Source organism: Urocampus carinirostris, chromosome 1 (genome assembly GCF_059441175.1).
Source record: "Urocampus carinirostris isolate Australia breed hairy pipefish chromosome 1, RoL_Ucar_1.0, whole genome shotgun sequence".
In the NCBI taxonomy this organism is placed as follows: Eukaryota; Metazoa; Chordata; class Actinopteri; order Syngnathiformes; family Syngnathidae; genus Urocampus; species Urocampus carinirostris.
In genome coordinates, this window is record NC_142349.1 from 2,894,362 (window position 1) to 2,966,450 (window position 72,089).

Consider the following 72,089-nt stretch of genomic DNA (forward strand, 5'->3'; position numbering starts at 1 on the left):
TTCCAGAGGAGAGAACGAACCTGCACTGGAACCCCATGCAATGTTGAATGAGTTCTAGGTCTGTAAACGAACCTGCATCTACGGGGCCATTATGGCTTTCAAACAGGGGCCTTTTCCCTTTTCCTTTCTTTTTTAAGGAGGTGGGGGTGGTAACTATATTATATGCTGTTCTTGTGCTCTCTAATTTCACTGTGCTAGTCTGATAACCAATCAGATTTCGAAATGCTGAGAACTCGGGAACTGTGCTTTAGGCTCCTCAGATAATGGGAACAATTGCTTTTTACAATCTGCTTGCAACCTATAATTTAACAGGCTGACAGAAACAAACGAATACACACGCGCACAAACATGCAGACCCACATGTTCACTTATACGCGTGCGTGAAAGTGGTTGCTCACTAGATAAACCATTCAACATCATGGATTGCTCTTTTTATTAGTGGGGTTTTCATCTGATTCGAATTTTTACTGCTAATACAAATTGTATCGTTAAAATTGCATTTTGAAATGTAACGTTAACAATAACATTATATTTATTCTAACATCAGCATATTATTCTTATTTTCCTTATTTTTAATTGTTAACATAATAATAATAATAATAACAATAATAATAATAATAATAATAATGATGATAATAATAATAATAATAATAATAATAATAATAATAATAAAATAACAATAACAACAACAACAATAATACTACTAATAATAATGGTAAGAAAATAATAATACAAATTACAATAACAAGAATAATTAGGCTAAGGATAATAATACGCATAATAATAATAATTATGAAAATAATAATAACAATGATGATGCTGATGATGATGATGATTATTATTTTTTTAATTCGTAGCAGTAGTCGTAGTAGTAGTAGTAGAAGTTGTAGTGGCAATTTGATTATCCGGGTTGTTTGGGTGGGAAAAAGGGAGGGAATTGTATTATTAGGTTTGTTTTTATACAGCACTTGTAGTTGCTTTACAAATAAATGTTGATTGATTAATCATTATTTTATAATCATGATTAGATTTATTATATTTTATTTACGAATAATAGTGTGTTTTGTATTAAATTTACAGTACTAAGAATGGGAACACAAATAACAAAAAATGTTTGAAATATGTTTGAATTGTATACTTTCCATTTATTTAAATTTCAAATTCTATTTACTCTTGGTCGATTTAAATGCTTATTATGTAATCTACAATCGTGTTAAAAACTCCCTGCTATATACAATAATTTATGGCCAGACAATTTTCAAATGAAATGTCCATTCCCGTTAAAACTAAATATTCATAAAGTTTGTGCTTTCAATATGTTGATACTGAGAAGATGCATTAATTCCCAAATTACATGTTTTTTTCCACCACCACTACTTCTACTACTACTACTACTACTACTACTACTACTACTACTACTACTACTACTACTACCACTTCTACCGATAATAACAATATTAACAATAATAATAACAACCATAACGACAATAATAACAACAACAATAACAATACTAGTATCAATAAAGGATAATTTGTTGTCGTACGTTGATAAACACATCATTGATTGGTGGTACACACATTTCAAAATATGTATTTTTTGTCATTAACCAACCAATTTTGAAAAGCACTTTATTGGAACACAAATTTTAATTGAATTTAATTTTGTTATCCTTGTTAGTAGATGCGTGAAAATAAACAGAAGCAAGATACCGAATCCATTGTATAGCTCTAATTTCAAACGGCCACTTGATGGCGCTCCTGCATTGTTATAGGGAAGCAGCGAAACCTGACATGGGCTCTGGTAAACCTTGACCACCTGAAATAACACATTTTCTTCAGAAAGTGAATTTTGATCAGTGTTCGCTACATGATTCCAAGTGTGCATTTAATGTATTTGCCATAAAAGTTATTTTCCAAGTGTGTGCATTTGATGGAGTTTTGAAGTTCTTGTAATTTAGTGTAACTTATGAAAAACAAATCTAAAATCACATAATTGCTTTTCCAATTTCTCTGAAGTGGCATGCAGCAGTTATTTCCCGGGGTTGTTAATAGACATTGTGCGAAATGGCAAACAGGTATAATGAACTGATGTGAATTCTGTGGCGTAAATTTGGTCCCGTCCTAGATCTTAAAATACTCTTGTAGCTTTCTTATCAAACCGTAACGTAATTCGATTTACAAACAATAATTTCCCATTAGTCTACCTTCAGGGTTGGGTAGGGTTACTTTAACTGGATTACTTTCAATTACTTTCGGATTACTCCAATACCAAATATGCTAATAAAAGACAAAATAAACTAAATATGAGTAAAATTGTGACTCACAACACGTGGTAAGCTTTCTCTCCTGCCTTTGATCTCTTTGATCTACGGCAAAACTAACATAAAATGCGACAGAAACAAATGAAAATAAATCCAAACACCTTGCCAACATCATTTTTGCCGTTCCATGTATATTCCGTTACTCCCTAAGCCTGCACACAATTTAGTAATTTTATTCATTTTCAGTTTCTTTTGTCTTTTATTAGCATATTTGGTATTGGAGTAATCCAAAAGTAATTGAAAGTAATCCAGTTAAAGTAACCCTACTCAACCCTGTCTATCTTAATTCCTCCATGACAGGAACGCGTTCGAGTTTACCCAACAACAATAAAGACAGGTGCACTAGCGCATACCTGCACATGGGAACACTATACCAGCCGTAGAACTGCACTCAAATTTTAAAGAAGGGTTTGCCGTCCTTACTTAACGTCTTCCCTCTTTGAGGAAAAATTACAAATACACATGTTAGGTTTTAATCGGTGGGCGTATTTCATCTGAAATGTAAACGCTAACGTTTCCACCAATTAACTCTCAGAGCATCCGTTCGTGCAGCTCTCACACGTCCAAAAACTGAGGCACAACATTTGCATGACAAAAATATGATTAAAAGTGGCTGAATTCGTGCTCAGTTAGGCCATTTATGGTCTCTGCTCTCGCAAGGGGCGCCCGTAACCCCCCTTTGTGCATCTCTGCTTCGAAGACGTAAACAAGCTAACACTACTGCGTCAGCTTTATGGTACTTTATATTGCTTAAACCGTTTACAGCCATTTCTGGAGCTTATTACACAGCGAGATCACCCGCTGCACTCATACATACATACCCAGCTTTTCTATGTGTATTAAGATCATATTGATAACGGAATTGAGATCTGCGGCTCGTTTATTGTTGAAGCTAAAAAAACACACCGCATTAGGAGAGGGAAGAAGCAATTGGCAGTTAATAGGGACACGGTGTTCTTAACGATGCAACGCATTGAAAATAACCTCGTGTGTTCCATTTATTATAATTGTCAGATTGGCGTTTGTGATCAGTTGGTTTAAACTTTTATTAACTTTTATTTCACACACACACACACACACACACACACACACACACACACACACACACACACACACACACACACAGAGAGAGAGACACACACACACACACGCGAGTACACGCAATTACACTCTCACGAACACGCACAAGCCTTTCTCCGCCTTTTTCGGTTTCTCCATCCATCCGCACTTTTTGCAATAGGAGCTGGCATGGCGACGCCAGCGGGAAAGTGCAGTGATTGTGCACACACTTGCACATGTTTGTTCGTATAAGGAGGAAGCCAATGGGACGAAGAGCTGATAATAGATGCAAATTATCCTGAAACACACATGCTACAGAGGAAGACAAGGAAGTGGGGGGTGAGAGAGCGAGCGAGAGAGCGAGAGAAGCGCGTGTGTTTGAGAGGGGAAGAGATAATATGAAACAAGTCATTTGGAGAAGAGTAAATCACAGAAACGCAAAGTCAGGGCTCGAGCTTTGAAGGCGACGCACGAGATTTGTGATGCGCACCAGCCTTCCCTCCGCTTGTCATTCTCTGGTTTCGTCATCGTTGGACCTTCCATGGAATCGCTGTGAAAGTTGCCGGTTTTTCGGCGGCGGCATAGTTTGCTTCCGCTCCGTCTGTTGGTCGTCACCGTTATCAGCTGGTCAGTTGTGGCCGTGAGGGGAAACACCAGAACGGGCTCTCGCTCACTCAACCCCCGCCCCCACCCCCTCCGTCGTTCTCCGTCTATGGGGCTCTTCCTCTAGCCTACAAACACAACCGACGCAGACAAACAAACCAGAGCGCCATCGCTCACTTGTTCTCGCCAGACGGGGTGGGGGGGAAACTCATCTAAAAATGAGTTCATATTTTGTCAACTCACTCTTCTCCAAATATAAAAGCGGCGAATCATTACGTCCGAATTATTATGAGTGCGGATTTGCGCAGGACCTCGCGGGCAGTCGGCCCACTGTAGTGTACGGTCCAAGCTCCGGTGCCACCTTCCAGCACGCTCCTCAGATCCAAGACTTCTACCACCACAGCGCCTCAACACTACCCAGCAATCCATACCAGCAGGGTCCTTGTGCGGTGACGTGCCACGGAGAGTCCGGGAACTTCTATGGATATGACGCCTTGCAAAGGCAAACGCTCTTCGGGTCACAGGACGCAGATTTGGTCCAATACAGCGACTGTAAACTGGGAGGCGCACCCGGACTTAGTAGCGAGGACGCAGAAGGAACGGACCAGAGCCCTTCGCCGACGCAGCTCTTTCCCTGGATGAGGCCACAGGGTGAGAACTTTTTTTTTAATCTCTTTTCCGAAAATCTCCTCACGTAAACCCGCGAGGGAAAGAAGGCGAAATGTAAAAGTTTGTCGGAGGCTCTGGACAAAAGTTGGCGTTCATTGTTTATTGAGGGTAATTGCAGCTTCCCCAGTTCAAAGCGGACAATAAAGACGTGTTTATGGTTTTATTACCAGCGCCACAACTTATGGATGACTTCAGGCTTTAAATTGCACCAACCACACTGTGAAAGGGCTAGCACAGAGAAGAAAAGCGGACATTTGGAAATAATGGATAGTAGACATTGTAGGTCTGTGCCTGTGTATGTGTGCACGTGTGGGTTTGAGAAGGAAGAAGTGAACCTCAACAGAAAGTCCCATCCGTACCAGATGGGAAATATAACAGTTGGTGGGCCAAAGCAGCGCTCAAAGACTTGCTTTAGACGTGTATCTCTGCCTTGGGATAAACTTTTACTGCATTTCCCTTTTTACGATCTACTTGTGGTCTTCTGAATAATTCAGCTACTCTGGGACATGCTCCATCGATGAGAGAAATGGGGGTGTAAAGGCAGGGAAGAGGAAGGGAAAAACCGAGTGATGTTCCTTTCAAGTCAGTTTTAACACCAATGCACACCCATCGATCATAGGGAGACTTGAAGCTTTACATTAACTAAAATATGGTTCGATTCAAATCTGAAACGGAAAAAGTAACTTTTAATGAATCTGTGCACACCTTTTGTTTGGAAATTCTTGGTACAGAAGAATATTACAATTGATATTGGCAATTGACAGCTGGCTCTAAAGTCAAACAAAAATAACAATAAAACATAAGCACAACATCTCTTTGCTGCTCGAAGCTATTATAAAATGCCAATTTACTAGTTTACTTATATTTCGGTAACCATCTCACAAGCCTGTGTGAATGCCCTTTGCAGTGTGTTGTTCCTTTGTGTATAAGGACTGGGACCGCGATTGTTCGCCAACTAATTGTTCTCAAACCTCTGCGCCTTTCCCGCTTTTAATATCGAGGCGAGATTCATTTGTGAAGCCTCTACTTGCAATATTAGTTCAGTGATGAATGGTATCACATTCTGTTGTGAAACTCGTTACAGGAAAAAGAGGACCACGCTTGTACCAGTATGAAGCTATACACCCTTAAAATAAACGTTGTGGGAAATGCCGATTTTAAATACTCACGTTGACATACGTGCAAGCAACGTACACACTCACCCGCACACAAGGGCTCACAAGTAACATTCGGTGTCACTTGCCAAAACGACTACAGTGGGATTTTACTTTTTATTACAATGCAGCACTGTTACAAGTCTTTTATGGATTGAGTAACTCTTCAAAGGGTTTCTTTTTGTCCGTGTAAGTTTTATAGGAGCAAAGGCCAACACACATTTGGACAAGGGACTATTTTATCTACCTTGAAAAGCGTCTTTTTATATAAACACTTTAAAAATATTGTAATCTAAATAACACACGGATGCAACCGATAATGCAAATGTGGCAATGTTTAAATGCAAACTGTGATTATTTCAATAAACAATGCTTGTTGCAATATCATATAACAATACAGATATGTTCCTGGGAAAAAAAAATAGTCTTTAATAACATTTAAGTCGTTGTTATATTCTTTAAGATTTACCGGTTGCTAGGTCTGATGACAGGTGGCATATTTCGTCCGCGTGGTGCATTCATCCCCTTTTATGGTAGGCTATCAAAGCGTAGGACAAACAGTTTTATGGAAATATAATCACTCACATAAATGCTGCGTGTGTGTAAACTGTCGGGAGTTGGACGCCAAACATTCACTGTTAAGCTTGTTAATACTCTTTCATAATGAATCCTAAGATGCAATTAGAATTGAAAATCATGTTTTATTTTATATTAAAAATAGTTTTTTTTCGCTGCACGAAAATGAATAAATGCATTGTTCACAATGTAAATGTAGTTTTGAGCGCTTGCTGTTTTAATTAAAAGGGCCTCGATTTTGAGTCAATGCGCCTGCCTTTACAATGCCTGTAAATTGTGGACTGTTGGACGTAAATCAGTCATTAAAAATTCTGTTGTAAAGGATTATCAATTTATGAACTGAATATTGATGTTATAATAAGACTAGATATATATTTTTTTTGCAGCAGCGGAAATATTATAAAAATCTGGTCGAACAATCAAAAACTTAAAACAAAAATCCCTCTCACCGCCAATTACCGTACATTGCTCCTTTTTGGTTTCGATGGAATTGATATTTTACCACTAATCGTCAAATACAGGTTACAATAAATTCAAAATCAACAACTTTGGTATTCAATTGACAAAACAGAAGGAAAAAATGGCTGACAGGAAAAAAGCCCTATCTTATCGTATCTTCCCTGACAGTCCAAACTCTTTACAGGTTGATCAAATCATGTAATAACAATATTATAACAAAGTGTTATGTGTAATATGAATTGCATCTTACTGCCACACAAGATAATCATGAACACTTTAAAAGGAATAAATAAATACATGTAGTGTTATACATTTTAAAACCACATTATTTAATTCAAACGAATGACACACAACAATAGACTAAACAGTTTGAATACATGTATATATATATATATATATATATATATATATATATATATATATATATATATATATATATATATATATATATATATATATATATATATATATATATAATAATGATATTATTATCATTATTTTTTTCATTTCATTAACTATTTGTCTCCATCGCCTTGCCATCTCCTCCTCATTTTGGATCATGTGTAACTGTCTTTATTAGGTGCTATCAGAAAGGCAAAAAATTAAAATAAAAACAAAAAAAGGTCAATTTTGATCCGATGAATGGGAGGGCTTCTCTATCAGTCAACGTTTTCCCTTTTGACGTTAAGAACTTGTCGATTTTTTGTCGATTTTTGCTTTCATCTTGTATTTATTATTAGTGGTCTTCGAGCATCGTGCACTCAAACCATAAAAAGGGTCAAATTAATATAATAAATAGTGCATTTTTAACCCTCCTCCTGTGTTAGGGACGCCAACGAACCGTCTTTGATTTTCAAATGCGTACTAAAACACATATATTTGTTTATTGCAGAAGGCCTTTAATGACTTTGTCAGGAAAATCTATTCAACCCAAATTAAAAAAATAAAAATAATTAGTTATATTTTAAAATGCTGTAATTGAAATTGTAACATTCCTATTGTAAAGGTTAGTTTCGACCCGACTCCGCTATAAAAAATCTGACAGAACACTAGTCATAGCCAAAATGAAAGCCTAGACTGGATATAAGCACGTTGCCTTGCAAGGCTGATACTGCTAACGGTGTGTGAGTGTGTATGAATGGGTAATTGTGAAGCACATTGTAAAGCGCTTTGGGAGCTCTTCAGTGACTTGAAATGCGCTCTATAAAGGCAGACCATTTACATTTACATTTGCATATTTTGCTTAAACTGCAATCATTATCCCTGAAAGAAGACACTACATATGTCACGTGACACACATGCATTTTGAGAAATGTGACGTGTGATTTTCATTTTATTTTTGTTTTAAATTTCAATCGCTTAAACTTGATTTTTAACCGTGTTCTATCAGTAAATATATATGGGTCGAAACTGACCCTAAAACTATCAATCTTATTTTTGTTAACCAAATCAAAACAAATATAAATGTATTTGTACATCACATTTCAGACACAAAAATGCAACTCAAAGCCCTGTAAAAACATTAAATATACAATTATAACATTAACACTCTCCACCTAACATAACAGGACGTAAACTACGCAGACACGCACGCAATAATGGTAAAACAATAAAATAGAAAAAGGATAAAACCAAAACATGGCGTTAAAACTCCCAAATCACTTTAACGGATACACAGGAATGTTTACTGAGAAGAAAATAAAAATAAACATATATTTAACTGATGCGTGGTAATACCCCTAAGTAATAGTCGGATAACAAAAGGACCCTTTATTTATTTATACAATTATTTTTAGGTTCATTTAAACATTTTTCGAAAATAAAATGAATGGATTTACTGAAAGATCAAACGCCAATAGACCCACAACAAAAATAGAAAAAAGTCTTGGCTAAGGGAGCCTAAGGGTAACGGTTGGGGTCTGGCATACCTCCCACCACCAGAGGGCCCCAACTAGCATTTAGAACTAGGCATGTGTGTGCCCTATTTTCACACACCTGTACCCAATCATCCTGAAACTTTTAAAATAACATTTTTGTTCAACCAATTCTGTCATGTCATTTTGAGTTCTCCTGTCATCCTCCTTGTGTAATTTTTCACTTCCATGCCTTGTTTTTTTTTGTTTGTTTCTTTGTTACTTTATTCCATGCTGTTTTCATATATATATAATATATATATATATATATATATATATATATATATATATATATATATATATATATATATATATATATATATATATATATATATATATATATATATATATATATATATATATATATATATATATATATATATATATATATATATAGGTGACCAAACCCCCCCAATTCCAAACCCTAATGCTGAGCGCCAAGCAGGGAGGCAATAACTACCAATGTGTTAATTCATAGGTATGACTCGGCCGAAGCTTTAACCAGCAACCTCCCAGCCTCAGGGCGGGCGGCCTACTCTCAAGGCTGGTGGTTTTCAGTTTTAGTTTACAGTTTTCCTTTACAGTTTGTCAAATTTGAGTTTTGTTTGTAGTTTCTGGTTTGTTAGCGCTCAATATGCAACTTTTTTTTTAATTGTTTGGTACTTGATCTTCTTTTTTGTACATCTGTAAGGATATGATTTTTCGGGGATGTGTTTTCTATGATAAATGTAATGTTTATTCTAATATTTATAGTTTATTTGTTGTTTTCCTGAAAGGTCAATATATTATTCTCCATTTTGTGTGTTGATTTCAGAGATTCTGAGTTGCTTGACATTAAAGTTGCTTCGTATAAAAAGTTCAATGTTTAAATGAGTGAAAAAAATCAGTATAGAGTGAAAAATTACTGCTATGACAATTCAGTATAAAAGATTCTAGTGCCTCATTGCCCCTAGTTGACGTCTCTCGACGCCTTCCAGAAAGCCATTGTGCCAACTTGAAATCTGATTAGCTCAGGGGTGGCGAACACGTATATGAGTTTTAAAAATGCTATAATTTTTTTGGGGGGGGCTTTTGGTTGAATTTAGGTGGGTCCTTGAGCACCCATAAAAACGTACTGGTTACACCCATGACATCACATAATTCAGACATTTTAGGGCCTGTAGTGAAGGCCTTGCAGGCCCTGACAGCACACCACTGAAACTAATACAAGAGGTTGGTTGGCTGGTTAGTAAATTGGTTGGATCTCTTAACCACGAGGATCGTGGTGTGTCTTTGGCAAGTGCAGCCTGGTGGCGCCCATTCCTTTCCAGGTCAACACACGTTTCCACAAGAGGAGGGTAAAATAATACCAAACAATGAAAGAAAGTGTAATTTTGTAAATCCTTGCGAGTTTCCTCTTGTCTAACGGTCCCATTTGGCATCCTGTTCTCACCTTTTTCCCCAGTAGCTGCCGGAAGGAGACGAGGTCGCCAGACTTACAGCCGTTACCAGACTTTGGAGTTGGAGAAGGAATTCCTGTTCAATCCCTACCTGACCCGAAAACGCCGAATCGAGGTGTCACACGCACTGGCCTTGACGGAGCGGCAAGTGAAGATTTGGTTCCAGAACCGTCGAATGAAATGGAAAAAGGAAAACAACAAGGACAAGTTCCCTAGCAGCAAGAGTGAACAGGAAGCGGTTGAGAGGGAGAGGAGAGAGAAGGAGCTCCGCGATGGCGGGGCTGTCAGTGCAGGAGCTGGCGGAGGAGGTGGCGACGGGGGAGTCGCTGGAGGAGGCTCGATACCGGTAGTGGGAACAGCTGGATCGCAAGCCGCTTTGAGCGACGATTGCTGTGATAAAAGTCATAAGTAAATGAAGATTTGCGGCAGGCTACAGCTATTTTGTCGGAATTTGCTATACTTGGCAGTCCTGCTCACTCCTCCCCATGCAGGTTTTTTTCGACCGGACTGAACTTAAGTGTCTAAAACGGTCTAAACGGCGACTGGCTATCTAGTAGAACTAGAAGTTTTTTTGTGCCTATTGTGCTGACTTTACGGTATGTACGGAAAAAATGAAAACGTGGGAGAGGGGTAAACTAATCCAAAATAGTCTACTTTAGAAAAAAATAATCATATAAATTCCTTTCCTCGTTGAACAATTGTCGTGGAAACGTTTCTTTATCGTTCCAAGTTTGTCTTTAACAATTTTATCTTTGGCAGCTGTATAGTTTTTAAGTTAAAATGATGATGGTGCACTTTTTACTGTACTTCTCACTCCTATGTTGTTGTTGTTATTGTTGTTGTTGTTATGACAATTGTTATTAATGATGAAGTTGATGGTGTAGCAATTAATGAAATGTCCAACAACATGAAACTGCCTATTTATGCCGTTTTAGTAGGTCAGATCTCTTTTTTAAAACATTCTAATCGTCGTCTATCGTTTTAGTTGTTTTTTGATTGATGGTGTTTGTTTATGCTGTCTTCCTTTCTCTTTTGGGATAAAAAGCATGCGCACACTGAGGTAATAAAAGAGTAAACACTTACAAATAAACATGATTTTATTTCGGAAGTTTGGTTAATCATTTTTAGTTCATGGCGTATTTCTGTCCCAGTATATTGTCTCTAATGTTTCAAAAGTCTTATATCCATTTTTTCGGCAATTTATGTGTGCATTCTCACACAACTTTACAAATGGAAAAAATAAAGAATAGGAAAGCATGCAAAAACGTATATATATATATATATATATATATATATATATATATATATATATATATATATATATATATATATATATATATATATATCTCATCTCATCTCATCTCATTGGCCGTACCGCTTATCCTCATTAGGGTCGCGGGGGGGCTGGAGCCCATCCCAGCCATCTCCGGGCAGTGGGCAGGGGACACCCTGAATTGGTTGCCAGCCAATCGCAGGGCACACAGGGACAGACAACTCATTCGCTCATTCACACCTAGGGACAATCTGGACCGGCCAATTCACCTGAAATGCATGTTTTTGGAACGTGGGAGGAAACCGGAGTGCCCGGAGGAAACCCACGCAAGCACGGGGAGAACATACAAACTCTGCACAGGAAGTCTGGAGCTGGATTTGAACCCACGACAGGTTCCCATGACATGAACTGTGCCGCACAAGCGCTAACCACTGCGCCACCGTGCTGCCCTATATATATATATATATATATATAAATGTGTGTGTGTGTATGGAATATCATACATATGTGTGTGTTGTGTGTGTAAAATAGAAAAAAAATGTTCTTATTCTGAACCTAGTAAACTTTCTCAACTTTAAAAAATAGTACATTGTGTTATATTTGACCACTAGATGGCACTGTATTGTCTAGAGCGTACAAAAACTAGTTTCAAATGAGCACTGAGTAGCAGCAAGATGTCAGATAAACATGGTGCTGCCTGTTACGTATGGATTCTGCTATGTAAAAGAAATACAAATTTCTCGACCTATGAATATTCATGAAATTCAATATTGGTATGATAGTTCATGTATTTTTGCCTTTTATACAAATTAATGTTTCATTTTTACTGAATTAATTTTTTGTACCATTAGGAAACACTAATTATTACACACTGTAGCCTTAATGAAAGCAGGAAAAGGTCATTCTATTAGTGTCATATTCATTTTTTTAAAAAACAGAATCTTAAATAGCGTGAGAGATTTATAGAAGTGAATTTAAAATACCATCCTAATTATCTAAATCAAGTCATGTTTAATTGTATATCCCTTAATCACAATAAGTCTCAAAGGGCTGTACAGACTACAGAGTATTATTACACCATCCCCTGATCTAAACTTTCATGAAGGCAAGGAAAAACTCAAAAACCTCAGCATAGAATAGAATAGAATAGAATAGAATAGAATATACCTTTATTGTCATTGTTACAAAATGGGTTAACATATTGTGACAACGAAATTGGGCATGACACTCCAGTTTTACACATTCACAATGAGGTATGAGCCAAGAAGATAAAGGAACAGAGAAGATAAGGTTATAAAACAAGGGGGATAAGGCTATAGTTATAATTTACATGGTATTTACACAAGAAATGTCGGCATGTGGGATGTTACATACAGTGTTGTCGTGATACCGTTGGTATCGTAAGGGTTGTGCAATATTGCATTTGGTGCAAAGTCATCATAGTGCAAAAAATAGTCAGCATATGCATTGGTGCAAACATAGACAACATAGTGCAGAAAAAAGGAAATGGTCAGACATTGTGCAAGGTGAGCAGTAAACGTAGTGCAGTCGACATGTGCAAGAACATAGACATTAGTACCATTATATTCGTATGAGGTAGTGTTGGCACAAGTTTTCAGGTTTTTGTGCTGTGTCTGTTTTGAGCAGTGAACAAACATAGTGCAGACAGCATGTACGTGAGTACCATTTTACATTCGTGTGAGGTAGTTTTTTGCAACAGTTTTCAGTTTTTTTGTGCGGTGTCTGTTTAGGGTGGTAATGGCTGTGGGGAAGAAGCTGTCTCTGAGTCTGTTTGTTTTTGCTTTGTGTGACCTGTAGCGCTTGCCGGAAGGCAGCAGGTCGAAGAGGTGGTGGCCGGGGTGAGAAAAGTCCATGATGATGTTTTCTGCTCTGCTGAGGTAGCGAGAGCAGGCAATGTCCTCCAGACTGGGCAGAGAGCAGCCGACGATTCTCTGGGCTGTTTTGATGATCCTCTGGAGCTTTTTCCTGTCTGCTGCTGTGCACCCAGCATACCACACCGTGATGCAGTATGTTAGGATGCTCTCCACTGTGGCTTTGTAGAAGGACACCTGCAACTGCTGTTTTAGGTTATTTTTCCTGAGCAATCTCAGGAAGTGCAGTCGCTGCTGGGCCTTCCCTACCACCGCTCTGGTGTTTGCAGACCAGGAGAGGTCGTCGGATATGTGCACACCCAGAAATTTGAAAGAGTGGACTCTCTCTACACAGTCTCCTTTTATGGTGAGTGTTGCTGGATTCCTGCCATTCCTTCTGAAATCCAGAATCAGTTCTTTTGTTTTTGTGGTGTTCAATATGAGGTGGTTTTCCGAACACCACGTTGAAAGTGACTCCACCTCATCCCTGTATGCCGCCTCGTCCCCTTCAGAGATGAGGCCGATCAAGGTGGTATCGTCAGCGAACTTAATTATAGTGTTTGTGGGGTGGGTCGGTGAGCAGTCGGAGCTGTAGAGGGTGAAAAGCAGGGGGCTCAGTGCACAACCTTGGGGGGAGCCAGTGTTCAGTGTTAGGGTGGGAGAGACGTGGGTACCGAGTTTCACCGACTGTGGGCGGTTGGAGAGGAAGTCCATTATCCAGTGGCAGATGGAGGGAGAGAGTCCTAGGTGTGCAAGTTTCTCCACCAGGATCTCCGGGATAATGGTGTTGAAGGCTGAGCTGAAGTCCAGAAAGAGCATTCTGACGTAGCTCCCCCGGTGGTCCAGGTGTTTCAGCACGGTGTGAAGTGCTGTGTTTATGGCGTCGTCAGTGGAGCGGTTTGCCCTGTAGGCAAACTGGTGGGGGTCCAGTGTGAGTGGCAGGGAGTTTTTGATGTGCCGGGACACTAACCTCTCGAAGCACTTCATGACCACAGGCGTAAGAGCTACAGGCCTGTAGTCGTTGAGGCTTTCCACTGCTGACTTTTTGGGGATGGGAATGATGGTGGAGGTTTTGAGGCAAGGTGGGACGGTCGCCTGTGACAGGGACCGGTTGAAGATGGTGGTGAAGACCCCAGCCAGCGGATTGGAACAGTCCCTGAGTACCCTCCCTGGTACTCCATCCGGGCCAGTTGCCTTCCTGGTGTTTATGGTATTCAGCGCACGCCTAACTTCGTGCTCCTGAAATGTGAGAGAGTTGCTGCTGGTTGTTGGTAGGTGTGATGTGGCTGTTTGTGGCCTACCAGCTTCAAAGCGAGCGAAGAACTGATTAAGGTCCTCAGCTAGTGAAGCCTCAGCCTCAACAGCTGCCAGGTTGTGGCCTCTGAAGTTGGTGATGTGTTGGAGGCCCTGCCACATCCTCCTCGGGTCATTTCCAGCGAAGAGGTGCTCGATCCTCCTTGTGTAGGCTGCTTTTGCTTCCTTGATGCCTCTCTTCAGGTCAGCCCTGGCCACCCCGTAAAGAGCCTTGTCTCCAGACCTGAAGGCGGTGTTGCGGTGTTTGAGGAGGGTGCGCACCTCGCTGGACATCCAGGGTTTTTGATTTGGGTAGTTTTTGATTTTTTTATATACTGTGACTTCATCCGTGCAGTAACGGATGTAGGATAAAACCGTGTCAGTGAATTTCTGGAGGTCATGGTGTTCAAATACCTCCCAGCAAGTTTGATCAAAACAGTCCTGCAGCTTGGAGAGGGCTCCCTCAGGCCACGTTTGTATTGTCCTCGTTACAGGTTTTGTTTTCCTTCGGATGGGGGTGTATGAGGGGGTAAGGGATAGGCATAGGTGATCCGAATTTACTAGGTGGGGGAGGGGGGAAGCTTTGTATGCGTTTCTGAGGTTGCTGTAAACGCGGTCCAAAGTTTTTTCACCCCTTGTTGCACAGTTCACATATTGATGGAATTTTGGAAGAACAGTCCTTAAACATGCCTTATTAAAGTCGCCAGCGATAATGAAAGCTCCGTCGGGGTGTGCAAGCTGTTGGATGTTTATAGCGGCGAGTAGAAGGTTTAGCGCTGTGCTAGCGTTAGCATCCGGAGGAATGTAAACAGCTATCACAATGAGCACGGTTATCTCTCGCGGTATATAGAATGGTCTACACGATACCGCCAGAAACTCTAGATCGGGCGAGCAGTGTGCATCAATAATTCTGCTGTTATTGCACCACGCATTATGTACGTAAATGCATAGTCCCCCACCTCTTTTTTTGCCGGAGTCTTCGTTGCGGTCGTATCGGTGTAGCGTGCGTCCTGCTAGCTGAACTGCAGCGTCGGGGATCCGCGGGTCAAGCCATGACTCCGTAATCACAAAAATGTTGCTATTCCGTACGAAGTTGTTGGTAGCTATCCGCAGCTCAAGCTCACTGATTTTGTGTACGATGGATCTGGCGTTGGTCAGGAAGATACTCGGAAGCGCTTGTCGGTGTGGTCGTCTTTTTAGCTTCTTCGCTAGGCCTCCCCGAGAGCCTCGTTTTTGTTTACGTTCCCTCCGCCGTCTCCGTCGCTTGATGGGCGGGCAGGTAACCCAGGGAGATCCCGGTGGTCTTCGTATGTCCTTTGGGATGTTGTTGTTGGTGTTGTAATCGTGAAATGAGTCGAAATCTAATCTTTGACCCAGGTTAATAAGTTCCTGGCGACTTAAGGTGATAGTTGCCGAACAGGTATTTATAAAAGAAAAGATGAGAGAAAAAAGAACACTTAAAGTAAAAAGATTTACTGGAGGGACATCAGCCGCTGCGTGTAGTCGCGCCGCCATGTTGGGAAAAATAAAGGAATAAAGAAACCTTGAGAAGGGGCCGCACTTGAGGTAATCCCCCTCCAGGATGACCAGGCTGCAATGGATGTTGTAATAACAATTAATACACCAATAATTACAATAATTTACAAATAATAGGATTGTTCGTTCTTATGGCAACAATATTTCAATAATTTGTTTAGTATAACAGATGGTTATGTCAGTTCACAAGAGAAAATGTAAATTTTGTCATGGACCACGGCACAATACTCACAATTTATTGGGGAGAGGAGGAATGCGGGGATCGATGGTCGCAAAAGTGGATTGAAATCCAAACAAAAGAGTAGTAAAAATCAAACAAATCAGGCCAAAAACAAAACAAGATCAAACACAGGCAAATTCACAGACTAGGCATTTCACAGAGTTTGACAGGAGTCTTACAGAAGTTTCAAAAACGCTCAGACATCTAACGGCTCAAAGGAGCGCGTTTAAGTACTGCCAAGGAGCAATCAGTCAATGCGTCTCAGCTGGTGTCCATGGTCGGGGCCAATTGGGCGCCGTTACAACCGCGACAGAATCCGGCACCACCCGGCTGGGACCAACTGGGCACCATGGCAACCGTGACAACCCCCCCCTCAAGGGACGGCTCCTGAAGTCCCAACAAAAACAAAATACATCGCACACCAGAATGGGCTGATGCTCCCAAGGAGGGTGGCCCCACCTCAGCCTATGAAAAAGCAGGAACAGGGAGAGGCAGGGCCGGCAAGCGGACGAATTGGAGTGGCGAGCAGACGAGTCGGACTGGCGGGTAGAAGAATCGGACAGGCGGACTGGTGAATCAGGCAGGCACACAGGTCGACAAACAGGCATGGCAGGTGGACAGATGGACAAGTCTGACAGGCGGACAGGCACTTCAGGCAAGCAGACAGATCGGACTTTGCGGGAGAGTCGGACGAGTCGGACAAGTCGGACGGGCGAGTCGAAGAGTCGGAGTGGCTGCAGACAAATCGGAGTGGCGAACAGACAAATCGGAATGGCGGGCAGACGAGCCGGAGTGGCGAGCAGACGAGTCGGACGAGAAACAATGGAAAAAAATGTGAACTACCTTGAAAGCTTCAGCTCAATCTAACAAAATATCAGTAGATATATCGATACATATAATATTTACATGTCAAATGATTGATTGAAGTTTGTGCAAAAACTGTGCTTCGGGTAATATTTCTCAACTGGTATTGAGGTGTAAAAATAAGTTAACCCATAGAATATGTTAAAACAGGAAAACACTATCCCTCAAAAATATTTTAACTGGTTGCCAGCCAATCACAGCGCATATACTGTAGAGAACAACAACGATGCACACTCACAACCATTCCTTGGTAAAGACTACACTCCTGAATAATACTCGAATATCAGAAAAAAACCAATTTAGCAAAGGGGATAACATGCAAACCTCGCACAGCAATGCTGGACCTTGGAATCAAACCTGACTACAATGATTTGTATATAACCAGTATGTAATTTGGTTTATTCAGCTAAACCATCATCGGCATACTTCATATGAGTGGCTTTATTTCCATGTTGTATATTTAACTCGCTAAACCTGTGTAGAACAGTTCAATCACCTCATGTTTTAAAATATATATTCCAATCATTTTATTCCTGCAGCCAGTCAAATTTGACATTCAGGGAAACAATCAAGCTCAAATGTAGCAGAATTTTTATTATCATGCAATCATCAATTGCTGCACTTGATTCACACACAGAGCAACCAGTCTGATGAAGACTGAATTTGGACCTTAGGACACTGCTAATGCAAAAACAACAGCACTAAAGTAGTCAAAATAAGAGCTGAATTAATTGAACAATTGCAAACAATTAACCAACATTATTTATATTTAAAAACATAAAACATGCAGACTGACAAAAATATACCTTTTGCCTCTAGGAGAGGATGCCAGGAAATGGATGAATTGTGTGTCAAAGCTTCTGAGCAAACTTTTCTACCGTATCAAATTACCTTGCGTTAAACTCGTTAAACAGTAAGTAAGCACTCTAAAAGAATATGCGTAGAAACCAAAAGGAGCATTTTTTGTGCAGATTACTGAAGAAATAATATTCCATTATGAAAAAAATAGGCTTTGGTTAATTAAACATTTGAGAAGAACTAGAAACTATATACCTTTGTGGGTAGATAATTTTAACTTGGGCATTTTGTAAGTAGCTTCCATGATGAAACAGCCTTTTTTAAATAAACGAAAACCGAGATGGAATTTCACGCTTCACTCTTCTCCATCTGCATCTAATGCAGATTGCAAATTGTCTCTGTGGCGACCTTAATTTGAATAAGAGGTGCTGCTTCAATTGAATAGTTACAGAGATGGCTATGCTCCATCACATAATTGCATTTCAGGTTAGAAATTGCACAAGGATAAGGATTGCACAAGTACCAAAACAAAAGGACCTGCTGCAAAAATGCTGCATTGGTTACATAACGTTATCGAGATCTATGCATACAAGCAATGAGGAGTTCACGGTAAAATAATAGCGTTGGTCTCACCTTTTGGTAAAAAAAAAAAAACAGACAGCCGTCAAGCCAGGGCTGGCAGGTGCACCCATTTAAACACACCACCTAATTTCTTGGCCCATTCTGTGGAGGTTCCGGTCACAACTGGACAGCGGACCATTGTTAGGGTTAATATTTTCGTAATAGGTTAAAACTGAAGTGATCAGTAAGAGAGGCAAATGTAGTTTTAGAATTTATTCACTGCGCAGTGGGTAGACTAATACAAAAGTCTCACAAGTTTCCCGCGCTGCAGCCGGGTTTTGTTCAAAAGCGTGCGCATGCGCAGAAAGTATCAATGACGTCACACATACGTCTACGGTTCAAAGTTCGCACATGCGTAGGAATAACCAAGGACGTCATACATGTCTTTTGGTTCAAAAATAGTACAAAATGAGTTGTAATTTAAGTCAAGCTCATCAGGATTATTTGTAACATAGAAGACAGAGAAATACACAATTAACTAAATATGATCAGCTTTTACACCATGTCTGAGATAGTTGATAAAAGTGTCTTTGTTGTTTCATTTGAGCCCCAAAAAGTGAAGTGGGATTTTTATGCAATTAAAAGGCAAAAAGAGAGATGCTCCTTCAGCTGCTTCTGGTTTTTGTTCTCAGAAAAATAGCTGAGTTCGCCATCACACTGCAATTGCTGAATCTTCTGCCTAGGCTTTCAAACCCAAATTAACCAGCCCAACATCCAATCAGGGATCCAGCAGTTGCAAAAGCAACCTACGTTTCAACTAGGACTTGAAAGCCACCATTTAACCCCTCCTGTTCCTGCACGGGCGTTGGATGGACACCTGCTTGGCACCGTTAGCCATGTCACAGTCCCTGTCTCCATGACTCTTTTTGTAACCATCAGGAAACCATCCAGTTTCATTTACTCCACTCACCAGGCCAGCCCCTTATTGTGGGCTACCCATGGCTCTGCAGGCACAACCCCCACTTTGATTGGGACCGGGGTGATCAGAGAGTGGGCTGATGACTGCCATCAAACCTGTCTGCGTGCTGCCACATTATCCCCGCTGTCAGTGCCCTCCAGCCCCACTCCTGACCTCTCTCGCCAGTTCCAGAAGGGTGACCCCCACCCTAAGAATCCTGCACCCATTCTACCTAGTCCATGTGACATAGCATCCCTAACATTGGAGGTTGAAAAGCAAGTTAAGGAGGCTCTTCGTTATCAGCCGGGTCGTAGTACTTTCCCCGTTGATTGCCTCTTTGTCCCCAAAAACCTGATGTCCCAGGTCATCCAGTGGGGGCACGACTCCCATTTGGCTTGTCATCCTGGCTCCACCCGTACTTGTCACCTGCTGACTCAACGGTTCTGCAGGCCCTCTTTGAAAAGGGATGTACAGGAATTAGTACGAGCCTGTCCCACCTGCAACCAACATAAGTCGTACAGCCAGCCCCCTGCCGGATTGCTCCATTCTCTGCCCATACCCACATGTCCCTGGTCCCACATTTCTCTGCACTTTGTCACTGGCCTGCCCCCGTCCAGTGGCATGACGGACATTCTCACTGTGGTGGACAGATTCAGCAAAATGGCACATTTCATTCCCCTCCCCAAGATCTCTACAGCCAATGAAACTTCACAAGTGATCCTGGAACACGTCTTCCGAATCCACGGTCTTCCCAAGGAAGTTGTCTCGGATCGGGGTCCACAATTCTGCTTGGTCTTTTGGAGGGAATTATGGAAGCTGTTTGGGGCCACTGTCAGCCTAACCTCCGGCTTCCATCCCGAATCTAATGGACAGTCAGAGCGGGCTAATCAGGAACTGGAGAAGGCATTGCGATGCATGACATCCTGCAACCCCCACTCATGTGCGCAGCAATTGACATGGGTGGAGTACGCCCACAACTCACTCACCTGCTCTGCCATTGGTATGTCCCCTTTCCAATGTGTCTATGGCTACCAGCCACCTTTGTTTTCCTGCCAGGGAGGAGAAGTCACGTGCCCATCTGCCCTTGGTTTTGCCCGTCGATGCCGGCGTACCCTGTCACAAGCCCGAACTACACTCCTCAAGTCCGTTGCCAGCTTCACCACCAGGGCCTACCGTCGGAGAACTGCTGCAACCAAGGACCTACCGCTCCAGGTGGAGTCGTGCAAGCTGGCACCCAGCTTCTTTGGCCCACTTCCCATCGAGAAGTTGATCAGTCCAACCGCAATCCGGCACCCAGAATTCCATGTGTCAAAGGTCAAACTTGTTCATGAGAGCCCACTGGTCCCTGCTGCACCTCCTCTTCCATGCTTCATCGATGGTGGTCAGTTATATACTGTATGGCACCTGCTGCGGTCCAGACGATGGGGTAGGGGCCTTCAGTACCTCGTCGACTGGGAGGGACATGGATCAGAAGAGAGGACCTGGGTGCCTGCCAGTTGGAATATGGACCAGACCCTCATCTCTGACTTCCACCAGCCCGCCATCCGTCGAGGTCATCCTGCTGCTACCGAACCTGCAGATGGTTCCCAGCCTGACCCAATACCAAGGCCCTGATGTGTGACCCTCCTACGGCTCCCCCTCCACCCACCTGGCCTTGGTGGTTTGTTGGGACTTCTTGGGCTGTCCGTTTAAGGGGGGTTCTGTCATGAGCTCTCTCTTCACCGGTAACCAGCACCAATCATCTCCCTGCTCTGTCACTGCACTCCGATCGGGTTCCAACTATTTGTTTCCGTTTACCACCAGCTGTTCTGAATTCGTTGCCAATCAAGCTCTGTATTTAAAGCCGTGCCCTACAGCCTACCTGCATCTGATTGTCTGTAAAGCTACATCGGAACCTGTTTGTCTGCGCTCACCAACCTTGTTGCTCGGTTTCCTCTTCGTTCCATCTTTTAAGCCAATTTCCTAAAAGGTAGTCCCAAATCTCCACTTCAACATTTCTCTTCACTCCAACACCCTCTCTGCCGTTTCCCCCATCCCTGAATAAACTTTCTCAACGTGATGCAATTGTTGTCCTCGTCAGTCAGATCCGTGACAGCTGCAATCACAGCCACAAGACTTTTTCAGTATGTATTTATACATTTTGCACGTCTTAAAAAAGAAATATTTTTTTTGCACCTTGTATGCACATAGGGAAACATTTCATGCAGAAAGGGATGTCATTTTTTCACACAACAGCAGCCACAAGAGAGGGCACCTGCACCCTATCGTGTGGTGTGCCCTATGTTGTGTTAAAGACAGAAATAGAAACAGCTCCGGAGATTGCACCTTTTAATACGGTGTGCCAAATTGTCGTGAAAATACGGTAATTATTGTAGAAGAGCATTATAGTGGTTGGTAAAAGTTCATTGATACTGCATGCAAAATGTCAGAGCAACTGTAAACACACCAATTTTTACGCTTTGCAATATAATATGCACATTGTATGAGATTAATTTATTTATTTTGTTTTTTCGTTTTTTTTTTCAAACTAACTCACTTTAAAGCCTCAATATTTTTGAAATACCTGGAGACAGTTTTAAAGTGAATATGAAAGACTGCTAAAGTGATGTGGCAGACGAAATACACTCTCATTTCCTTGTAAAAAAATTTGTCTTGCCCCCATGAAAGGAGTCGAAACATGTGCTCTGCTTTAGTGATCAGAATGGTTCACACGTCATTGAATCTTTATACTATAAATAAGGTTACTTTTCCAGCACACGGTATGTTTTTCTCAACGTCTGCTTCCAAGTGGTCGCCTACTGCATTCATGGTTTACAGCCAAGAATTAAGGGCTCTAAGTGGCCACACTTGACCTGAGGTAGCCTTAGTATTGCTAATCAAATGCTTTAACCAAACAAGAGCATTAATTTACTATAATTGATGTGAAATGCTGTTTATTGTCTTGACCATTGTTCAGTACATGTCAACTCCCAAATTCTTTGTTTTTCAGTATTAAGCTTATCAGCCTAAATTTGTAACCTACGCTACATATTATGATCACTGATGAAAAGGGATCTGGTGGCACGGCAGATGAGTGGTTAGCGTGTCAGTGGCAGATATCCTAGGTCATGGGTTCAAATCCAGTTACAAGCCTTCCTGTGCGGAGTTTGCATGTTCTCCCCATGCCTGTGTGGGTTTTCTCCAGTTACTCTGGTTTCTTCCCACATTCCAAAAAAAGGTTAATTGGCAGATCGAAATTGTCCTTAGGTGTGAATGAGCGAGTGGGTTGTATGTCTCTGTGTGCCCTGCGACTGGCTGGCATCCAGTTCAGAGTGTCCGCTGCCAATTAACCGAAGATAGCTGGAATGGGCTCCAGCACCTTCCGCGACCCTACTGAGGACATGCGGTGCACATAATGGGTGGACGGAAAAGGGATTTTGACACATCTGAAATACACTACATGCCCACACTAACATTTTACGCGTTAGTCTACTATAAAAGGTAAAAGAAAAGTGGGATGATTGGACACGTTCTAAGGAATGGGCAGGGCATCTGTATTATGCGGCAGGGGTAAGCCAGTGAAAGCCGTCGGGCCCTGCTGTTGAACAAAAGAGTGTGTTGTGTCACCCTGACATGGCCGCCTTCTTGAATCCCGTTTCATCTGGAGGGACGAAAGCATGACCAACTTAGGTGCTAAGCTGCCTAACTTGTTTGGGTGTTTGGGCATTTGGGTTGGCCATGGTCCAAAAATGTTATTGTGTGTTTTTTGCTATTTTTTTCCCTTTTTTATTTTCTTTGTATTTGTATGTGTTTGTCTTGCTGTCAGTCACCCCTCTTGAGGGATATGACCAAGGTAGATAGGTAAATAGATGGATAGTTTACTGCTTTTTTGTGTCTTACATTCGCCTGCTGCTTTAGAAAACAAAATCGACTCCTTATTCAGATCCCCACCAAAGAAAATATTGAATCTAGACTAGTCTAAATGAGTCTAAGTCTTTGTGCGTGAATAAGCCGCTCCATCGATCGCTTTACATTTCTGTTTTGGTAAAAGTTTTCCACCTCTGGTGTAAACGTGCACGTAGTTCTTTTTAATATTTTTGAGACTAACTGTGTTTTGCGGGTAAAAACAGAGTGCATGATCAAATTTACTGATTTTCAATGTCAAAAGGTTGGTATGTATGCATTTTTTCACAAACAATGGAGGAAATAATTTTAATATTTGGCATTGAATGTGTTAACTTGTTTATTTTAACAGTTGAGTGAATGCATAATTACACCCGAACCAACTCACCAACTATACAAACTCAACATTGCCCTCTAGTAGACGGAGAGAGTATTTTATTTGCAATCATTTAAAAAAAAAAATTCACAATTTTTGATGACCTAGAGACTAGTTTCTTTTTTGACATACTCATATACATTGCGAATCGGATTGTAGCATCCAACCTGCCTGATCTGGCAAGCGGGCCGCCTGTTTGACATGCATAATCTAAATAGTCGTGGGGAAATTACAGTCACGAATTTTGGTAGGTTGTAGTGTGTTGGCAGAGATTGGCGCGCAAGAAAACCCTATTAAATATGTGAGGAGAAGTGAACCAAGACCGCACGAGGGGTGGGGGCAACAGTGCCATGGGCGTCCCCCCGGCTTGAACCGCTATTTGATTGCCAGCCAATAGTACCTGCTGAGGCAGCGCCATCTGGGGCGCTCAGAAAACACATGGCACTGCACTACGACAGAACAAGAATGAGCATCAGGTGTGAGCGATTGGTGGAAGGTGTGGGGAATGGTTACATACTGGAACATGACAGTATGTATTTTATATAGTACAGTAGTGTAAAATATTAGCATGGGGCCACATGGTAGGATAAAAAAAATATCTCGGGCGGCAAACTAGTAATTGAATGGCATAACTTGTGCCTTAGCTGAAGGGCTAGGGGTCTTTTCTGAGGCTCGTAATGAAATTATGATTCAGGGATAAAAGATTTTATTGTAAAGAGGTTTTTTTTACTCAATGTGTTTCTCTTACGAAAATGTGATCTCTTGAAGTTTGTATCAACTGTAGTTTAAAAGTCAAGTAATGTTTTTTTGCAAAGGAAAAAAACAAAACAAAAAAAACCCAATTGAATTAATTTCCATTTCAGCTTTTTTAAATTTGGGAAACTCATGCAGATTGAAAGGTAACAAAAACAGTACACAGACACTAATTCAAAATAACATTGAGATGGTTTCCTCAATGTTCTCACAATGATTATTGACAGCCAGCAGATACAACTACAGTGGGTGCACTTATCTTTGGAGGCATCTAGTGGACATGTTTAGAATTCAAAGTCATTGTGTCTCGCTCATTTTTCTCTTGTGCTTCTCTCAGCATTGTCTCATGGGCTACATAAAAGGATGTGGAGAGTCACATTTGTGAGTTTGACACGTGATGTAGTGTATGATATTAAATATGTTGTAAATCTTGTTTTTTTGCACATCCAGAAATCTTGTCGGGGGTATATACAGTAGATAGGCCATTTTCAAATTGCTGAGTTGGTTAAATGCATTTGACTTGTATTCAAAAGTAACTTATTAATTCTGGAAAAAGTAAGAATGTAAAAATAAAAGAACTGTTGGATAGTGAGAAAACACATGACTGTGTTGAGAGAGCAAAGAGTTAAAATAACTTTTTTGTTCAGTAAAACTTGATAATTTCAAGAAACATTTTCTACAATTGTCGCCATGGTTGCGTAGCGGTTACTGTCAGTGGCTCAAATATGTGTGGCTGTCTTTTTCTTTTTCTATGCAACCTCTTGTGCTTTCTCTGAGAAATCTTTTTCAGCTGTGTGACCTCCATAAAACAACAATTTAGGACTTAGTGAATATTCATCAGTTTGTATTGTGTTTAAGATTCAGTCTGGGACATTTGCGGTTGCTTCAACTTAAAAAACCGCCTCACAGCCCCCCATATATTTATTTATTCATTTGTATCTGGTACTCAGTGTTTTATGGAAAATTGTAAAACCATGTCACCAAATGGCATCAACGTGGAAGCGTGACAGTCACTTCTTGTTAGACTTTTATTTTCGCACTTATTTAATAAAATCCCCTGAGACACCATTAATACTATTTTAGAGGAAATTGTTACATTTGACCCATACATATTTTAGTCACTTAATACAGACAGGTATGAAAGTTGTACCAAATAAACGGGATTTCAAAACAGCCCCTTACTGCACCCTTTGTTGGTCTTACTGGTGACTTTTTGCACCAATGCTGGGCAGAGAGAAAAAAAGCTACTGGACTAGTTCTACCTTTAATGAGTGTTTAAATTAATAAAGGATTACCAGAGTCAATATTAATTCAAACAAAAGCTGTCATGTTTTAAACAATGGACAAGACAATAGACAGCATTTCACATAAATTATAGTAAGATAATAGTCTTATCAGGTTAAAAGTGTTAAATGAGAAATCCTAAATTTGGTTCATCTGTTTTATTTCTATTTCAGTTTGATGATCTTCTCTAGTTTTGGTTGATAACCCCATCATTAGTCGCAAAATTTACATGTATGCACACTGACAGGGTTTAAGAATCAACATGAATCTATTTTTGTGTCAGAATTCAAAGTCACTTAATAATACACTTGAAATTCCAATGAGAATTCAAATGACTGACAAGAAAGTTCATCAAATCAGCAAAGAAAACACAATTACAATGTTTTCCAATTCAAATAAATCCCAAATCAATGGTATTACTGCTTTCTCAGAGTTCATGAATCTATAGTGAAATAAAATGAAAAAAACAATTCCTACCGTGACCGTGATGGAGAGCTCTATGAGCGATTGGAATAACCTGCAATGCGGGTTTTTAGAATGTGGGATTAACTGTAGTGTCCGGAAGAGACCCTTGCAGACACGGGGAGAACATGCAAACTCTGCACGGGGCACGTGGCTGGATTTGAAAACTGGACCTCTGGGCCGTGGGGCTGCACCCAGCCGCTGTGCCGCCTGTTTTTATTGCCTTTATCTATATAATAAAAATTACTATGTGACAAAATGCACCAAATTTCTTTTTGGGGATAAATAAGGCCAAAAATAAAAAAAAGACAACAATGAAAAAAAGAAACAACAGGAGAAAGGAATAAGATAAATGTAAACAGAGAGAAAAATGAAGAAACAATAATAAAGGAAGAAAAAAATAATTATATCAGGAGACCAGAACAGACCAAGAAACCCCAGAGCATTCGTTTCAGTGCTTTATTTAAGGAAGCGTTCAGGGCTTGCGGGAGACGTGATGGCCGTCAGATGTCAGCAGCGGAGCCAGAGAGATAGCTTCGGATCAAGTGGCCAATCGGAGTGCGGAAGTCAGGCAGGTCGAGTTTACCGGGGCTGGAGAGGAGATCGAAGCGTGGGACGGAAAACAGGTCGGATCGGAGGGAGGCAGAAACAGGTAAGCAGACTTCTTTGACGAACGGGAAATCAGGAGAGTCACACAGAGTTACAACAGAACACTCTGATGAGGAGGTCTGGGCGCAGTGTGCTTAAGAGCGAAGTGCCAGCCAATCAGAAGGCACCCACTTGATTGCTCCAGGTGATCAGAGTTAGTAATCATGACAGAACCCCCCCTCAAGGGACGGCTCCAGAAGTCCTCGAAAAAAACAAAAACAAAATAAATCCAAGGACAGGCCAACAGGTATTCCAGAAAGTCAGAGAACAAAAAAACAGAAAAAATGCAGGTACTCCAAGGGGAAAAGCCAGAACTCAATCCATGACCTCTCTTTGGGGCCATATCCCTCCCAGTCGACCAGGAATTGGAGTCCTCGTCCTCTGTGTTGGGAGCGGAGCAGGCGACGAACCGTGTAGACCGGGTCCCCATCCAGCATGCGTGGGGCCGGAGGAGGAGGAGTCTCGGGTGCCAATGGGCTCTGACAGACGGGCTTAATCCGGGAGACATGAACGGTAGGATGAATCCTCATTGATCTCGGCAGGCGGGGACGGACTGCTGAGGGGTTGATGATCTTCTCCACTGTGAATGGACCAAGGAATCGAGGCGTCAGCTTCTTGCATTGCACCCTCAGCAGTAGGTCAGTGGAAGAGAGCCAAACCCTTTTGCCCACCTGATAGTCCGGAGCGGGCCTTCGTCGTCGGATAGCCCCAGTCGAACGGGACTTGCCTGCCCGAAGGAGTGCTGTCCTGGCTTGTGCCCAGATACATCGGCAGCGCCGGGTTTTCGCAGGACGCCTCCCCCTCTTGGCTGGGGAACAGAGGAGGTTGGTAACCACGCACTGGAAGGGAGGGATTCCCGTTGAGGAGCTGACCAGGGAGTTGTGGGCATACTCCACCCAAAGCAAGTGCTTGGCCCACGACAGCGGTTCCCGAGACACCATGCAGCGCAGCGCTGTCTCCAAGTCCTGGTTCACTCGTTCAGAATGTCCGTTAGACTGGGGATGGAACCTTGATGAGAGACTGACTGACGCCCCCAGAAGACGGCAGAATTCTCTCCAAAATCCTGATGCTAATTGAGGACCCCGGTCAGAGACAATATCATTAGGAATGCCATGGAGGCGAAACATGTTCTGATGAACGGCCTGGGCGGTTTCTTTAGTGGAGGGGAGTTTGGGTAGAGCAACAAAATGTGCCATTTAACTGAACCGATTAACTATGGCCAGGACGGTAGTCATACCTTCTGATTCAGGCAACCCAGTTACAAAGTCCATAGCAATATGTGACCATGGTCGATGAGGGACCGGTAGGGGATGTAGTAGACCGGCCGGACGCTGGTGAGAGGACTTTTTCTGGGCGCAGACTTGACAAGCCAGGACGTAGTCTTTTATGTCTCTAGCCATGGAAGGCCACCAAAAACGCTGAGACACAAAACCTTGGGTTCGCGCTGCCCCTGGGTGGCAAGACAGGTGGGACTCGTGCCCCCACTGTAGGACCTCTGAACGTAGGAACTCTGGGAAAAATAATCGGTCTTTGGGACAGGAACTGCTTGGTCTCATAGCGCTTCTATCACTCGCCTCTCCACGTCCCATGTGACGGTTGCAACCATGCGCGATGCTGGGAGAATGGTTGCCGGACCCTGGGGTTGGTCCTCTGGTTTCTGGAACTGTCTAGAGAGGGCGTCGGGTTTTACATTGCGGGAACTGGGTCTGTAGGACAGGGTGAAATTAAAGCGGGCAAAAAACAGAGACCAACGCGACTGTCGTGGGTTTAGTCGCTTGGCCGAACAGATGTATTCTAAATTCTTGTGGTCCGTCCAGACAATAAACGGGACTGTCACCCCCTCCAGCCAGTGCCGCCACTCTTCTAGCGCTAGCTTAATGGCCAGCAACTCACGATCCCCCACATCGTAGTTGCGCTCAGCCGGGGATAATCGCCGGGAGAAGAAGGCGCACAGGTGCATCGTCTGGTCCTTCGAAGATCTCTGGGACAGGACAGCCCCAACACCCACATCCAACGCGTCCACTTCAACCACGAGTTGCCGGGGTCTGGTACCTGGATTGAGCCCAGTCTCCGTTATGGTTAAAATACAACCGTCCCAAATAGTTGTAGCTCCAGATCATCCATTTCATGGTTAATAGATCTAGCGTTGGTGAGATACAGGGTTGGCAGTGGTAGCTTTTGAGTGTTTTTACTTAGAAGTAGGGTTTACCTGCATCCTTGCTACTGCCCCGATAACACCCCTTGGAGCACTAACTGGAAAACACAATTTCTTTAAGCTCTTTCTGACTTTTTTCATAGACCAATTTAATCGATGAACTTATTTTCAATGTAATGAGATGCTGAAATGCTTCCTAGCTTGTTTTGGTGGACACATAGACTTGTGCGCCTGCTTTGACTGACAGCATACAACAGCGTATCACAGTCACGCCCACCCAACACCCTCTCTAGCCTGCCCCCATGATTGCTTTTCTGTGTGCTGTCCACTTAAAACAAAATGTATGATACATTGATATCAATAACAATAAGACATTTCAATTCAAAATCCTCAAAGCACTGAAAAAATGATAAGTGAAGCGCTAAGTAGCAAGGGATTACTGTTCTCTGCAAAATTTGGGGGGTCTTTGTTGCTCACTGGTTCCTCCATACCGGGTTAAATTCCAAGTATCGGCCTCCCTGTATGGGGTTAGCATGGTCTCGCCATGCCTGAGTGGGTATTCTCTTGGTGCTTTGTTTTCTGAGTGCCTGTTTGAATGGTTGTGAGTTTCTTTGTTTCCACCAATTGACTGGCAACCAGTCCAGGGTGCCCCTTGCCCATTACCTAGATTCAGCAGGGATGAACTTTGTAAAGCAGAAGTTGGCACACCGGTATATAAGCAAACGTGCACGGGACCGGACCTATTATATTCGTTCACAAAATCCAAAAATTGTAAAAGGGGACACAATTTTAGAAGAAAAATATATGCCCCGTTAAATGAATAAATTAATAAATTAATTAACAGTGTGAACTTTAATCTCTAACTTTTTCTCGAGTTTGTATGTACCGTATTTTCCGCACTATAGGGCGCACCGGGTTATAGGGCGCACCCCCCAAAAATAGTTTTTGGTCCTATATCTTCCATAGATAAGGCACACCGGATTATAAGGCGCTACAATGGGAACGTCGACAAAACAGTCAGATGATTCAGTCAAACTGATTACCCCCTTAACATTCCCAAAGCTTGCAAAGAAGCAAATACGTGTCGTAGACACGTGCGGATGCGGTGTCCGTAAGATGTCACTCAAATGCATCGTTTCAAATATTATTCGGAAGGTTAAGGTCTTGGGATTCAAGAAATGCCAACCATTCCTTAGTTTCTATTTTCTTTTTCGCTCGCAACTTTACTGTGCATATGACAATAAACACTTGGAATTGTGTTTAATTCACTCAACTCATCACAGAAACATCAAGATCGTTCTAAAACAAGATACCGGGAAAATATAAAGCCGCATAGCTCACCTATGTTCTCGCGTTCAATAATGATACGCAACCATGGTTTTCTTACAACCGTGAGTGTAGTAAATCCAGGAGAGTAAAATATTTACAAATACAGACTAATGAAACATGTTTCTTTATGGCGAAGTTTAGCAAGCTTGCTATTCAGTCATCTTTTTCGGCCAATTGCAGGGTTTGTTTTGGTCCCCTAGCCTATCCGAGGCTCCGAATAACTTCAGCCAATAGCGATCGATTTAACTGATGATTGGCACATCTTTTTCGGCCAATTGCAGGGTTTGTTTTGGCCCTCTAGCCTATCCGAGGCTCCGAATAACTTCAGCCAATAGCGATCGATTTAACTGATGATTGACACATCTTTTTCGGCCAATTGCAGGGTTTGTTTCGGCCCTCTAGCCTATCCGAGGCTCCGAATAACTTTAGCCAATAGCGATCGATTCAAATGATGATTGACACATTGGTTAGCCAATGAAACGCCTGTATATAAATCCCAGCATACACCGCGGACTACTCCACGTTCGGGGGGAAATGGAGTCGGCGGCTGTTGCGTAAGTTGCGAGACCTTGCGATTTAATATTGAGCCATATATAAGGCGCACTGTATTATAAGGCGCATGGTCAGCTTTTGAAAAAAATCAAGACTTTTAGGTGCGCCTTATAGTGCGGAAAATACGGTACTTGTTAAAAACTAGTGAAACATACCTATTTAAAATGTTCAGTACATATAAATGATAATGTCCAAATTTGTGCAAAAGTGTCAAAACAAATTCAAATTACCATTTCAATATGCAGAAGTATTAATTTATAATAATAATAGCTTCAAAATCACAAGAATGCAGTTTAGGGCCTGTGATATGTTTACAAAACTACAACGATAATCACAATTGCTCTGCAATTATAAATGTCCAATTACACCTTAAATATATTGAATTTCTACGGAATCTGTTCATTGCTACTTTATGTGGTAAATTGCACGGAGAAAATGTTTATAATGTACGAGAAACAAACATTTTACACGAAATAGTGACTTTCCTAACGTGCTTCATGCAGATAACAGCGAGGGCGAAACGACAACTCACTTTGGAATCTAAATAAACGATGTGGCCTACTATAGTCCTCCCAAAATTATAAAGAAGAATGTATTTTAGCAAATTAAGAGTGAAATGTTACATATAACTTTACTTAAATATAATTACCTTCCAATTGTTTATAAACTATACTAAAACAACCCCGTTTAAAACTGTCTTTTGATTGTACAATTCCCATATACCTCGCAAAATAAACAAAAATAAACTAAAATGTATACTGAACAGCTGTTTTTAATATTATTTATTCGTCATTATTATTATGATTCTTTTGCAATTGTTATGTAATGAATTAGTTGGAGCATTATTCGTATTGGTATTAGCAAACTTTCTTTAATCTATTTACCAAATTCATCTATATTTCTTCTATTTTCTTTATTTTATTGAACAAAATATGAAAAAGGCTAGTCTGTCTTTACATTTGTTGTCGGGCTTTTTTCAATGCTGTACAAAAGGTTTTTAAATTGCCTCTGCTAAACGTTATTTCACTTTCTTCATTGCATCGTTGTTGCAATGAACATTTCTCTTTTACTGTACTTGGGTCAGTTTTTTGAAGATCTATGTTGTATTTTTTTGCCTATTAATCCTGACAATCTTGTATCTTAGTCTTCTAAGTTGTTTTATGTCACGTTTAACCCTGGAGTGTCACGTCTAATCTCGTTGCGAAAAATGTCTCACAACGTAGATATCATTGACAATTGAGACAATTCTAATTCTGAATTAGAAATTAAAATTAATAATAAGCAATGACCCTGTCCTACATGAATACAAGTAAGACCTGGGACAACCTTTCGCTGCATTTTTAAGTGAACCTCATCGGCAATTCTTGCAAACACTTGATACGTTTACTCTTTGCAAAAATAAACAAAATCCCGATCGAGGCCGCCGAGGTCCATGTTGCAAGCGTGGCGAAATTCACCGACTAGCGGCGAGGTCGTGCACATGGAAGTTTACACTGAGCCCTGATTACTTTATTATGCACACCAAAGGGCTGTGGAGCCAAATAAAACACACAATCACACAAAGAAACCAAAGAACAAACAGGTATCGAGTAGCTTAGTTGCGCCTATTGGGCTTCCGCTGGTTTAATTGTTAACCCGACACACATATTTGCAAGAAGATTGGCCGACGCTTTTATACTAAATAGCGCCTATAAAGGTCAAGCTTCAGTCTAAGGGGACACGCTGCAGGCTGGAGCAGAGAATGGAATCTAAATTACTGGATTTTTTTGCGGTATTTTAAAGTATGATCGTTAAATTATTGACAAATAACCATACAAGTGATGGAACAAAACAATTTATATATGTTTTCTGGACTACTATATAGGCTATTTTGAATAATTTGTGGACAAAATAACTGGTATTTAGTTGGTTTGCATTTCATTTGCAAATTACTCCGTTAATACCCTCAAAACTATAGGACACACAGGCTCAGACACAGCCTCTTCCATACAGGACCATCACCACCCTAAACGAACGCACAAATCTGTAAAAACATACCTTGCGACAATTTTTCTTCTTCTCTTTTTTGTTGTTGTTGCCAAATGAAGCTATGGAAAAAATTAAGCTCTACTATGTAAATTTTTCTTTTGCCTATTTATCCTGGTCGTCTCGTACTCCCCCCTATAAAGTCTTAATTATATGTTTCACCCTGGAGTGTCATGTCTAATCTTGCTACATACAAGGATTCAGAACGTTGATATAAATGACAATAAAGGCAATTCTATTCGATTAATATACCCCTTTATTATAGCTTTACTTGCTAATGTGACTTCCCCTCCATTAAAATAAAAGTAAACAATATTTTCCCTCTATTTTATTGTTTTTATAGTTGGGTTAATAAATACAGTGCGAATAAAGCAGCGGACAATGTACAGGTTTGGCATTAGGTCTATGTAGGTCGTTAAAATTGTGACGCAGTGCCGCAATGCGAAACCACCTTTGCGCATTTGCCCGAAAACCTACCATGCTCAGTGAGTTCCATTCAAACGCTACGCAATCAACAAAGAAAGTACATTATGTTGAAAATTTAAACCCAGATCTGTGCTGCTTTTATGGCTTTTACAATTAATTTTATGTTGCTCGTGTTTGCCAACAGCAATTCAGAGAAACATGTTTAAAATAGTGTGTTACTGGACAAAAGTCGTTTTTTGTCTCTGATTGTTAAGTCGAACAATCAGGCAAATCAATGAATTGATCGACGAATAAAATACATCCCCATGAATATTTTATTCCTCAAAGCCTAAAGTGTTTAGCAGTGCGGTTGAATGCCTCAGAAGCTAAAGAAAATTGCTGTAAAAGAAGTGGACAAGGAACGAGAGAAGGATCCTCTACCAACACCTGAACAGAATTGCAATAGCTATATATATATATATATATATATATATATATATATATATATATATATATATATATATATATATATATATATATATATATATATATATATATAATGAAAATTTACAACTTTGTGATACAAGTTTATGAGTGGCCGCGCACAGGGATTGGCCGACAGAGTGGTCATGTGGACGCCCTTAACGTGAACATGAACTTTTTATGATTTCCCAAGTGGCTATATTGCTGCACCACTGCTCTCCGGCCCGAATCAGGCACCTTTACCAAGCCGGGCTCCGATAGCCCAAGCGTTTACTGACACGGTGCCAAACGCCGAACAGTGCCGCAAAATAAGCGTTTAGGTGGCTGTGCTTGGAAGCTCGAAGATCCGTGCAGACGCACACACCCCTCCTCCTTGTCATCGTCTTGCTATTCCGGATCTTGCTCCTATGTGCAATGGCTCGGCGTTCTGTGTGGTCCGGTACTGCTACCGTCTTAGATATGGCGCACAATTTCGGCTAAGATGTCAAGACAGATTTGAAAAGGAACCCTCGCGATGACCGCCTTGACATTTTTTAAAGATATTCGGTTTAAGAGTAGGACGGAAAATAAGGAATCCTGCTTCTAAGAACTGGTTGACAAAGAAGACGCCGAGTTGATCCTAATCTTCACCCAAAACCTCGCCTCCAATGACACGCGTCCAGAAGGCATCACGATCCTCTTGTCTCCCTGCGTAAAATGGGCGAACGTGCTGCAGGTGTTTCGGACGTAGTACGGACAAGCAACAAAGGTAAGAGCCCCTGGAGTAACCCGGAAAGATGGGTGATCCATATACATTACTTACTGATGCATGCACGTTACAGAATTCAGGCGTGTTCAGATGCATGTTTCCTTTCCTTTCCTCCAAATGCGTTGCAATCATTTTTTTTATACGGCCTATACGTTAGGCCACTGAGTATTACAGCACCAAACAAAACGGTAGTGTTAATTAAATAGACATTTTTAAATAATCTGTCTTTGAGTGCGTGTACTCGTTATTTAGAAAAACATTCGTTTTTTCCGTTATCCTGTTTGAATTAACGCATGGATGATTTTCTTTTCGAGCAACCTAGACAGACCCTCACTTATTCTGTGTACGTGTATTCGTAATTTCAAAAGGCTTTGATCTGGTACAATTTTTAAAGTACCAATCTATTCGTATTTAATCCCTCATAGCGGTTATTGGAGCAGGGTGAATCCCAATAATGCGTATCTTACATTATGCAATACTTTTCCATTTGGTTTCCCAATTGACAATAAGGCATTTTTTGAATATTATCCTGGGAAACTAGATAGAATTAGAATTATTATTGTTTGTTATTGATAACAATGGAGTGAACATTGTTTACAACAGGATTGGACGAGGTACTTCAGGATGAATTTGTCAAAAAGACTTTAAAGAGTTGAAAAAAACAAAATAATAAAGAATATCAGGATATATAGGCAAATATATTTGCAGGGTAGTGTCCTGAGTCAGATCAAGATTTTTCTCCCTTTACTTGTAACCATGAAAACCGTACTGTCTGTTTCGTTTCACGTGAGTTGGGATTATTCAATAGCATACGTGACACCTCACGTTTGTCCTTTTTCGGACTAGAGTCGTTTAGTTGTTTTTGTAGTGCACACACACGTGCGAGAGCGCGCACAGCACTTTTATGACTTTCTTCCCTCCTCGTTTCCTTCCAGCATGTGCCTGGTGAAAAACAACAACATTTTGACCCATCCTTACACCACCATACCCCCCTTTACCCATTCCTTTAACCTTAAAAAAACACGCGCACATGTGCACGTCCTGTACACTTAGAAAATATCAGGCTACAGATGTTGTATTGTATTAAATCACATGCCATGTCCTTTGGTTTTCCTTCAACGATGGCTCACCCCCGTGCCTATCGGGGGCGCCACCGCTTTGTATTATTTTATATCATATTATTATATATTTGACATTATAGTTAATAATAATATTGTTGCTATACAACCATTGTATGCATTTGAGCTTGGTCTTTAATGTAGGATGATCAGAGGCTACTAGGAAAATTATTTTAAAAATCGACTTTGAATTTATTTACTCCAAGGTCAATGTAATATGAAATAATTTGATTCTGAAAAATGCAAAGGTGGCTTGCAGTGGATATGTTTTCCCCTTTTATTATCTATTTTAATGATGTATAGGGCCTTGTTAGTATATAAGAATTGTCTAGCGATGATTGTATTTGTTGTTGCGGATCGGTTCGTGTATGTTTTGTGTATCTGTGTTTGTAATTTTGGTCCTAAGGCAAATTTGGAAAGATTGATCATTTGCAGAATACTGCACATTGTATGTGCAAGCCTATTAACCCTCGGTTGATTTGTAATACAGTATATTTAATAGTGTTGGTGTATTCTGTTTTGCATATTGTCTTAGTTTGGTCCAAAATAAATGTAATTATCATTTCTAAATATATTGTATTTAATTTCTATATGAATTGCATCGATAAATAGAAAAGAAAACTTGCTGAATATCTTTATAGTTGAACGTTTTTGGAGACTCTTCATTCATGTGACGTAGGCTCACAGGAAAGAGTTTGGAGTGAGAGGCACAATCGTATGAGTGCCAGCAGCAATAAAGTTTTTTTTTTCATTTGATATACATTCATTTAGACCATACGACTGATCAGACAATTGAAATTGGAATTTCTTTCAAATATATATATATATATGTATATATATATATATATATATATATATGTATATATATATATATATATATATATATATATATATATATATATATATATATATATATATATATATATATATATATATATATATATAAAACCCCAATAGGAAGTCCGCTCATTTGCATCAAAACTCATTACGCTAAGCACCAAAGGCGTAGAGCTAAAACACATTATAGACGCACAGCGAAAACGTAAACAGATATCCAACTCTTGGCAACAACTGTGTGGTCCTAAAATGTTTTTTTTTCTGGAATTAGTCGAAATGTCAATGTCTGATCAATTTATTGTTCAACTACACGACAATTATCTTAGCCAACAAGACTAAAGGCTTTATTCACGCTTAATTCCTGTCTTATTCCCGCCTCAAACAAATTACATTTCATCAGGTTTTCCTGACTTTTTTCTTAGTCATGCACTAATTATCCATGCTGACATTTGCTTTACACTTGAAATCTTGCATGAAATAACTGGGTAATCATTACGCTTGTAAATTTGGAAAGTATCATTTAATGATGCGTATATTGCTCCACGTGAGTTGTTTATTTGGAAGAGACAAACCTTTGTCAAAGTAATCACATCCGAAAACATTTGGGCAGGTGATGTGTAGAATCCGGTTTGTATGTGTACAACTGGCAATGTATCATTGGGCTATAGGTTATACATTGGCTGTCAACTATTTTGCAGGTTCATCATCGACGGTCACGCGGATCACTACAGCAGAGCTTCGCACTGCTGGGGGGCTCTGCACTAATCTGCAAAATGCTTTAGCGCCATCTAGTGACTTGTTGGTGGCATTAGAAAACTTTGCAGACACAACACACATGCTGTTGATGGAATAGAATGCTTGGTATGCGGTCGTCCTTTTGTGCTTGTTACCAGGAGTTTACGTGCGTCTATGCCAATATAGTTAGATAATGTGATATGGCTGCATTGCCTTGTATGATCAGATGTATGCAGTTTTGTCTCCTGTGAAATGAAACGATATAACAAAAATAACGATGATGGTGGTACCCTACTAGTCAAGTCATGTTTTTGTATAGCCCCTTCACTAGCCCTTTTGTATTTCTGCTTTCGGTCTCCTCTCGTGTTGGGTTTGATATAAACGCGGCTCAATGCAGATTGGTACATCCCCAAGGTTAGATTTAGCCTTTTTTACATTGTGCTGAATGAGCCGTGAAGCATGCGTGCAACGGTGCTTTAGTGGCCTATGGGACGCATTCCATGAATAATAAGATGTGGGTGGAAAATGTGTTCTTTGTTGGCGAGGGTCGATCTTTTGATAACAGGAACAGGCAAAGCTCCTGAATACGTGTATGGTCGCACATGCTTCTGAATTTCTGTGAAGGGCAGAATCTTACATTCAGAGTGTGCGTGAACATGAGCACAATTTATCACTCCGTTATTTTCAGAGGGACGGGAGTTGTTTTTTCTCATTCAATATTAAATATTGGGCTACAAACCACCTTTATTTTTCCGTACAGCACCTTCAACGTAGTTTTAATCTTTAACCTGCCCCCGGGTGGGTTTTGCTCGCTTGGATAAACACGGGCTCATCGTGGCGTGAAGGGTGACTTTTGGCTCCCCTGAAGCGATTAAGTGCATTAGAACACAAACAATTAAGTCACTGAGTTTCTGTTGATTTGTTATTACCTGCTGCTGCAAGGCTCGATTGAAATAAACACAAGCACCCACGCCAAAGACATGCGTGAAAGGGACCGACATTTAATGTTAGTAAATCGTGTAAAAAACAGTATGTAATCTGGATGCAGGCTAAAATAATTAATTGGAATTGTGCTAATTTCAACTTTTTTTTGTAATTGTTGCTGGATTAAGATTAGTGTTTTTAGATTATTGCGCGGGTTTAAATAAATAAATAAAACGAATAAGTATTAGACTCGGTTTTCTACAGTGAATATTAAATTGCTTACTCATCCCCTTTTAGTCTACAAGTAACAATCAAAAAACGAGTACTCTCAACCATTCCAAAATCAATGTTAGTATTTACTAGCTGTTGTTGAAAGGTGGGGTGAGATGAAAAGAGCAACGTTGGTATTGCACTGCTTTCATTTATTTATTTATTTATTTATTTATTTATTTATTTATTTATTTATTTGCTTTATGACTGTCATTGAACCCTTGTAAAAACAAGGAATGGGGAAAAGTTAAAAAAAAAACAGTTCTGCAAACAACAGATGAACAAATGTGGGTAACACAAAGGACTGCTACACCCCCCTATAACACACACATACACTACGCGCTTAAGGATGTGGTGAAAAGAGCAATAAAGAGATAGCGAGACTCAGAAGTTTGACCCCTCTGGAATTTTGGCCCCCTCACTCTATAGACTATCTTTTAATCTCATATACACTGGAAACACCAATGACCAGATTAGATTATTTTCCCGTTTATGAATAAAGGGTGGTTAAAAAAAAAGAAGTATCTAAATGCTGTTAAAAGTGTTGATAAAAACGTATATTTTTTGGATATGATATAATGAAATTGTGTGTTTAATTGCTGTTAAAAATGTCGAAAAAATTGTTAAAACGTCATATTGTCAGATATAACGAAATTACGAATAACGAAATAGTGAATATGCTTAATTGCTGTTAAGACTGTTGAGAAAAAATGTTCAAACCTCCAAATTGTTTATTTGCTGTGAATAGTGTCAATAAAATTGTTCAAACCAAAAAAAAAATGGGTTGTATTATTTGTATTAGTTGTACCGGGATTATGTGTATTTTCTCGATAAATTATTCAACTTCCTTAACGTGTTTACTTACAGATTGTAATACAAATGTTATTACAAAAAACTGACTGTGATGGTAACTAATAACACTGGTCAACACAAATTACTAAAATAGACATTTGGAAGAATTTAAACATACCCTTTAAAGGTCATGTTTTGTAGTTTTTTTTCTAATTGAACATGGGAACGGCAATTTCATATGACAAATATTAAAACCACTGAGTAGCCTGACTCAAAGAGCATGTTGTTGACATATAATATTGTATTTTATACTATTTGAGCATTGCCATTGCTCACTATCGGACTGTAAAATATACCACAAAAATCACAACAACGAGCAATTTTGACTCCCCGTGCATTAACTCGTCATTAATGATTAAACTGCAGTCAACTTCAACACAATACTCCAGCTTCCCGTTCCCACAAAGCGGAGAGGAAATGGAGTGTCCTTCCATGGCTGTAGGCAAAAAAAGAGGAACATTTCACGAAAAGAGTTGCGGATGGGGGTGGAACTGCCAAAGTGAGTTACTATCTATCTTCGTGTAATCTTACACATAACGCGAGACTAAACTTATTATCCCCGTGTTACTTAAGGCAGAGCAGCGAAAATGCATGAATCTAAAAGAATGCAGGAATGGTGGGGGCAGGAGACAATCGTTTAAACGTAAAAATAGAGTCTTTGTCTCTATACGTCAGCAAAACTGTCTGTAGTGTGACCATTTTGACAAATAGGAGTGAATAATAAAGAGAACGAAGACACAAGAGAGATTGGCTGCGCACATTTTTATGCTTACATGCGGAGTGCAGTTTACTCTTTTACCAAATAGATGTTTTTTGCCTCTTGTGGTTATCTGGTACAGGAAAATTGACACTACGTTTAAATCAATGGACCCGCAATTACTGTATGTTTAAAATAAATAACCTCCTGAGACAGTTCTCTATTTCTTTTGGATCATGTGCTCTAAAAGATTTACAACTATACTGTACGCTTATTCTTGTCTGCCGTCTTTGCATCATATAGCAGTTCCACATATCAGCACAGTAAATCGCAGTGGACATAAATCCAATCGAGCTTTGGGAACTCAACAGTGATTGCTATATGTTTCAAACGAGAGGCACGCAAAAATCTTTATCCAGATAATAATAAAATAAAAACCCGTTGCAACTGAACAGTAGTTTAGTAATTTTCATATTATTGATTATGCAAAATCTACCCCAGTATCCGTGTTAGCAAGAATTGGTCGCATTAAAATTTCATGAGCTATGTTTTCCAGAATTGGTTAAATTCATAGACTGTCACCAACACCAGGCAGGGGGTAGGGGACATCCTGGACTGATTTCCATCTTATTACAGTGCACATACGTATAAAGGAATAATTTGGAGTTACCAGTCAAACCTGTGAAGTGGGACGAAACCAGAGTGCCTGGAGAAAACCCACACAGGCGAGGAGAGAACATGCAAACTCTGGATGCGAAGGCCGGTAGCTAGAATTGAACCCAGGACTTCTGAACTCCAAAGCGGACATGCAAACAGTCATTCACCATGCATCCAGCTCTAAGTCATTCATAATGTAATTTCGTATTATTCGCTGAATGCAAAGAATACGTTTGACGATTCCCGTTCCATGCCCTTTCACTCGCGTGCATACACTTACGCAATTACACTCGCAACATTTTGCTCCACACATAAGTGCGTTTGTGAGCCAGTGGTTGTTATGGGGCCCAACAGACGGCGACACGGTGAGAAAGAGAATCGATTTAACGCACCAAAGACTTCGACTCTGATTGCGCAATGTCACCGGGAACCAGATGACGATTGTAAAAGTAGATTGGAACAGAATTACCAAGAGAGGAAGGGAGATTAGAAAATGGAAATGGAAAATAGGTGTGCACGCGCATGCAACAAACTACACGAAGACAAAGGCACACGCACGCACAGTCGAGAAGACTTGTTATTAGAAAAAAAATGAGTGAACGGAACAAACACGCAGAAGTCCCATTGGTCAGGGTGTGGTCAGATGGTTCAGGATTGCCTCCACCTCCAAAACACTTCATCTAGTAAAACTGCTTAACATGCACGCGCGTGCACAAGAGATGATGCCCCCTCTCCTCTTCTCATGAGCTCCACACTATAGCCAGACTCCCCGTGTCCCCTGTAACCCCGATCACCAGTACCCCTCCTCCCAATCTGCCATAAACTAAGTGATAGAAGCCCGTCGAACTGTCTGTCTGCTATAAAACACAACAAATCATAAAGTGCAGGCTGGGGCAGCAGATGAAGCAGCATTGGAGGGAGAAACGTTAGCTGTTAGCCTCAAGCCCTATTCGCCTCCTCCTCCTCTAAAACCGTATGTGCATTGTTGTTGTTTCGCGCCCTCCTGTCCTGTGCTCACTCACCTCCTCCGTTATTATCCACTGACGTGCTTACTGTGCTCATGAGTTCCTATTTTGTCAACTCATCTTTTCCCGTTGCGATATCGGGAACGGCTGGAGGCGGGCAGGCGGCCGAGTCGTTTTTAGGTCAGATCCCTGTCTATCCGCCCGGATATGCCTCAGATAACCCGCTCAGACATTACTCGGGAGCTGCAGCCGTCACTGCTGCGGCGGTGTATAGCGCGAGTGGAGTCGACATTCAGGAGAAGCCCTATCCAGCTTCTACCTACTACCAACAGGCGAGTACCGGGTCGTATGGGGGTCATCGGACGGCTGCAGGAGTAAGTATTGCTGCCACAGGCGGTGCAAGTACGTGCAACTACGCAACAGCCGCTGCATCCACCAAAGGCTTCTACCGGGAAAAGGACTACACTTGCAGCCTGGATGAGCGTGCTCTCGTTCTGAACCAGGAAGCCTTGCAACGCAAGACAGACTGCACTAACATAAACGGCAAAGTTGTCTTTGGCGACACCATAGATGACAGTCAAGCAGGGTCAACCCACGTTTATCCGTGGATGCAACGAATGAACGCCTGCAACGGTGAGCTTCCGCTTCCAACTTCATCGCATCTTCCTTGAATAATTTATATTACCCGTCATAAAATGGACGCTTGTTTCCTCGTTGAATTCCTTTTCCCTTTTTTCTTCCTCCTCCTTTTTCCTCTCCCACGAGTTGTTTTACGATCGCCGTTTGTTGGCCTGTCAGTCACTGCGGGCTGTTTTACTGCCCATCGTAAAAAAGGTTTGTTTGGCTTAGAACTGTTGGTGCAGGCCAAAGCCGCTACCGAGTACACGAGAAGAAAGAAATCAAATGATGAGCACGTCTTAAATCATATGGGCCTATTCTTTCTCTCTCTCGGTGTCTTTAACTTTCACCTATTGCTATTATTATTATTTATATCACTTAAATCAAAATGAAGTACGTTTTTATAAAGTAAATAAATTGTATTTACAAGTAAAGTTATGTTTCATAACGTAATTTATAAAATAAACGCATGCAGGAAAAATAGTATGATTTAATGTTGAATGAACTTTTTTCATGGGACATGGTGAGCATCCGATGTTTTAAAATGCATATATTTTAATTGTATTATTATTATTATTATTATTATTATTATTATTATTATTATTATTATTATTATTATTATTATTATTATTATTATTATTATTATTATTATTATTATTATTATTATTATTGCCAGAATACAAATCATGTTTGCCGTAAACAATTTGGATTTACAAGTAAAGGTGCAACTAAATTTATATAACGTCATATCAGAGGAGTGCATGCAAGAAACTTTGTCTGATTTATTGTTATAATGAACTTTTTTCATAGGAGATGCTGGACATCCAACATTTATATACAGTTTTTATTTACTTTCATAAAAATATAGTAAGTTTACTGTAAATACATTGTTTACAAGTAAGAGGCAGCTAGCGTCATATAACGTGATATCCCAAAAGAACATGAGGGAAACATTGTTTTTTTAATGTTTAATTAAATACTTTTTACATGGGAGATGCTGAACATCCAATGTTTTATAAAGTATTAAGTAGACGTTATTGTATATTTATGTTATTATTGGTATTACTGTAATATTAATAAAGTACGTCTGCAGCAAATACATTGTATTAACAAATAAAGGCGCAACTAACGTCATACGACGTGATATCCCCAAGGAACACATGCGGGAAACGTCGTCGGATTTAATGTTATAATGAATGAATATTGTTCAGGACCGATGCCGAGCACCCTATGTTGTACAAAGTATATCGTATATCAAATAATTACAAAGTGAAAAGCAATTTCCAAAACAAAGCTGAAACAACGAGTAAAACCAAATTTAATTACAAAATAAATAAATAACACGCGTAATTTGTCTGAAAAAAGGTTTATAAGATAATCGCAAGCCATTTATTCCTCAATCAAGGGTTAGGTTTTGGCATGGACGTTTTCCCACCACTTGTTGTTTTGTCCTCACCAATATTAGGTGATCACTTAAAAAAGTCGTCCCTGCGTATACCAAGACTTAACCAATATGCCTTTGTATCAAATAAAAACACATTGTTTCTGATCCCCGTTATCTAAAATTTACTGGTTCTTGACTGGTCTGACTTGGGAAATCAATCAAGACAGATAACGACATTGCTCAGATTTATTGAATACAATATTTTTCCCTTTAAACCAGTGATAGTAATATTCACGTTTTTTTAAACATAGCAAACCCAAAACATATTTTAGTAATAATAAAGTGTTTATTATTTAGCGACTACTGGTGGTAAAAACGTAATTAAAAATAATATTGATTTAAATAACGAGAAAAAATACATATAATGTATATAAGCATGATTTTTTAAATTTGCATTTATTTGAGCTAACATTAGCCTTACCATAATTGCCGTCAGTCTTTCTGCTGCTTTTCCTAGGATCATTTTGCCAAGGACCGCAACCCAATTAAAATAGGTCCTTGATATACTTTTGGGTCCCGACCCACTATAGTGTAGAAACACTGGTTTGAATATTATTGGGCGTATTTTTTTATTCTTTTAAACTTAAACCCCAATTGTTTCATATAGTTGAGCTTTAGATGGCACTGTATTGTCGAATGCAAGCGAAAACCTGTGCCACAGAGCACAGCGTAGAAGCAAGTTACTATACTATTGTGGCGGCGACCTAAGGTTTTTAACTATCTGTAAAAGAAATATAAATTTTTTAACCTGTGATTTTTTTTAATGAAAATGAACATTGGTGAGTCAGTTTGGGTATTTTGCCGGATATTAAAATTAATGTCATTTTTTTCTTACCTGAAAGTCTTTTGTACCACTAGGGTGAGTATAATTTTACGTGTGTGCTTGCGCGTTGGTTTTATTCTAGGAAGAAAATGGTGAAAGTGGGAAAAGGACTGTCTCAAATACAGTCCAAATGCTAACCCCAACCACAAAAACGACAAAAGGACGAGTTTATTCAAGCGCGTCTAAGGATTTCCCATTATTGCATGCGCAACAAAGGGAGCTTGACAGCGGCTGCAGTGGAGATTTCTGCCAGTAGATGGCGACAGCAAGTAGAATGTTTTGAAGTTACGGGCACCACCTTCAATGTCGGATGTCTGGTGTGTCGGTTAAGACGTTTAATTCCTGTCAAACCCAGCATATTTATACTGAGCTCTTGTTGACTCATGTCAACACGCATGTCCTCAACCCTGCCTGTGTTTCAGGGATGTTTGGCAGTCCCGGGAGGCGTGGGCGGCAGACGTACACCCGCTATCAAACTCTCGAACTGGAGAAGGAGTTCCACTTCAACCGCTACCTAACACGCAGGCGGCGTATCGAGATCGCACACGCGCTCTGCTTGACAGAGCGCCAGATCAAAATCTGGTTTCAGAACCGGAGAATGAAGTGGAAGAAAGAGAACAAGCTGATCAATTCTTCCCCAACCTCCTCTTCATCAACAGTCAACGGAGTGGATGAAGAGGAAAAACGGACGGAGTAAAATGAACATACTGGGACGCACGAGTTCTCATCATATTTCCTAAAACAATGTGTCCTTCCAATTCCCAGAGTTTGAACCGAAAACAACTCTGAGAAAGAAATTTACTTTTCATTACATGTTTAGGTTTTACACGACAAGGGACAAAGAGGAACCATGCAATTCCCACCTTCCTTAATGTTTAGTAAACTTTACTTCAGGAGGTCTCCAACGTAATGCCCGTGAACATGTTCTAAAAATAGCTCACCTGTGCTGGGTCACTGTGATTTTTGGTCAGATTAATTTTCGGTGGTGTACAGAGTCTATTTAACCCAACTCTTCGAAAATAAACCTGCTAATACCATAGTATCGTCATACATGATAATCCGCTATTTTAGAAACGTATATTATAACAAAACTATGACAAAAAGTAGCTCTCAGATTTAAAAACGTCGGGGACCCTAGATCTGATATCAATTTTGTATCGTGTCCGAGTGGACAGGGTGCCGTGGGTGTCCGTTCTGTCAAAATTGCAAATTTTGCTTGATACGTGTAGGTGGTTCGAACCGAAATTGCAAGTCGGTTCATCTGATCTATAAAACATTAACTGTTATATTCCCTCAAAGGAAATTATTTGAATGCATTTGGTTTTCAAACAATGTACATGGCATTATTATTGTAGGTTTGTATTTATACAGCAATTTGAATTTGTTGTTTGGCACTCACCTTTGATTTTTTTTTCAATTCAGGGTATTAATGAGCTAACTTCGTTATGTCGGAAGGTAATCTAAAAACAAAATTACTCGCAATTCAGCTAAATGCATATGGAAGTGTGCTCTGTGATTACAATTTAATTTCATTATTTTCTCTCAAGCTACCTAAATTGTGTCCCGTACGTGTTCTGTACCTATATAGGTTGTATATTTTGTGTATACATTGTATATGTTATGCCTATAGGCTTTTACGATGTTGTTTTAAGAATGCTTTCTGTTAAGCACTTATCAACACTAACAATATGACCAATAAAATAAGGCAATATAATAAAAAATGTGCTGTTGCTTTTTAAGGCTAAAAATCTGAATAAGAATGACGTTCCTGAAATTACCTAAACAAGAATAACACAACGCACACATACTCGCATATGGTTGGTTAGTTTTTTTTTTAAATTTATTATTATTATTATTATTAGTAGTAGTAGTAGTAGTAGTAGTAGTAGTAGTAGTAGTAGTAGTAGTAGTAGTAGTAGTATTTTTATGTTCTACTGTGCTGATCATGGTGGTCTGAGTTAAATCATGAGTTGGCTGGCCGATGGGGCGAAAGTTGACCTGGCCTCGAGCCAAGGAGACAGACACGTCAACCATAAAGACACCCTTCATCCAGACAAAGTGACAATGTCCTTCTGACCCTTTGAACCACACTTGTCCCCTCCGTCACCGGCGAAGATTTTTTTTCCCGCAGGAGAGGAGGCTCAAGTTATATTGATGCCCAATAGGAAAAAAAATTCGGGTTGGGTGTCAGACGTTGCGGTTTAAACATAATACAGTACTGTATATCCCCAGTATAACGTGATCATTTGTACAACGTGTTTTTTTTCAAAGGGTTCCACCCACAGAATGACCTAGTCTGTCGCCTATATGTCTCGGTTTAAACACTCACTTTTCCTTTTTTAATGCAGGGAATAGTTTGATCGGGATAAAAATTAAGAGTTTCGGACCAATCAGAATGAATGAATGTGACAAAGGAACATCTCCGTGTATATGGCGTTTGTGAGAACTATAGGATCGGAGGGGCGAAGCTCAAACGACGTCATTGCGCAAACAGACATTGTTTCCTTAGTTAAAGCAGCAAATAGGCACGCTTTCACAGTGAATAGAAAAACAAGCCCGTGTTTGTTTGATTCTGCTGAGTGAAATTAATAAAACTATCTTTCACTTAATCTCAAAAGTGAAATACAGAATACGGAAATAATGTACATTTCCACAGTAACTGCGTTCATACTCCGACCCTCAAACCACATTGCAAGAATTTATCTGGGTTGGTCCAAAAATCTGAATGCTGATCCTATGCAGTCGCACTATTCCCGGCATGTAAACACAGAAATTCAGATGGATTTCCATGTGTATTTAAATAAGAAAATGGATACAGTCCGAAAATGGGAATAATATCTTCATATACTGTAAACATACCCAATTATAAGGCTGGAATTTTAGTGGACAAACTTTTTGTGGAAGAAAATCGTCTGTATTGTAGCTTGCTGACTCAATTCATGAATTGAGAGGTGTGAGCGGTTGTACCCTATGCCCATAAGGTTTATGGGCATCATGGCTTCTTACACATTTCACATTGGTCTGTCTGAGTTTTGTAAATTAATTGTAATACCATTTTCAATTTGATGCCTAGCCGAAGTGTGCCGCATTACCAGAAAATATGTATCTGCATATCACTAAACGGTTTACTTAAAGAAAAAAAAATCCAGATTCGTTTTATGTGACAACAAACGCTGAATGCACCACAATTCCGTTAAGTATTACACTTGTTAGACTTCACTTCATATTTTTCCCCTCGCAAATAGTCTATTTTCCTATTGGTCTAGCTGTCTATACTTGAAAGTGTCAAGACAAAGTAAACGGCAAATATATTTTTTAAATGAATAAAAACAAATTAACGCGAGGCTATCATTCAGGGAAGCAGACAGGTAAATGCATTTTTAAGACCAAAATTTTGTCCTATTAATTTTGACTTTTAGAAAATGTAATTTGAATTGAAAAAAAAAATCTTCATATTTTGTCTATGATACCTCAGGACACGAAGACGCTGCGGTAATATTTCATCACACTTTGGAAATTGTTATGCATGCCCTGCAACAGATTCTTCCTTCGCGTGAAGATAGTTTGAGACCAAAATCTAAGAGAAAGTGTATATATGGTTTTATTTGTTAATTTATTTATTCCCGTGCGTGCTTGCGCTCACGTGTGTGTGTGGGTGTGTAAGTGTGTATGTGTGCATGTGTATGTGTGTATGTGTGTATGTGTGTGTGGGTGTGCATGTGTGTATGTGTGTGTGAGTGTGTGTGTGTCTGTGTGTTTCCTTTCAAAACACATTATGGTTGAAATGTGAATTTAATGCAAAAAAAACCAGGCAATGAATTACACTTGTTATATTGAATTAAAATTAGGCAACATAAATAGAATCAATACCAAATATAACCATAAACAGCTCCAATGCCCAGACCAATACATTTCTGTTCCATTTCATTGTTAAGAAAAAAATTGTAACCGCAGTAGGTGGCGCTGTGACCTTAGCTTTATATTTGTGTGCAGGCGTATACGTGTGCGTTATAGTGCATGTGAGTGACAGAGAGGGAGGGAGCATAAGTTGGCTACCGCCCATGCCTTTATCATTAGGAACTTTAGAACATGAATTACCTATCCAGAGTCATCGGGGAGAATTTACGATGGGTCAACAAAACCACGTGAATCCTTCTTTCAGCTCTCCATCCCCCATCCTGCCGACACCACCTAGCCAACCCACTCCCTCAAACACACACTCACCACCCCTCCCCCCATATTTGGACGACGCATTCATAGCTAAATACCAAGTACAGTGCATCACCATAATTCAGTTTTTTATTATTAATCGACCATCCCCCGCAAATAACCCAAAATGAGCTCCTACTTTGTAAACTCGTTCCCAGGGCACTGCCCAAATAGGTCCGACGATCAGCTGCTAAATAATGGACAGAGCAACGGTGAAACGAACCACAGTGCTTGCAGGGATCCTTCTACGACTGCGATGCGCCATGCGACAGGCTCAAATGGCATGGACCCTAGAGTTGCAAGTTGGGGCGGGGGTAACCCCAAATCCCCAAATACCGGCGGAGACTTCGGTCGTGGTTTGGTCTTTGGGGATTCTCTGAGCTTTAGCTGTGAAAAGAGTATCTGGTGTATGGACATGGTTACTAATTGCGTGGACACGAAGCAGATAAGTCGAAGCTCTTTACTTACTGAACAACCAAGAATCGGTATTCTTAGCCTGCCCTCAGCGTCCAACGGGGGAGCAACACGGCGTTTTTCGAAGATGAACACAAACGCAGCAGAGGTGTATGATATGCAGGGCATCACAGCCGGCAGTGATCGCCAAACACATCCCACACTGAAGCCAGAGGGCGGCCGGGCAGTCAGTTTAAACCCGGGCAGCGAGTCCCCACAGATATTCCCCTGGATGAGAAAGCTGCACACTAATCATGGTACGAGCGAGTCTTCTTTAATTGAATTGAATTGTCTTTATTGTCATTGATTTCAACGCTGTCAGACATTGTATGCAACGAGATGAGACGTGCAATAGGGTATGTTAATACTTCAAGTAGGAAAAAAGGATAAAATACTCGGCGTATTGAGGCAAAAAATAGTCACAAAGTAGTTCTTAGAGACTATCTAAAGTTAAAATAATAGTGCAATAAAAGGATAGTACACCGTAACAGTGCAATGCGGAGTAGTACAATAACAAGTGCATGGCAATAAAAAAAGATGCCAAATACAATTTTAAGAATTGAATTGAATTTAATTGTCTTCATTGTTATCAACGTTATGAAAAATTGTAAGGGCGAGATTAGACATGACACTCAAAGGTAAACATAAAAACTTTAAAAGAGTAAAAATATGTAAGACTGTTAGGATAAATGGGTGAAAATATTTACAACGTAGTGCTTAGAGACTATCTATCTATCTATCTATCTATCTATCTATCTATCTATCTATCTATCTATCTATCTATCTATCTATCTATCTATCTATCTATCTATCTATCTATCTATCTATCTATCTATCTATCTATCTATCTATCTATCTATCTATCTATCTATCTATCTATCTATCTATCTATCTATCTATCTATCTATCTATCTATCTATCTATCTATCTATCTATCTATCTATCTATCTATCTATCTATCTATCTATCTATCTATCTATCTATCTATCTATCTATCTATCTATCTATCTATCTATCTATCTATCTATCTATCTATCTATCTGTCTATCTATGTATCTGTCTATCTGTCTGTCTGTCTGTCTGTCTGTCTGCCTGCCTGCCTGCCTGCCTGTCTGTCTGTCTGTCTGTCTGTCTGTCTGTCTATCTATCTATCTATCTATCTATCTATCTATCTATCTATCTATCTATCTATCTATCTATCTATCTATCTATCTATCTATCTATCTATCTATCTATCTATCTATCTATCTATCTATCTATCTATCTATCTATCTATCTACCTACCTTGGTCATATCTCTCAAGAGGGGTGACCGAAAGCAAGACAAACACATACAATAACAAAGAAAATAAAAGGGGAAAAAAAGCAAAAAAACACACACAAAATTTTTTGGACCATGGCCAACCCAATTGCCCAAACACCCAAACAAGTTAGGCACCTCGGCACCCAAGTTGGTCATGCTTTCGTCCCTCCAGATGACTACCCTATATTATATTATATTGTATTATATTGTATTATATTATATTATATTATATTATATTATATTATATTATATTATATTATATTATATTATATTATATTATATTATATTATATTATATTATATTATATTATATTATATTATATTATATTATATTATATTATATTATATTATATTATATTATATTATATTATATTATATTATATTATATTATATTATATTATATTATATTAACCGTGCAATAAAAAAGAATGCATCATAACCACAATGAAATGAAAAGAAGTGCAAGAACATTTAGTAGCAATAAAAATAACAGGAAAATAATAAAATGCCAGATAAATTGCAGGATATATATATTTTAATTGAGTTGAATTGAATTGTCGTTATTTATTGATATAAACATTGCAAAACATTAGATGCAACGAGATTAGATTGCACTCCAGGGTAAACATGTAATAGAGACATTATAGAGACAAAAGAAAAAAGACTGTCATGATTAATAGGAAAAATATTTACAATTTCGTGCTTAGACTGGCCTAAATTATAATATTGCGACGGAAAATATTGCGTCGTAACAATAGTGCAATAAAAAGGAGTGCAATAACACTTAACAGTAACAAAAGTAACAAAACATAGTCACTGGGTAAATTTTACACCGATCTGTGCAAAAAGAGTTAGCAGCATCAACAATAGAAAATAAGTCGCAACATTTATGTTTCCACCGTTTTGTGCACTTGTTTAGAGCGTTAATGGGCCTGGAGAAGAAATTGTATCTGATGTTTTGTCCAACAATAGCCTTAAGATAAAAATAATGCTCAATTTGTTGCTTTTTCTTGGCCAATTAAAACACATATAGACCTATATTAGTTTGCAAACCCTGAAATCTTATTCCCTACCCCTCAAGATTTTTTTTACTTTGCCAAAAAAACAACATACACACATGCACACGCACAGTTTTTAACATCGAATATCGTTTCATGATGTATCCAATAATGATTTATTCTAAACAATTCGATAAGTCACAAATGATATTGATTTGGAAGCGTTCGTTATGTGCCTCCTTTTATTTATTGTCTGTATTTAGAAGCAGGTGTTGTGAATTGTTGCCTGCACTTTAAGAGAATACAACAAACGTGCCATATATCTGCCAAATATGTGACAATCTGGGCAGTAAAAGCTTCGAGATGAGCGCAGAGGAGACGCAGCCGGGTGGGAAAATAGGGGCAATAGATAGAAGCCATTGGAATATTTTGATGATGTTAAATTGAAAATGAAAGCCCTTTTTTGCCCCGGCACTCGATTAGAAAAATGAGCATGAGATTATGGGACGATGCTCCACCGATTCGGGTGAATATATTTTTACCAATGTTTTGCAATTAACCCTGGAGACCTCAAGAACCCATATGACCCGTGGGTTCTCCGGGGATAACGCCCGTCACTTATTTGCTGCTGCTAACAGCCCCGTGCATTTGTCCGCTTCAACACCTTCAGATATGACTGCCCCCGATGGGAAACGTGCACGGACGGCGTACACCCGCTACCAGACCCTCGAACTGGAGAAGGAGTTCCACTTCAATCGCTATCTCATGCGCAGGCGGCGGATCGAGATCGCGCACACGCTTTGCCTCACTGAGCGCCAAATTAAAATCTGGTTCCAAAATCGAAGGATGAAGTGGAAGAAGGACAACAGGCTTAAAAGCACAAACCATGTCACAACCGGAGCAACCTTCCAAGCTAGCAATTAACATATGGAGCAATCAGTTTTTATTTTAAATCATTCACCCCATGGGCCAATAAGACGACTTTAATATGACAAGGAAACAAGAAAAAGTATAAAACCAGTTTAAATTTGACTTTAAATCCAAACTGGCAAAATATTTTATTTCTTCTGCTTTTTGGCTTACTGTCTTTTAAAAGTAATGCAGTTGGTGTTGTTTCTTTAGGAGAAATAATTATTTGCCTCGCTGACATCTAAATATACAGTAAATTGCCTCGTCAATTACATGCCGCTTTAAAAGGTCGTTTTGCGTTGTGTAACCTAGATGCCAAAGCTGCAAATGATGCCCCGATATAGGAGAAACAGCTAAAACGCAATCAAAAGCTCATTTTTCTCCCAAACATCACGTGCCACAACCGAAATTCTTAATAGCCTGCGTTGCAATTAAGATCCTGAACTGAGTTCCGACAGAATTTTGTGGTATTTTTTCTCTTTCCTGATTTTTTTCCACCTTCAAACTGTCTGATAATTTGTCCTGTACCAATTGTAATTCATGCATTTATTGTCACCGATATGACTTTAATTTCTGAGTTCTTATATGGGGATACGTGTATTCTTAAAAGTCTGCTGACGTTTATAGGCTCCTGCGCGAATAATAACCAAATTACATTGATTTTGATTGTGAATAAAGCAGAATTGTTAATAGTTAAAAAAATTGTATTGAATTGGTGTAGTTTTCTAGTATTTTATTTTTTAAATTGAAACACGGAATCAGTACAAAAAATAAAGCACAAAACATTATGATAACTAGTTAGTTTTCAACGTGTGCGTGTGTCTGTGTGGTGGTCGTATCAAATGCATGGGGGGAGGGTGCATAACTTTTATTACTCAATTTTTTGGGCAGCACTGTAGTGCACGTTAAACATAAACAACAGAAAATCCAGCAACTGGGGTTTTGGGTTTTTTAAGGGTTATTGTTCTATCTTCGTTATTCATTATCCATTATCCGTTTACGGTCAGTTCATAATACGCTACAAAGCCTAGGAGCCGGGACACTTACTCTCAGCCAAAAGGCCAAGCTAAGGTCCTAGCCCTAAAGCCTTGCTGCGATCATTGCGAATGCACCGTTCCCGGAGGTACTGCAATACCGGGCCGATGCGTGGAGTGGACAGAGCAAGCTCTTATTCCATCTCCGGAATGCAAAAATCAAAGATCATGGCAAAAGGCCAAGCTAAGGACCAAGCATCAAAGCTGCTCATGCTTTGTTGTTTAAAGTAATCAACAGCCGACTCTCTTCAAGACGTGTTTTCTCCTCTTGTGACTGGTTAATACTCATTTTACCCATGGAGTCAATGATGTTGACTTTAAATTTGTTGATTATCTAAAGTGTTTAAAGTGTTTTGTATTTTATTTTTAGTTTTTTTTTTAGATTTTCAAGTATTTTAATATCTGTTTCGAGCGTGTTTCAGGTATGTTTCACATTTAGCTTTTTAAAAAATCTCTTGAGGTAAGTTAAATTCTTAACGCGATAATAAAAAAAAAAGAAACACGCCCAGTTCTCCTATTACGTCCCACGAACTCAGGTTACTGTTACATCTAATGTGGTAACAATACTGCTCAATTTTCATCCACGCACAATGTTTTTCAGTATTTACCTATTCGTAAGCTAATGGGAAAAAAAGTTAATTTTGTGAACTTGAGTCATTTAAATTATTTTTGTTTGTGATTTATCTTGTTGTTTGTGGATAACTGCTACAGAAAAATAATTGATTATCCACCCATGATGCAGTGTGCTGATGTGTATAATGTAGTGTAGTGTTGATTGTTTTGGGTTCAATGCGACTAAGGTTTCTCTGCTAATAGTACATAATTTGAGTTTTATATATATATATATATATATATATATATATATATATATATATATATATATATATATATATATATATATATATATATATATATATATATATATATATATATATATATATATATATATATATATAAAAAAAACTCAAATTATGTACTATTAGCAGAGAAACCTTAGTCGCACTGAGAAGAAAAAATCCGTCAATGTATATCTTACTAAATCTGGTTTAAGATGCACAATTCTTTCAATCAATGAATTTCAGAATTCAGACCAGTTGAGAACCATTGTTCCAGACAAAAAAAATGAATTTTCACTCGTTATTTACTGATTTTTCGGTCTCCTTTTGTTTCTTGCTTTTTTCTACAAGGATCAAGAGCAAACCTCTGCACGATGCGGTCTGTGAGCTACCTATTGAGATATTTCCAAGCTTCGCCCTGCTTTAGTTCACACCATAAAATATAAAGCAGCTTTGGCATTTGCATGTCAAACAGATGAGCGGTTTTTATTTTCAAGTTGCATCGTTAAAGTTGAGGCCTGCATGGGCTCAAACTGATAGCGCTCACTGGTTTTCCTCTGATCACGTGGGATCCATAAAGCGAGTTTTATGGTGCTGGGGAGTTGACATTGTACAATATATTTCACATTCTAGAAAACAAGTGACGGTTTAACTGCTTCTCGGGGATCCTAAAGGGGTCAGTAAAGTAGAGACAGAGCAGCAGAGGGAGGGAGAGCAAGAAAGCGAGCATGCAGAATGGTCAATGCTCCCGCACTGGTCCGCTCAAGTCTCAATGCATAGCAACGTTGCTGTGGATGCTGGGAAAGGCTGCAAAAGGAGAACAGAGTAAGTACTGTTTATGCGTCAATCACTTCAGGGCGAATAAGTACGATGCCTTAGATCGCAATGCACTGTCTCTCACGTCGAAAATGTTCTGTATGATTCCGTTCAATGTGGAGGACCTCTTTTACCTCTTACAATCACGAAACATAATCTTGTGTGAAATTGTAACTGTGCACATTGTGTGTTTATTTGAAACGAGTGAGCTAAATTTGATAGGGCTAACACAAGATATGCAAGTTTAACATTATGTTTAAGTTGAGGCCGTTGACTGCCCAATGCAAGTGAGTGTCTGAGAGACATCAAATAAATATTTAACCCTCCTCTTGTGTTAGTTTAGCAGGTTGGTGGCGACCCGGATGTTAAATCAGCTGTAAATACACTGGAAGCAAAACCACATCATCAATCTTTTCCTCATCTCTTTTTTACGTTGCAAGGCTTCCTAATCCCAGAAAATATTTTATTCCCTTTTTGCGGTATGGGTCTCTGGGCCTTTTTTGCTCCTCTATTTCAATTTTGAAAAATGCTAAAAATTAAACGCAAAATAATTATGGTTGGTGGGTTGGTTGGTTAGTTGGTTGGATCCCTTAACCACACAGGTTTACAAATATAATATTGCAATTAATTTATCTGTAATTAACCCAAAAATGTAAAAATAATGATAATGTTGACAAAAAGGCCCTCTCGAATTCGAGATATTTCGTAAATACTGCAGTGTCATTTGACATTACATTTATTTCACATTTTGCAGGGTTGGTGTAAATCAGTAGCAGTCTTCCAAATGGTTTTCTGGACACTACCGATAACGCGTGAATTGTCATCAGCTTGTGCATCTTGTCTATCAATTAGACACAGTGTCATAACCACTTTATTGGATTTATTCATTTATGAAGATTATTTTTAGTAAAATAAAATTCGGGCCTGAAACGGGTTGGTACGAATAGATATTTTTTGAAGAAAAAAAGGCTGCTTTCGTTGTAATGTTTATAAGTGTGTCGCGCGAGTGTGCTCACGCGCGTGTGTACGCAGGCAGCTTCACTCTGCAGAGCTCTTTTCTCTCCGTTATCACTGTTATATGCAAGGGGCGTCTTGCTCATTTGAGCCTATCCACACTGCCGAAAGGCACTAATGTGGCGTTAGTGAGTGATGACTAGGGGCAAATATGACCTGGCCTCTTTCTTTCTTTGCATTGCAAAGGTGTGTTTGTTTGGGCGTGGACTTGTGCACTTGAGAAGGCTTTGTGTGAAGTGATCAAGGAGTGAATTGTTCTGATTGTGGTGCATATTGATAAGTGCATTACTTGCCTGTGTGTCAATTTATTTTTTTCTTGGTTGAAAGTGTGTGCATCATTGACATTCAAACTGCAAAAAATAAAGTACCAGATCCCATGACACATTCAATTCTTGTAACGTTCTTTAGCACCTATGCTGTTATGCAGAGGAAAGAAAGGCAACCGGACTATAATCATAGGTTTGATGAGTAGTAAATACAATATAGGAAACACCAAACTAAAATTTAACTTGAAAAAAAGCAATTTATTGAACAACGGACATGACAATATACAACATTTACCGTAAATAATGGTAAAAGAACATTGCTATTTGTCTCAAAGCATTGAATGCCAAATTTTAAGTTTGGTTAATCTTTGTTTAATAATCCTTTTTTTTATTATTTCAGATTATTGACCAAAAGTCTACGACGGTTAATATACCTACTATTTGTTGCAAAATGTATATTTATGTGCACTGAAAGAGTTTTGGAATAAACCTAAAATATTTTCAAGTCAGGATTTAAAGTCGCACAGTAATACACTTCACATTTCAATGACAATTCAAATGAATGACGAGAAGGTTCATCAGATAAGCAAATAAAACACAATTCCACTGTTTTCTAATTAAGGGTATCCCAAATCTATGGTATCACTGGTTTCTAAAAGTTTAGAGTTCAGCAGCCCACAGTCAAAATCAAAGGAATACAGAAATCAAATTCATACCACGACCTTGATGCAAAGCTCTATGAGGCATCAAATCCATGTTGGATTCTTGGTCTGGGTAGCTCCCCACTTGGGTAACAGAGATTTTCAACTGAGGAATCATCGCGAAAGTGAAAAAAGAACCTGGCCGGAACTTGTTCCGGTTTTTCATCCATTGTGAATCACACCATCACCGGGTGGGAACAAAAGGAAGAAAAGGAGGGTCTTGGTTTTTAATAATAATAATAATAATTTCCTTTGTATTTTCTATTTCAAGCAATGTCTTGCTAACGATTGCTGTCATAATACCAGGTTCTGTCTGTCATCTACGTTGGTGTGCATATTCTACTTGCAGTGAGCAATGACGAAAGATGTGCTATCGGTTCTTGCTCTGATGTTTATGATGTCTGGAATGTCTTTGATGTTTTTTTTTTTTACAAAACTTTATTGAAACAGAGGACAACAAATCCTTCTCGCTACATAAAATAATCAATTTCATTTAGTTATGTCTGCAACTGGTTGGCAACCAGTCCAGGGTGTCCCCTGCCCACTGCCCGAAGATGGCTGGGATGGGCTACAACACAACCCTCGACCTTAGTGAGTGTAAGCGGCACAGAAAAGGGGTGGATGGATAATATTGTAATCAAATATTTGGTACAATGTATATCTTAAAAACTTATATTTTTATATGTAAATGTTAAATCATCTTTTTTTGTTATTTATATCTAACCTACTTTTTAGAGGGGGGTTACACGTTACCTGATATAATCTCCAAAATAATAGGTTGGTTTAAATATTTTGCTCCAGTATTGCTGTTGTCCTGCACACTGTCTCCTGCATGTTGATGACAGCTCAGGAATAATCAACCAAGCCCGGGAGTCACCACAAAGTCACAAGACAAGCTGGGGCTAAACTGCACATGCGTTGGGCTTGAAAGGAAAGGCCTATAAGCCTCCTCCCATGTCTGTTTGTTCTTGTCACTTATAAGAAAGGAAAGAGAATACCCCAAAAACACACAGCTTTTGTTTGTACATCAGTGTTCCCAATTTCCAGGTCACAGGAAAGGAAGTTTATAGCAGTCAAACAATTGAAGTCGGAGCCCAGTTGGATAACTACAAGCATGTCACATACAGTAGATTTGGAGAATAGAAGAGATCTCACATTTGGAAAACAAAAACCGAAAATTGGGAGTCATTGATGGTGGTGGTAACGTTTACCCTATATTTTATAAGTTACCTCTTCAAATTATATCTGACGATAGTTTATATGAATCAAACTGTCTTTTTGTCAATATTTATTGTTGCATTTGCAGGTAGTAATTTACCACATTAACAATGTATGGGGTGTGTTTCTGATTAGTCTAAAGTTATCTTCATTGAAAAAACACAGTGCTTAAAAAATAAGGACATTTCTGGGCGACCCCAAACTTTTTTGATTAGTTTCTTCAATTAAGTTAACTATATGTAGGCTACCAATAAAATGTTTGGGGTCGCTTAGAAATTTCCTTATTTTAAAAAAGAAACAAAAGCACCATGAAACTAATCAGAAATACATTGTTAACGTGGTAAATAAATATTTAACACCCAATTGTCTGATATCTACCAGCACTCCTGGATTCTAATAGTTCATTGTGTTTGCTGATTATGTTTGAAGCCAAATGGATTACAGCATTTTCCGCACTATAGGGCGCACCCCCAAAAAATAGTTTTTGGTCCTATATCTTCCATAGATAAGGCACACCGGATTATAAGGCGCTACAATGGGAACGTAGACAAAACAGTCAGATGATTCAGTCAAACTTATTACCCCCTTAACATTCCCAAAGCTTGCAAAGAAGCAAATACGTGTCGTAGACACGTGCAGATGCGGTGTCCGTACGATGTCACTTAAATGCATCGTTTCAAATATCATTCGGAAGGTTAAAGTCTTGAAGGTTAAAGTCTTCAAGAAATGCCAACCATTCCTTAGTTTCTATTTTCTTTTTCGCTCGCAACTTTACTGTGCATATGACAATAAACACTTGGAATTGAGTTTAATTCACTCAACTCATCACAGCAACATCAAGATCGTTCTAAAACAAGATACCGGGAAAATATAAAGCCGCATAGCTCACCTAAGTTCTCACGTTCAATAATGATACGCAACCATGGTCTTCTTACAACCGTGAGTGAAGTAAATCCAGGAGAGTAAAATATTTACAAATACAGACTAATGAAACATGTTTCTTTATGGCGTACTTTAGCAAGCTTGCTATTCACAGTCAACTTTTTCGGCCAATTGCAGGGTTTGTTTTGGCCCTCCAGCCTTTCCGAGGCTCCGAATAACTTGAGCCAATAGCGATCGATTTAACTGATGATTGACACATCTTTTTCGGCCAATTGCAGGGTTTGTTTTGGCCCTCTAGCCTATCCGAGGCTCCGAATAACTTCAGCCAATAGCGATTGATTTAAATGATGATTGACACATAGGTTAGCCAATGAAACGCCGGTATATAAATCCCAGCATACACCGCGGACTACTCCACGTTCGGGGGAAAATCTATCTATCTATCTATCTATCTATCTATCTATCTATCTATCTATCTATCTATCTATCTATCTATCTATCTATCTATCTATCTATCTATCTATCTATCTATCTATCTATCTATCTATCTATCTATCTATCTATCTATCTATCTCTCTATCTCTCTCTCTCTCTATCTCTCTCTCTCTCTCTCTCTCTCTCTCTCTCTCTCTCTCTCTCTCTCTCTCTCTCTCTCTCTCTCTGTCTATATATATATATATATATATATATATATAATGTGTGTGTGTGTGTGGCGTGTGTCGAATCCAAAGGATGTATGTGTCTCTAGCTGCCACCAGGGACCGCTTGAAACCAGGAGGGAAAAATGAGACGCATACATGGAAAATCCACACACACACACGTCTTCATTGAAAGGCGCAAAAAGACGATACACGGGTACTTAGAGTAATTTTATTCATAAATGATCTGGTGGAGTGCCTGCCCACCCTGAAACGCGGAGGTCATGGGTTCAATCCCTGGCAGAGTCATACATTAGACTCTATACACACACACACACACACACACACACACACACACACACACACACACGTATTGCACATATATTTATATATATATATATATATATAAATAGTCTGACTCTTGTTTAATCTGGTGTCGGTCTTGCAACTATTTAAGCCTTGCAATATACTAAGCTAAGGAAAGAGCCTTACCACCCAGGGTCATTTTCAGAGCACAACTCTTGAGTGTCAAATACAGCCCGTGTTAAAGGTTCAAGCAGTTGAAGGGTCAAAAGTTTGCTTGCGTGGGTGGATTCCATTTTTGCCTGTACACCGCACTTAATTGTTGGGCACATAGGGAAAAATAGAAACAACGCTGATGTGAATTCATGACCTTTCCTGCGGGGAAAGTGCAGTGGGTGAGTGAGTAAATGTGTGAGTTAGTGAGTGAGTTTTTTATTCAATAGATGGAGAGATTTGGATTATTGGGTTGTGTGCTTAGGGGCCGGTCACACAGCCGTTTGCGGCTGAATCACGGCTAAAATTTTGCGTTTTTTTTTTGCCCGTGGTTGCCCGGGATGGAAAATGCGCAAAATTGGCCAACCCGCTGTTCATCGGTGGTATGCCCGCAAAACACGCCGGCGACTGTTCCGCTTCCTCATCGCGTCATTTCTGCGTCATTTTCTCGTGTGGACCACGGGTATAAAAGCTCCCGAGCCGGTGTTGTGCCCAAATCCGACTCCTACGCAACACCACCACCCCCCCACCCTTGCGTGAACGCGCATTCTGCTGCGATCGCTCTTGACTTTTTCATCCGCGTTAACAAACGCATTTTGTAGAATACGATCGCACTTTATTGTTTAAATAAACGCGTTATATAGACTAGGATCTCCCAATTGTTATAATTAGCTCGCTTTATAGTTTTAATAAGCGTTTTATATAGATTACGATCGCTTTTGTTGGAAGCGCAGCAGAATGCGCGTTCACGCGAGGGGGGGAGGATTTACCGTTCGATTACGTTCACAACAAAAACAAAGACAGAATGGTTTAAGTTGTATTACGTTTCCAACAAATGCAAGACGAAGTGGTTTTGGTTATATGTTCGCCATTACATTCCCTAAAAGTGAGATAAAACGAGGTAAACGTGGTTGTAGTAGCGAGGGGATGCAAATCTCGACACCGGGCTGTAGAAATCATAACCGCACAAGACACAGCCCCGTGAAGATCAAGATTTCAAGCTATGGCATCATTTTTATTTTATTATCTTGAAAAGAAATGTCAAGAAATAAAAATGGATTAAGACGAGGTCACTACGCTGACGGGGATCCATGTTCACCCCCTTGACGTCTCGAGCACAACTAACGTGTGCTCGGCATTGGCGCTGTTTATACGCGGAGAAAGGCGTTTGACCGTCACACGCGTAACATGCAAATTTCACGTAATAACACCGCGATACAGGGGCAGAACATGCTATTACCATGCTCCACCCACGATTACCCGCTGAAATTTCCCGTCCTACCCATGTGTAACCACGGCCTGGCCGCGGCCAGAGCACGCCGTTCCGCGTCATTTCCGCGTCATTTCCTCGTGTTGACCACGTGTGCGGCACGCAGTTCAACACGTGCTCAAACTTTTGAGCAGCTCAAAAGTTTTGAGCGCGGCCAACCACGTGAAAATTTCCGACCGCGAGTAAAGCACTGCTCTATCGCGTCTATATGGCGGTCTCAAAACGTCCAACAGCGCCCAACAGCATCTGCTTCACGGCTAGAAATTTCTGGCCGTGATTCAGCCGCAAATGTCTGTGTGACCTTAGTAAACTTGGACAACACTTGCTAACCTGTCATGAATAAGTATACTTATTATGTAAGTATGGGCTTGATTTAAAAAAATCTCCTTATACACATTACATATATCATCAGAAATGTTTATGGCCTTTGTAATTGTTCTCAACCCACGGTCCTCGGGCGTTGTACCTCTTTTTGTGGGACATATTTCTATTGCAACTACAACTACCATTAATAATGGCAACAACACCAACAAGAAAGACAATGATAATAAAAGATAATAATTATAATGATAATAATTATGATATCTTTAATATAATCATAATTTTAATTGCAACTGATAACGAAGTTATCCAATATAATGAAGTACATCAGACACAAATTGTATAGCCAACCAATGTTTTTGTCATTCTCATGTAAACATGATTGTTTTCTTTTCCATGTAACGTGTCAACAAGGCCGACCCAAGCCTCATAGGGCTTTAGGAAAAATACTGTTTGGGGGCCCCTACTATTTGATTATTAGCATATCATTTATAACATATTCCATGATTTACTCTGTCATAAACTTAATATTTTAGATATGAGAAGTTTCTTTTGTAGTTAGATTGATCACAGATAATAAGGCCAATGGAAGCAGACAACCGATTTGCAAATTTGCAGACCTATTTGGCAAAGTGAGCAACTACCATTACTGACCACACAGGAATAAATACACGCAAGCTCAAAGGACAGCCAGTAATGTTTTACCTATGGCTTATAATCTAAACTTGTACAAAACTCAATTAGAATAGGAGCTCCCCGTTGATTGACATTAAATATTCACAGTGATATAGTCCATAGTGGAATACATAAAGTAATCTAGGTCCTTTAAAAGTAACAAAATTTACCAGTTATTTACTCCCAAACCCAATTTTGAACTAACTAACAACAAATGTACACATGTACAGAATTTAAACTCAAGCACATACTTAAATAAATATGTAAATGCGCATAGGTACCTGAAACAATCTAACAGAAAATATGTTCGTTTTACAGTAACAGTATATTGTCCAAAAACTGAATATGAGTCAAACAAATACTTCTTAAATAAGTATATAAATGCACAGAGATACGGTAGAAGATTTAGAGCAGAGAGACTGTAAGAAACTACTCTCTGTTAACATCATGTTTTGTAAACGTATATTTGATACTGGTATATTTCAATAATCATCACTTGCAGGCGCTTATGCCTTTGCGTGACAGTGCCCTTCAGCTATATAATTTCAACACTTTGTTTGCATATCAGGCATCCACATTTGCCCAAAACAATTTTCCTCATTTACCTGCACTGGTCAGCTTTTCTATTTATGAAATTTTGCATACAATGCAATGACCGTATACGATACTATAGATGCAGTCCTTCCTCCTGGTTCACCATTCATCATATGTTCCTCGCTCACACTGATTGAAGATTACTCAATTGCATTTTTTACTGAATTTACCTTTTGAAGCATTTATTCAATTCTATTTTATCAGACGATTATTTGAATATTTGAAATGTCTAAAGACAGCAATGTCCCTACACATATAAAGCGATGAGTTTAAAGGTAAACAAACAAAACATTTTAAAAACATGCGAGATTTGTGTTTAATTTTTTTGGGTCATAAATACAATTGTAGTGACATTGATACGACACCGAGTTGAACCACCAGGACTGTGACCACAGAGGATGTGTAACTGCATTTTAAATCCCTTCTCCTGGTGGTGAAAGCTGCAGAAGTACATTACAATGCATTGGGACCATATGCCAATAAGTTCACAAAAATAAAGTACATAAACTTTATATCTGTCTGAGCTAATTTTTTGGTTTGAACAATTTTATTGACACTATTAACAGCAAATAAACAATGTGAGGTTTGTGTATAAAACACCCTTGTCATAAATACACTTATAGTGTCATAGATATGACATCGAGCTAATCCACTCAATTACACGTCCCACTGTGATCACAGGGGACATGTAATTGATTTTATAATTCCTTCTCCTGATAGTAAAAAATGTAAAACTACATTACAAGAGCTATTGTGAATGTGCTTAATTGCTGTTGAGATTGTCATGATTGTTTTCTGTTTTTAGTGTCAATAAATTTGTTCAAACCAAAAAAAAGAAGTAAAGCTTGAGACTTGTCATGGATGGTGGCTCATTAGGTTCTCCCAGTCAGAGCCGTAATGCACCACCGAGGAATGTCAGCGACTTCGACATGCCCTCGACCTGGCTGTGGCGCCCAGGAGTCGGTGAGGCACCTTTTTTGTGAGTGCAGCGCTGCCGAGGACTTGTGGACAATGGCCGACCAACTAGGAAAATTCCCGGACTTGCCAGCAGGGGAGGTCCCTGACTCACAGTACGTGCTTTACGGGGTGAGCCGGTCGAGGAGGTCACAGAACAACTTTGCCAGGGACTGGCTCACTCTCGCCGCCATCAAGGACGCCATCTGGACCTCCAGAAACCTGCTGGTATCGAGGTGCAGGCAGATCCCCCCGTGGCTGTGCTCCAAATGGCTGCAGATACCATACAATCTGCGAGCGGCGGGCCTAGGACGCAGCCATAAAGAAGAATCGTCTGCACCCACCCGGAGGGGGGAACCGGAGCTACACTGTGGGGGTCCCGGCAGCAACGGCCTGGTTGTGGAAAGTAGAAGTAAGAAGGGAGAGGACCCACACAGAGGACTGGAGGATGCTGCTTGGGAGGGTGGGATGGCAGAGCTATGCCCTTGCACAATAGTATTGCGCTTTACGCGTTGGTTAACTAATGTTAAAAGATAATAACTCTGAAATTGTTTAATTGATGTTGAAAGTGTCAGGAAAAAATGTTAAAACGTCATATTGTCACGTCATATTGTCAGATATAACAAAATTGTGAATATGCTTGTCTGCTGTTGAGATTGTCGTGTTTGTTTTGCTGCTGTTGGTGCCGGTGGATTTGTTCAGACCAAAAAACAATCGACTTTGGCCTGGACGGATCTATTGACACTAACAAAGATGTTATATAACGAAATTGTGAATATGCTTGATTGCTATTAAGATTTTCGAGAAGGCTTGTTCAAACCTCACATTGTTTGTTTGCTGCTATTAGTCAATAAATTTGTCCATACATTACAATGTATTGAGACCATATGACAATAAGTTCGCAAAAATAAAGTGCATAAACTTTACATCTGTCTAAGCTATTACAAGATAACTTAGGGCATTGCCTCGTTAATCCTTCAATGTGGAAAGAGGTTGATTGGAGAGCCAACCAACTTGTCAGCCATTGTGTGAGACTACTAATGACAACCAGATCGCAGAACAACAGAATTTATGCGGAAAAAATGGAAGTGGTATTATTTTTTTATAATTTTTTAACTTAAAGCTAAAAACAACACAAGATATCTAATATGTAGAATATGTAATGACTCACATCCCTTTCAATCTTGTATTACATTTTCAACACTGTAACTTATATTTTAAAGAAAAAGAGTTGCTGAAAAAGCAACACAACACTACTGTTCAAAAGTTTGGGGTCGCTCAGAAATGTCCTTATTTTTTAAGGAAAAGCACTGGGTTTTTTCAATGAAGATAACTTTAAACTAATCAGAAACACGCCCCATACATTGTTAATGTGGTAAATTACTACCTGCAAATCTCTGTTTTTATTGCATTATCTACAAAGGTGGATACAGGATCAATCCAGTAACCAGAATTACAGTCTTCTAATAGTACATTGGGTTTACTAAATGTGTAAGAAGGCTAATCGTTAATTAGAAAACCCTTGTGCAATTATGTTAGCACAGCTGAAAAGAGTTACGATGGTTAGAGAAGCTAATCGAGTATCCGGAGTATCACATGTGTGGGTGTGATTATACTTTCAGAATGGCAAGAAAAGATAACTCAACAATCTATTCTTGTTCTAAGAATTAAGGCCGTTCCATGCTACAAAATGCCAAGAAACTGGAAATATTTTTTAACGGTGTGTACTCTGCCCTTAGAGAACAGCACAGACTTTAACCAGAGTAGAAAGAGAAATGGGAGGCCCCACTGAACAACCAAAGCAAGAGGACAAGTACATTAGAATTTCTTGTTAAAGAAATAGACATCTTAAAGGTCCCCAACTAGCAGCTTGGTTAAACAGTAGCTAAAAAACACCAGTCTTAACATCTAGAGTGAAGAGGTGACTCGAAGATGCTAAGAGGCAAAGAAAAAGGCATATCTCGGACTGGTCAACAAGAGAAATAGATTAATGTGGGCAAAAGAACACAGTCATTGGATCACTAATTTGAGAAATAAAAGTGTGACTTTTTCATGGAAAGCACAAATTTGTCCGGGTGACTCTTAACTTTTGAAGAGTAGTATATCTATACTTTCCGTTTCACAATGTCAAAGCTGTTGTGTACCATTATATTTTTCTCAACAAACCCGAGAAATGAGAAAAATGAAAAATGCCATTTTAAGTGAAGAAAAATCAATGTAGTGTCCTGTCTACCCTGACAACCACTGACGGTCATTTATCTTCAAATTAACTAAATTCGCTCTGACAGAAGGAGCAAAAATCACAAAGAAAAAGGGTGTAGTATGTGAGAGGGATTGCATAAGTTTAGACAAACAAAAGGACGAAGAAGGGGGTACATGGTGGTGGGTGTTACAGGAGAGAGTGGCAAAAATAGAGGGGCTTTTGCTTGGGGTGAGTGAGAGGTCAGCAGCCACTTTGTCGCCTTGAAAACAGAGGATGTGCCTAGTCACTTTAACTTAAGTCAGATTGATTAGAAATGTTGTGTCACACGCACGCGCACACTCTCAAGAACTCACGCTACCCCTATGATTTAATGCTTTGGTCAGTGTGTGAAATACATGGCAGCTCAAAACCCCAAATTGATAAGCAAATTCTCCAAGTAGCCTGCATGCCAGACGTTAAAAAATATGTCCATTAAATTAAGATCTAAGAACGTTAATGCACTGCTGTGGGTCTCCTGGATTGTGATGAACAAGACGAAGAATACCTTTACCTTTTTACCCTCGCTCTGTAGCAAAGGCATATATAGGATATTTACATATGTTTATGTGATTCTGAGTCCATGGAAATGTAACGCTCATTTAATTTCCTCCTCCTAGTATCTTGTGACCTAGTGGCGCTATCAACGAATGTCCCAATGGAAGGGAACGCATGCTGAGAACACAGTATGTTGGCTTCATACATCTAAGTCCCGTGTATGTGTGATTAATTCAGTCTGTTTCTGTTTCTGTCATTTATTCACAAACTGCAATATTTATATACAGTAATCCCTCTGTTCTTGTGGTTAATAGGGACCAGAAGCCCAGCAAAAAGTAAAAATCTGCAAGGTAGCGTCGAGCCCTCATAAAAACCCTGAGGGTCAAACTTACCTCGAGATGATGTCTTTACTGACTGAGAGTATATGACTGTAACAAAATAGCATCTGTAAATCTGCAAATAAAAACGCAGAACACCTAATTGCAGTTGAATGAATGATATCTATGGTCATTATACAAAAGTACAAAATTGGCAGTCTTCTCCTTTCAGTTACAGAAAGCGTTTTAAAGAGAGTGGTATCCTTGGAGTGAGCCTGATCTCCGTGATGATTAAAACACAACTGTCCTGAATGTAGCGGTATGCCAAGAGTTATAGCTCCAAGTCATGCGTTTCATAGGAAATGGATCTGGCGTTGGTGAGACACTGGCTCTGCAGGGGAGGCTTAAGAGACTCTTTAGCCTATGTATTGTGAATCCCTTCGCTTGTTCCTAGTTGCTATATACTAGTTGCTATATACTAGTTGCCAGCGAGTCGTAGTGCAGAGAAACAGAAAATCAATGTGCATACTCATTCATACGGAAGGCCTATATTTGGGTTCACTTAACAACTTGCATGCATGAATTTGGAATATGCGGGAAAATAATACCCTCACAGGTACAGGGAGGATTTGCAAACTCCACACAAGGAGGCTGTTGGCTTGAATCTAACCCAAAACTTCTGAACTGCGGAGTGGGCTAACGAGTCATTCTCCCTGACGCCTCTATTATTATAATATTTATATTTTTTTGTATTGATAGTAGAATCATGTTATAATTGACAAGCATGCAAACATAGAGTAGACACATTCAGCAGAATACAAAAAAGTGCACATGTTTGAAGGCTAACATCCAGACTTCTAAATCCACTTTGACGCTACCCAAACGGAAGAGAGCCTGTCTTCTATATCTACCCTGTAGATCCGGATTTGTGTCCAAATCCTGGATGCAATCACAAATTCGTTTCTAGGGGAGTATATAGTAGATTTATACACGACGGCATCGATGGATCTGTAAGAACAGCTATTATAATCAAATAATAATTGGATCACGACTACAAACCCATTCCCTTTCATGCATTTAAAGCTTCTGCCAGTTGAAATACTTTCATTAATGATTTGTCCAGTTGAAAAATGTTGCATTCAATTGTAGCCTATTGCATACATGGGGAGATAAGTGAGTGGTTGCATGTGTGTCACTCAAGATCAATAAGTATTTGCAGGATTTCCATCGAATCTTTGTAGTATATTTCTAGTATTCTTGTAATATCTCTCTCTCTCTCTCTCTCTCTCTCTCTCTGTATATATATATATATATATATATATATATATATATATATATATATACTTACATGTGTACATACAGTATACATACATGTTTACATTATCACGCACTACACAGAGATCTCAAGAATAAAATAAGAAAGACAAACAAGAGGGGGCGAGGGGCAGCTCAGAAATAGTGATCATCTATGTCAAACTGCAGGGTATCTATGAATAATAAAAAGGCCTGTAGTCAATTTTTAAGAGAGAATCAGATTTTCACAAGCTTCAGGTTTTGCCTGTGTTCTTTTGCCCACATTAATCTATTTCTATTTCACTAATCTATTTGTTGTGTGTTGGAGGGGATGTATGCTTCCATTTAATAAGGATGAGTCTCCTCGCAAGTAGGGTGGAAAAGGAAATGACTGTTTGTGCTGGTCTGGGTTGACGAGTTGGTGTCGGGATTCTGAAAAGGGCAAAGAGTAAGTCCATTATATTGGGAAGCCAATAACTTTACTTAATGTTGAACAATTAAAAAACAACCTAAAATCGCTTCAGGTAGGGACCAATAGTCTTTTTCGTGACTTGACCCCATTTTCATTGTTACGACTCAGTTTTAGAGTTTAGGTTTTAACTGGAGTTTTGTTGGGGTTAGGGGTTGGATTTTGCAATCAGACACGGTTGTTAAGGTTCGGGTTAAGTGGCTAGCATTAAATCTTTTCAAATGAATTCCTCCCCTGGCATATTAATACAAAGTCAAAACTATACATTTTTGCGTGTGTGTTTAGAAAGCGTGTTGCGTTTGTATGTAAAGCTCCCCTTACATAAGTAATTGCGCGTGTGTGTGTGTGTGTGTGTGTGTGTGTGTGTGTGTGTGTGTGTGTGTGTGCATGCAAGCAGCACAGAAACGCAGTAATAATAATGTCTTATATTCAAGGCGATTTTTTCTGTAATTAATTTAGCAACAAAAATGTTGTGATTTTTGTGTACCAACTTTGACCTTCTTGTCCATTAGTGCATCTAAAATAAAACTAATTGTACGGAAACACTTTAAAAACACTATAACATTACTACAAAACTAAATATCAAATCGAGTGATTAAAAACAGGGACCTATTATTTTGCTTTCATTTTGAAAGGAAACAAAATACTGTAGATAGTCCACAAAAATAATAGAACTGTAATATTACAAAAAATAAAATGAAAGAATGTATATAAACACGACACAAATACTAGAAAAATAGTATTACGGAAATGCAGTACTTCAAAAATGTTTCCTCAGAAATACTACAAAAATACCACGACAGTAAAACTAAAAAGAATACTACTACAGAAATACTATGTCGGAAAAACTGCAAAATACAATTGCTGTAATACTACAAAGAAAATGTACTCGGCTAAAATAAAATAATGAATATATATATATATATATATATATATATATATATATATATATATATATATATATATATATATATATATATATATATCTCCCTTGTCCTATAGTATTACTTTATATATATATATATATATATATATATATATATATATATATATATATATATATATATATATATATATATATATATATTATATACATACATATATAAAGTAATACTATAAATCTTAATATTACATTCAGTGCTTATATTACGTCCCTATGTAATATATTGGAAACAAATTATAAAAATAAAATTGTAAATTATAGAAAATTATACATACACACACACACACACACATATATATATATATATATATATATATATATATATATATATATATATTTTTTTTTTTTTATTATTATTATTTTTTGTCCTCTTGTTATCAATAAAAGAAAACAATAGGTAACATGTTAAAATTTGTCCAGAAAGTGCATCACAGTAACAACGTCTCAAGCCTGTAAAATAGTCCAAAAAAAGCTCTTAACAGTAAAGACACAGCTTCCCACTGCTCGATGCAGGCGTTAACATGCCCAGATAGACAATGCCCACCACTGACATTTCCCCTGCCCCCTTGGTAACGCCCCTGATCATCAGTACGGGACCGGGCGACACACAGCCTGCCTACGCTTCACTTGCATAAGCCACCTCACAGTCCAAACAAAAATGGAGCCGGTTTTGTGTATGTGGCTGGAGAAAGTCCATGCATGTGCCCATGAGTAAGTGTTGCATCCAAACTTCCTTCCCCCTCGCTTGATCTCATGTTCTATCCGATGTGGTCTCGCTGTCTGCAGTCACGATGTATGGCTTCCTTTCGGTGGGACTTCGACTAGTGGTCCCCGGAGATTTACGATCATCTGTTTTCATGGCCAACATAATTACATCCACCATAAATTTTTATTACACCTCCACGCCGAGGTGCTTTTTTTCAAGTCCTATCTAAGGCTCGAGTCCTTGCTTTATGACAACCCAGGCTGAACTCATAAGTTAGGTTTTATGCTGCGGTAATTTGATTTTAAGTGGTAGGTTTGTATAAACTGCGCACTCCACACTGTCGACCCTTGATTCTGCACTCATGTTCAGGGGAGGGAGATGTTTATGGTGGTGGAAATATATATGTTTTATGGAGCCCGCCGTATAACACTATGCAAAGCCAAATACCTTTTAAATCAGGGGTCTCCAACCCTTTTCCAGCTGAGAGCGACTTTTTGTTCCTATGAATAGCGCATAGGGCACCCAGTTTGATATACTGTACATCTCTAAAACAACAATTTAGCTAGATGGCTTGCTAAATAGCTAAGAAGTAGTTTTATAGTTAGTTACAAAGGTGAGCCCGGAAAACAACTAAAAGGGGTTTGGGTAGCTAAAATATTAAAAAGCAAACTAAATAGTGAGATAGGAAGCTAATAAAAGCTATAGCTAGAGAGAAGGCAAATATGTAGCTTGATAACTGGTAGGAAGATAACAAACTACAAAGCTATAGGTAGCCAAATAGCTGGCTAGAAAAAAACGCAATTTCTTTGTACATGAATTGGAATTTAGTATGTTGTATTTCCTGTAAAAGAAATCAACAAAAAGATAGATAAATACAGTTTTTTTAATACACAAATAAATTCTCACTGTACCCTCTTAATTAATTTCCTGAAGATAACTATCAATACTTTATTTTATTTTTGTCCATTTGTGAACACCGAATTTATACATGTGAATTTCCTCACCTGTCCTTACGGGGCACTATGTTAGAGACCCTTGTTTTATGTGTGTTCTTTACCCTGCTCTTTGATGAGGTTTGTTTTTGTCAACAATGTAAAGAAAATGCCGACCCCCACCTTTGAAAGAAAGCAGGTCTTCTTCCTCACTATATTGCCTTTGTTTCTCGAATGCTTCATTCTAATGCCAGCTAATGTGACCAAAATCTTCCTTTTGTATGAAACGTACTTTCCCAGTGCAACTCAAAAGCTTGGGTTTTGCATCAAACGTCTGGACAGAGGGTCTCTGAATGAAATCATAACCATGCAGTGATGTATCATAAAAACATTTAAACCACTTGAGGGGGTATACTCTCCTCCTCTATTTAATCCAGTTGGATGATTTAATCCGGCCGGAAACATGTCTGTAGGTCCA

The 72,089-nt window shown here is 39.4% G+C and overlaps 3 protein-coding genes and 1 pseudogene across 3 annotated transcripts; 3 read left to right on the forward strand and 1 right to left on the reverse strand.

Annotated features, from left to right (window-relative positions):
• The first annotated feature begins 3,816 nt into the window (after positions 1–3,816).
• On the forward strand, positions 3,817–11,244 carry hoxb8a (homeobox B8a). The gene is made up of 2 exons (XM_088341231.1): positions 3,817–4,634; positions 10,202–11,244. The coding sequence occupies exons 1-2, from the start codon at positions 4,202–4,204 to the stop codon at positions 10,603–10,605; spliced, it is 837 nt and encodes a 278-aa protein (XP_088197357.1). The 5' UTR covers positions 3,817–4,201; the 3' UTR covers positions 10,606–11,244.
• Positions 11,245–41,819: 30,575 nt separating this feature from the next.
• Positions 41,820–46,211, forward strand: LOC148373249 (homeobox protein Hox-B6a-like). The gene is made up of 2 exons (XM_088341349.1): positions 41,820–42,357; positions 45,032–46,211. Exons 1-2 carry the CDS (start codon positions 41,820–41,822, stop codon positions 45,304–45,306), a joined length of 813 nt encoding a protein of 270 aa, XP_088197475.1. The 3' UTR covers positions 45,307–46,211.
• Positions 46,212–48,945: 2,734 nt separating this feature from the next.
• On the forward strand, positions 48,946–52,494 carry LOC148373250 (homeobox protein Hox-B5a-like). The gene is made up of 2 exons (XM_088320418.1): positions 48,946–49,528; positions 52,241–52,494. The coding sequence occupies exons 1-2, from the start codon at positions 48,946–48,948 to the stop codon at positions 52,492–52,494; spliced, it is 837 nt and encodes a 278-aa protein (XP_088176544.1).
• Positions 52,495–53,580: 1,086 nt separating this feature from the next.
• On the reverse strand, positions 53,581–53,701 carry LOC148373251 (U2 spliceosomal RNA; annotated as a pseudogene).
• Between the last annotated feature and the right edge of the window lie 18,388 nt (positions 53,702–72,089).

What these genes read in the sequence shown, in the direction of transcription:
- hoxb8a (XM_088341231.1), top strand. Translation starts at nt 4,202, where the DNA reads ATGAGTTCATATTTTGTCAACTCACTCTTCTCCAAATATAAAAGCGGC. An exon ending in TCCCTGGATGAGGCCACAGG is followed by an intron (nt 4,635 to 10,201) that starts GTGAGAACTTTT and finishes TTTCCCCAGTAG; the next exon opens with CTGCCGGAAGGAGACGAGGT.
- LOC148373249 (XM_088341349.1), top strand. Translation starts at nt 41,820, where the DNA reads ATGAGTTCCTATTTTGTCAACTCATCTTTTCCCGTTGCGATATCGGGA. An exon ending in ACGAATGAACGCCTGCAACG is followed by an intron (nt 42,358 to 45,031) that starts GTGAGCTTCCGC and finishes CCTGTGTTTCAG; the next exon opens with GGATGTTTGGCAGTCCCGGG.
- LOC148373250 (XM_088320418.1), top strand. Translation starts at nt 48,946, where the DNA reads ATGAGCTCCTACTTTGTAAACTCGTTCCCAGGGCACTGCCCAAATAGG. An exon ending in AAAGCTGCACACTAATCATG is followed by an intron (nt 49,529 to 52,240) that starts GTACGAGCGAGT and finishes CAACACCTTCAG; the next exon opens with ATATGACTGCCCCCGATGGG.